The sequence below is a fragment of the Eleginops maclovinus genome, chromosome 11, assembly GCF_036324505.1.
Source record: "Eleginops maclovinus isolate JMC-PN-2008 ecotype Puerto Natales chromosome 11, JC_Emac_rtc_rv5, whole genome shotgun sequence".
In the NCBI taxonomy this organism is placed as follows: domain Eukaryota; kingdom Metazoa; phylum Chordata; class Actinopteri; order Perciformes; family Eleginopidae; genus Eleginops; species Eleginops maclovinus.
Genome location: NC_086359.1, coordinates 7,803,610 through 7,864,557, shown reverse-complemented (window position 1 = coordinate 7,864,557; position 60,948 = coordinate 7,803,610). Strand labels below are relative to the sequence as shown.

Sequence of the window (60,948 nt, the reverse complement as noted above, 5' to 3'; positions counted from 1 at the left end):
AAGCTGAAGTTATTGATTCAAATGAAGTTAAATGCAAAATTGCATTGACAATCACCGGATTAGGTAACAGCTGAAACTTGATTCATGAACGTATTAGTACATTTGATGTGGGAAAGACTGACTATTTCATACTTCGCCTTAACAAATGTGTAAGAACCTATCGCAAAAATGAATACAGATCAAATGTGTCTGTTTTTTAGTCCTTTTATGGGATGTGCAGCAAACACTGATCGTTAATTTCCACACAATTATCATATTTAGACCCTCTCTGCTAATACTAATTCCTCACATCTTTGAAGTCCCGTACCTCCAGTTTTTAGTATAAACAGTACAGTAAAAAACATTATACAACTATTTTCATTGTGACAAGTAAACTGAAAAATCGTTGGCATGCCCTTTTAGATATTAAGTCACTAAATCAGTTGTGTGACTGCTATGAGGAGATAAGAAAAAATGATGTTAGTGCTACCATGTCTTCAAGCATGCCAGATTTAGTCCGTTTCTACTGAGGTATGTGAAAAACAAAGTTTGAAGGTAAGATGAAGAAAGCGCTTTGAAGGGGGAAATAATTCAAAGATGGGATCAGTGTGACTTACTAACTTAAATCATTTATATACATTTTCCATTCACTTAGACTTTATGAATGTACAAGGCTAAGGTCACAGAAGGGTACAAAAGAATATTTAACAAACACTCATCTGGGGGCTTATCAATTTATCTTAATCTCTTCTTAAAATAAACACCTATAAGCCAACTGCAAAACACGTCTTCTTTCATCAGTGTTTAGAATTACTTGAGTTTAACTACAACAACTAATGCACATTCGTCTCTAACATACATCAACGTTACTTCCTACTTAAAAGCTGCATGCAGACTTTGTCTTTAAGAAGTTGCATATTAATGCGTGTGTACTGATTCATTATTAATAAAGTTGAACTAATCAAAGTCAGAATGAAAGAGCAGCTGGATACTAACTACAGCGTTGGCCAAGTCTAACGTGATGTTTACAGGCATGGTTCCCAGAGAGCGCAGCTGCAGGTTACGCGGACCCACTAGAAAGAAAACAAGGTCTTTAGCAGATGGAAAGTAAAAAAAAGGGACATATTCATGAAAGCACATACTTGAGTTTCTAAATAGCCTTTCTTTCACTTCTCCAAAACATGCATTTTTTGGCTATTTTAGCATATTTTCAAAACAGTCAAACAGATGCTTTTAACAAATTGAAGGTTATATTGTTTTTGTGCTTTGTGATTAAATCCAATCAGTTGGTCTTCAGGAGAAACTTGTAAATAGCTAAATGGTATTCATGGCACTTACTTACTTTGCAGTTGATTACGATTGTCTCACAGATTACCAGTAAACTACTTCATAATAAACAAACCCACACACAAATACTACAGCATACCTACAATTTTCATATTTGTCTTCAACATCTCCAGGGCATAGACGTCTGCTCCAGAGAGATTCCTCAAATATTTACCTAAATAATCTACCAAGTATGTGCCTGTAGCAGCTGGACATGGGCCAACATCAGCTGGAGAGATTGTCATGGGCCATGCGTAGATGCATCAGTGAGGGCAGCATCCCGTTCTTCTTCTTTCTCTTTTATAGCAGAATCAACATTTAAATGTGTAATTCATCATCACCTTTCATTTCACATGACGTCCTCTGCCTGTCTCACTGGTTCCGCAGGAGCTTCTGGATCTGGCTCTTTCTCTCCCATTTTCTCAAAATCCATGTCCAGCTCCTTCTGTACATAACAATAACACACGAACACGGCACGGCTGTGTGTGATGACCAAATGAGGCAGAAATCCCCAGCAGCTATGCAAACATGTCTGTGGTCCATATGAAATAAACATTTTGCAATTATTCAGCTACGTCAACATCATATGCCTTTATATGAGCTGGAAGAGCTGAATCCACTGTTGACTGGATCTTGGCTGGACTTCAGATCTCTCCAGTACCGCTGAAGGCTAACTCTAACTGTATCTTATGATAGAAAATTACTTTCCCTCAACTTCAAGACTCCTTTTAGTAAGGAACAAATATAAGAAATGGTTTGTGGTTTGCATTTTCCCGGATGTACACATTTTATCAATTCAGGCTTTAAATGTGCAGATACCATCAGTTCATTTGATGTCATTTAATGTATATCGTGATTTAGCAAAAACGATAACTGTTGTATTGTACGGTCTGTTTTCCTTTTCCTTTTAAGACATACTTACATTTTATGTTTGATTGTTGTCAGTATTGTTTGTGTACATCTTGGAACAATGCTGGAATTCAGTCCTTTAAATGCAATCCCTTGGATTGAACTAAGACAAATAAAACCAGATTAAATATCATAATGATAATAAACTGGATTAGTTTATAGAACATGTAGGAATTTGTAAGACAAATGGTGACCATACTGGATGTAGGTCTCTGTCTGTTGCTGCTGTCACCATTTAGGCTGTGTTTCTGCCCAAAGCCAAGTCTTCCCTTCATTTTGTAACAGTCCTCTCATATAAGATTGAAGATATACAGCTCTTGAAAGTTACCATTCCCAGCTAAGAAAGACTCTTAAACTTTAATTACTTTCAGTTCTTCCCTCAAAGCCTTGGTAAGAGTTCTGAAAAAGATGAGGCTGACTCTAGTTTGTCAAAAGAGATCAGTAGGAATTTATTATTTGCTTTAAATACATGTACAGCTCTAGATTTTTCTGCCATAACTTCACCGATCAGTCCCCGATAGTCATATCAAACTGTAGTCCAAATGGAGGTCCTCCAGTACAGAAACGTTCCATACAGCATAATTATGAGTTGGATAGATGATGTGCTCGAGTTAGGCTTTTTGGATGTGAAGTTTTTGATTAAACCAATGCCAATTTAGTATGAGGCGATTTGCAGCGTTATGTTGAACACAGAACAGAGGTAGAAGCCGTCTTTTGAAAACAAAAGTCTTCCAATCGCTGCAATTACCCAAAAATATTAAATAGGATAAATACGCATGAGATAATCAAAAGACACACTTGAAGCCTGTTGCCTCGTGCTAGGCAAGCAGATCAGTGGAACTCAATCTGAACAATGAGAGCAGAAAAAAAGGGTGCAGATGATGAGTTAAACACATGGAACCAGAAAACACCTCATCATGTTGGTGAGAATATAGATGAGTGAACCATAGCAATAAAAATGCACAGAACAGAGAGGAAAATAAATACTGCACTGGTTGCTTAATCGTTGCACATTCATCAGAGCTAATGAGTTCAGGGATTTGCTTCCCACTTGTCTGTATCACGTGCTACTCCGTAATCACATTTTCTTCTCCAAGTTATTTCACTTTCCTATGAAAAGCCCAGCCCATGCATTGCATGTTATTTATGTTGTGCTGAGATGAACAACTTCACAGTAAAATGCATTTAAGTTAATGACTGGTGTACATTTCTTCAGGAAGCACTTTTTCTGTCAAAGACACAGAGGTGAACAGCAAGTTGAGTTGTTCTTGAATAACAAAGGGAATGTGCTGCCGTGCAAAACTTTACACCACAATAGAGCGCTGAACTACCGGAGAAGCAGGCATTAAGGTTGATCACAGGTTTAAATGCAGTTTCTGTTTTAGATTTGGGATGATCTACAATTTTGACAAAAAATAATTCTTAAGGTAACAACACAGCATAGTGTGAGCTGTGCTTGGTTTCCTACTGCCGAAACGTGGCAGCAAGTCCTGTTTTTATATAAATAATGCTAAAAACACAACATCTCCCTCTCACTCACATCAGAACTGTCACAAGAGTCTCTAAAAACCTAGGAGACACATACAGTACATAGAGTAGCCTGCATACATACAAATATACACATATGCAAATACACAAAAACAATAACCTCCCATGTGGAATAATGGCATTTCTGGATCAGAAATAATAATTTTATATAAAAATATATAAAAATAAAAGTTAAATCAAAACAACTGTCATCGGAATTGGTGTGAAAAAACATTACCACCAGTGCTGCTCCACTGTGTAATGCATTGTCAGTTCAATGATTCAGTGTTTTTGTGAACACACATTGTTTGTGCGTCCATTGGATTCACACACACTTGTCCAGAGGCCATTTTAAAAGCAGCCACTAGATGAGTTTAATACTGGAGTGTAAAAATGTTCACGGACACGAAGAGAGGAGCAAGGTCCTTAGCTCCCTGGCCAGCCAGCGAGGGACATGAAAACTACACATGTATCTATCTACACACTAAGGGATCTCTGACTGCAGGGCATAGTAAGAGCAGTTAAGAAGTCAGTTTAGCCCTTCACCCCGATCAGTTCATGGAGACCTGCGTCACTGTTGTTAGGGTGGGCTGGTCCTGTCAACCCAGGCTCATGTTCCCATTTTGTATACTCCTGTAACACTGCTGATAAACGGAAGTACTTAAAAGAATGCACATATTTTACCATCAGAAGGTTAAGTATGTTTTTGTGGACGTGTTTATTGTCCAAACTTCATTTGGTTAGACACTTGAAACACACCTCAAAAGCTGGAAATGTCTGCAAGTTCCTTTCTCGTGATGAAACTTTGTTTCTGAGAATGAGAGTACAACTGACCCTTCTACTGGCTTTTTTTCATTCCATAAAAAGAACAGCCAAAAGGATTCAGCTTGTCGGACTGAAGTTCTTCCTTAAATATTTTTCAAGTTCCTAGATCATATTCTCATCTCACGATCTGGACTCTGGTCCAGCGAGGGCTCCCTGGTGCTGATCATGGATGTTGAGGGCCCTTGGTTGACTCCAAAGGGAGAAACAGCTGGAGATCGAGCTGCCAGAGGGGACAGCGAAGGGGAAAAGCTTGGGGACATCGCTGCCGACGAAATGGATCCCTCATGACTGATAGGGGACCTGCGGAGTGAGGCCAAGTGGGGGAATGTCCGCCCAATCACAGGGACCTTGGGGGGAACTGACATGGCCCCTGGATGAGCCACTGATGTGATGAGTGGCGGAGGATCAATTCTAGGTTTGGGATCCAATTTGTGCTTTGGCTGGAAAGGTTGACGAGGATTCTGGGTCTGCTGTGCAGTTTCATCTTTCAGCCTTGCGATCTCTGTGAAGACATTAGCCAGAGGCTGGAACTGAGGGCACCAGTTGAGTAGGTAATCCCAGTTATAGCTTCCACGTAGCTCCTCATCACTGGCAACAATAGCCGTGAGGGAGCCATCCACTGAAGGTTTACCATCCTCTGGGAAGGCAAATTCCTTGGGGAGGGAAATATTGAGGCCTCGTCCTGCTCCTAGGTACCCACCTCCCTCGTCCCTATAGACAGGTAGTTGACCAGAGAGCAGGGTCCCACTGATACTGCCTCCCAGTTTCTTTCCTTTGAACCAAGTGCTGCCCTCCAAAGCTGCAGGCTCACAGGAGATATCAGAGAGCTGATCAGCGTCCTGCTGAATTCCAGAGTCTGGTCCTCTGGCAGAGATGTGCTCCTGCATGGACGAGGTGATGGACGCAACGCGGGGGTACTCGTTTATCATCCTGATCTCATCATCCTCCGCTGCCTCGGCTGATCCTCTTCCACTGGAGTGAGAGGGATCCAGGGAGCCCCCTCTAGTGTAGGGTCCACCACCAGCTCCACCCTGATCACCAGCATAGCCCGGCAAGGCTTGGTGGTAGATCCTCTCCCCTCCTGGTCTTGAGTTGCAATCATCTAATTTCTGCAGAGCTGTTCCTGACGCAACAGCCCTGTTTCCTGCATCTTGGGCTTTCTTCTTTCTGCGTGACTTGACAAGGAAGATCACCACAGCCATGACCACAAGCAATATGATAAACCCGAGAGACACAGCAATGATGCAAATCAGCAGGATGTTGACATCTTGGGCCAGGCCAAAGTTGGTGTTTGTAACATCGATGGAGACCTGGGCTGTAGTGGTGCGAGATGTATCTAGAGGACTGTGAGCTTTCACATCTACGGCCATCAGCCTGGTTTCCCGTTTGCCCCGACCTGAGCCGCTGCTACTACTGCTGCCTGAACCGTCCAACTTGAGGAAGATGACCCCAGTGGTTTTGTTTACATCAAAGTACTGAGAGCTGGTGGGAAGAGAATAGAGAACAATACCATCCACCCCTTCATCCTCATCATTTGCCTGGACCTGGCCAATGCTCTGGCCTTTCTGAGCTCCCTCTGGGACTTCAAAGGAGAATTCAGAGGATGTGAAGAGTGGGTCATACTCATCCTCACCTGTGACAAACACCTGTACAGTTACAGTGGCTGAGTGATTTCCTGAATCTACTGCCACTGCTACAAAGTTAAAGGAGTTGACCTTCTCAAAGTCAAAGGAAATTTTGCTTTTGATTTCTCCGGTGTTCTGGTTTACAGTGAAGCTGTCTCTTCCCACCACAGGCCGCTCCACAATGTAATACTTCAGTTGACCAAAAACACCTGTGTCGTGGTCAATGGCATGAAGAACAGTCACAGCTGAGTTTGCTGGCTGGTTTTCTCTGATACTGGCTGTGAGGACTTCCACAGGGAAGAACGGATGGTTGTCATTCACATCTTTGACCTCAACAATGACTGGAGCGAGTGCAAAGTGACCCTGTCCATCTGTGGCCTGGATGATGACATTATGTGTGGGTTGGTGCTCCCGATCGAGTGTTCGCTGAAGTCGCAAGGCTCCAGTCCACTGGTCAATGGTAAATAAGTTCACCTCATCCCCAGAGCTGATAGTATACTGGACCTCAGCATTGGGAGTTGAGTCCGGGTCTGGCAAAAACACAACAACAGAGTCCGATTAATTAACTGAAGGACAAAGTAAATGAGGAATATTGAAAATAAGGGATTACTGGATAACAATAGAAGACGTTTGCCCACCTGTAGCAGTGAGTCGTATGATCTCAGTCCCAGCGGCAGCTCCCTCACTCAGAGACACAGTATATTCTGCTCTGCTGAACACGGGAGGGTTATCATTCACATCACCAATGGTTATCACCGCAGCAACATTAGAGCTCCTCTGGGGCACACCACGGTCCGACACCACAACAGTGAGGTTGTAAAGGGGCTTGGTTTCAAAGTCGAGCCCCTCGGCCAACAGCAGAGTCCCAACAGTCTGAAAGCCTCGCCCCTCCAGGAACCGCACACTGCTTTCAATCTGGAATGCATTTCCCTCATTGCCATTGGCTATAGCAAAATCAAAGCCGCAGTTTTCTCGGGAAAGGTCACTGTCAAAGGCCTCGAAAGTCAGAACGGTTGACCCTGGGATGGTGTCCTCAGAAACGGTAGCCCTGCAGGCAGAAGAACATTTATTTGTAAAAGCTGTTGAGGTTACATCACAACACAACCAGAATGTAAAAGAGAGTACACTGACCTGTACTCTGACTGGTGAAACACAGGAGCATTGTCATTGACGTCAGATATTTGGACCTGGACAGTGGTGAGGGAGGACAGCGAAGGAGAGCCTCCATCACTAGCTTCAATAACAATACTGACTGACGGACGTTCAGGGTCGAACTCCGCTCTGTGATTGATGAACAGTGTTCCTGGATACAGAGGATGACAGAAAGTCAGACTTTGTGCAGGGGAAGTTATCTTTAAAAACCTATTTATGGTGCTAAACTTTATCATTGAGGAAACCAAGGTTGTATACCGTTATTAGGGTCAATGTAGAAACCATCCTGGGTTGATGACGTCACTCTGTATGTGATCTTTCCGTTTTCTCCAGAGTCCCTGTCAGTTGCTGTTACTGTGATAACAACACTACCTGGTGGTGTGTGCTCAGGCAGAGTTACCTACGGTGCAATGATATTAATAATAACATATTAATATCAGAGAAAAGACTTAAATAAATAAAAAAATAACTTAAAAGTGGACCGCATGAGCACTGTAATAAAATTCCCGAAGGGCACTAAACTCATAGAGGGAAAAATTGAATGATATTGTAATTCCTTTTTTTCCTGATAGTGTGGTAATGTTGAGGTCATTTCCTCAGACAGGAACAGGCGGATCTCTGCAACTTTTCCCTAGGCATCATTCGGCAGTTAACTTTTATCACCATCACTGTGTGCCCCATGGGAATGTGAATGAGGGATTTTTGTGTGTGTAGAATTGCAGTTCTCTTTAAGATGCATTTCTCAGGGAGTTCAATTGCCTATCAAACTTTATAAGGTGTGAAGAAATCAGAAATATAAATGCAATTGTTCTGGGCATTTCCTGAGTTTTCTCAGGCAGCAAGAAGTAAACAATGGAAACTAATCTCATTTTGTACCATGAATAAATGTATCGGGGAAAAAAACGGAACAATCCTCTTGATTTAAAAGCCTTCCTACCTGATAAAGATCGTTGGTAAACGCAGGTGCATTGTCATTAATATCCTCCACCAGTATTGTTATGTTGGCCTCAGTTTGGTGCTGGCTGTCCGTGGCTCTGACAGTCAGGGTGTACCATGTCTTCTCCTCAAAGTCCAGAGGGGCAGTGAGTGACACACCTCCACTGTAGCGGTGAATCCCAAACTTGCCTAAGGCTGTCGGGTCCAGCTGCAAGGAGTAGGAGAGGGCAGGACTGGAGTCAACGTCGTTTCCCGTCACAAGAGTGATCTCTGTGCCAATCAACATATCTGATAGAGAAAGGGATTGAACAAAAACATGTTAGTTGTATTTTACTAACTCATTAAACTATGCTCTTCCATGGTTTTTTACCCAATGCACAGTTGTGATGCACAACTACAGATTCTTACATCCACACAGGGCTTGTCTGTTTTTATATGTTATGATTTTGCTGTAAACTGGCCTTCATAAGATAGCCTACATAACCAGAACGAACCATATCTTAAAAATGAAAGTACTTCACTTACTCTCTGGGATGCGGACTTCCTTGGGAAGAGGGATAGTGGGACTGTTGTCATTCTGGTCAACAATTACCACTGTCAATGTGGCCGAACAAGTCAATCGTGGGCTTCCTCTATCAGTTGCTGTAACTACAAGCCTGTGGAGGGGGGAGTGAAAAAAAGGTTGTGCAAAATAAGGTCATGTGTCTTATTACATGAGTAGCTTTAAAAGTTTAATTTGTCAATGTTGGTGATTTACAGTTAGGAATTGCAGCTTTGATCCAGGTGACATGAAGATATAGCTTGTACTGGCTCTTATATCTTTAACAGATTAACCTACCCACCAGCTACCTAAATACAAAATACCTGAGCAAATATGATTCCTGATGTGCTTTGTATAACTTTTTCCTTCAGTACATATTTACCTCTGTAGACAATAGACATTTTCTGTACACTGTAGCAGCAACATTTATAACAGATATACAGTGGGGCAAAAAAGTATTTGGTCAGCCACCAATTGTGCAAGTTCTCCCATTTAAAAAGATGAGAGAGGCCTGCAATTTTTATCATAGGTATACCTCAACTATGAGAGACAGAATGAGAAAAAAAAATCCAGGAAATCACATTGTAGGATTTTTAATGAATTAATTGGTAAATTCCTCGGTAAAATAAGTATTTGGTCACCTACAAACAAGCAAGATTTCTGGCTCTCACAGACCTGTAACTTCTTCTTTAAGAGGCTCCTCTGTCCTCCACTCGTTACCTGTATTAATGGCACCTTTTTGAACTCGTTATCAGTATAAAAGACACCTGTCCACAACCTCAAACAGTCATACTCCAAACTCCACTATGGCCAAGACCAAAGAGCTGTCAAAGGAGACCAGAGACAAAATTGTAGACCTGCACCAGGCTGGGAAAACTGAATCTGCAATAGGTAAGCAGGTTGGTGTGAAGAAATCAACTGTGGGAGCAATTATTAGAAAATGGAAGACATACAAGACCACTGCTAATCTCCCTCGATCTGGGGCTCCACGCAACATCTCACCCCGTGGGGTCAAAATGATCACAAGAACGGTGAGCAAAAATCCCAGAACCACACGGGGGGACCTAGTGAATGACCTGCAGAGAGCTGGGACCAAAGTAACAGAGGCTACCATCAGTAACACACTACGCCGCCAGGGACTTAAATCCTGCAGTTCCAGACGTGTCCCCCTGCTTAAGCCAGTACATGTCCAGGCCCGTCTGAAGTTTGCTAGAGGGCATTTGGATGATCCAGAAGAGGATTGGGAGAATGTCTAATGGTCAGATGAAACCAAAATAGAACTTTTTGATAAAAACTCAACTGGTCGTGTTTGGGGGAGAAAGAATGCAGAGTTGCATCCAAAGAACACCATACCTACTGTGAAGCATGGGGGTGGAAACATCATGCTTTGGGGCTGTTTTTCTGCAGGGGACCAGGACGACTGATCCGTGTAAAGGAAAGAATGAATGGGGCCATGTATCGTGAGATTTTGAGTGAAAACCTCCTTCCATCAGCAAGGGCACTGAAGATGAAGCGTGGCTGGGTCTTTCAGCATGACAATGATCCCAAACACACCGCCAGGGCAACGAAGGAGTGGCTTCGTAAGAAGCATTTCAAGGTCCTGGAGTGGCCTAGCCAGTCTCCAGATCTCAACCCCATAGAAAATCTTTGGAGGGAGTTGAAAGTCCGTGTTGCCCAGCGACAGCCCCAAAACATCACCGCTTTAGAGGAGATCTGCATGGAGGAATGGGCCAAAATACCAGCAACAGTGTGTGGAAACCTTGTGAAGACTTACAGAAAACGTTTGACCTCTGTCATTGCCAACAAAGGGTATATAACAAAGTATTGAGATGAACTTTTGTTATTGACCAAATACTTATTTTCCACAATCATTTGAAAATAAATTCTTTAAAAATCCTACAATGTGATTTTCTGGATTTTTTTTTCTCATTCTGTCTCTCATTGTTGATGTATACCTATGATAAAAATGACAGGCCTCTCTCATCTTTTGAAATGGGAGAACTTGCACAATTGGTGGCTGACTAAATACTTTTTTGCCCCACTGTATATCCATCAACACAATGTGCAAAGAGACCGGATTTGTTCTCACTTGGTCTGCGTAAAGATCTCACGATCCATGATGGCCGCTGTGGTGATGCTTCCTGTCATCGGGTCGATCTTGAACAGGCCGCTCATGCCTGATGACTGGATGGAGTAGGTCACCTGTCCATTTTGGCCCTGATCTACATCCTCAGCCATCACCTGTATGATGGGCATTTCATAACCCTGTGCTTCTCTCATGTAGGCAACATAATTCTGCAGCTGAAAGCGGGGAAGGTTGTCATTAACATCCTGCAGGATCAGGTTTATAGCCATGAAAGACGTGGAGGACACAGTTTCGGCCTTGACAACTAGACGGAGCCTGGGGGTATCTTCAAAGTCCAGCCCATTGGAACTTTTCACAAGGATTTCACCTGAAGATTGGAGTACAAAAGGAGGATCAGAAAACCATCAAAGGATATGACAAACTGATTTGTTTTGTTTTCAAATGTACACTGGGTTAAAAGCTAACAGCACATGGCACTTTAAATAATGATTATGGTTTATTGTGAGTTTTACCTGTTCCGGAGGTGATGCTGAAGGCCTGCTTTCTGTTTCCACTGAAAAGGGTGTAGCTGATACCATTACGTGTGCCATCTGGGTGTTGAGCCTTAGCTTGAGCCACAGCGGTGCCTGAATTTATGAAGAACAGCAGTTTATAAAATGTGATAGCAGAGAGTTTTTCCACAGTATTAAGGAGGACATATTAACCATATGACAAATTTATCTCTAATGATACATTCATTTCAGACCTTCCAAAGCGTTTTCCTGTAGGCTGACGTCTCTGGCATTCCTAGTGAAGCGAATTCCGTTGTACTCCACCTCCTTCACGTAAATCACCACCACTCCCTGTGCAGACTGAGCTGGACTGCCCTGGTCCATGGCCTCCACTATCAGGGTCCTCTGAGCCTGGGTCAGATCCCCCAGTGGCTCAGTGGCCTGGATCTCCCCAGTCAGGCTGTTGATGCTGAAGCCCTTGACTGGCATGGCGAAACGGTAAAACACAGAACCGTTTGCTCCAAAGTCTTTATCCTCGGCCTTCATGGTGGCAAGCACCCGCTGGGAACGCCTGCTGGACACTTCGATGACCAGCGGATCCTGGATGAAGAAGGGGGTGTTGTCGTTGACATCTAGGATGATGACTGTCACCTACAAGGAAGAAGTCACATCTGGGTTAAAGTTATTGAAAATGTCATGAGTAATAAATAAATACTCTGAACTTCAACATGTGAATCACAAATTCTAAAAGTTTTTCCACCGCTTTATTTACCTGAGCAGAGGTGTTTCTGGGTTCAGCAGGTGAAAGGTCAACAGCAAACACCTGGAAGCTGTATGACGCCCTCTTTTCGCGGTCCAGAGGTGCTGACGTGGTGATAACACCGGTGCTTTCATCTACACCGAACGCTCCGTGCGCTTCTCGGCTAAGGAAGTACAGAACCTTCCCATTCACATAATCGTCTTTATCTGTGGCTGACACCTAGAGATAGATAAATTATTAGGATTAAATTATTTACTATTAAGATATGCAAGTATTTTGTTTAGGCATGTCAACGAGTATTAACTATGACTGTGATATTTAAAAATGTGTTAATAAAATACTTAGTTTAATGTGAGGTTGACTGTTAGTAAGTAGCAGGTTTTCTCCAAATGTTCTTTTGAAAGCGCATTAATATGGTTATTATGAATAATTTTGGCTATTTCAAACTTGTAGTGAAATATGATACCAGCCCTACTATTGTAAGCAAGGTGAGATGAAATGTTTGACAAAGTATTATGTAAATTCCCCTTTCCACATACCTCTAGAACTTTGGACCCCTCTGCAGCATCCTCTGACACATCAACAGAGTAGCTACTTCTGCTGAAGACTGGGCTGTTGTCATTGACATCCAACACTTTCACTTCCACTGTGACAGTGGCGCTGAGAGCAGGGCTGCCTCGGTCCGTGGCCATCACCTCCAGAAAATATTCAGCCTTGGTTTCCCTGTCTAGGCTGCGTGACGTGGACAGGGCTCCAGTGTTTGTATCGAGGTGGAAATCTCCATCAGGGTCCCCAGCTGGATGGAGAATTTGTTTGGGAAAAGAAAGAAAAACTTTTAGAATCCAAGAATTTCTGTGGTCATAATCTTAAAAACATCTGTGCCAACACTGCACTTAAGTTTGAATGTGCTCCAGACCGGTATATGAAACATACTTTATTTGAAATAAGAGAAAAGAAAGACATGAGCAAGATCGGATTTTTGACGTGGGAGGGATAGAGAGCTGTCAAAAGCAAAACATTAGTTTGAATGCTGCATGTATAGCCTCTCAATCGAATCCTGCATACTCTCATTATAACTATATCACCAACCGAGATCTAAAAAACCTGAGGGTAAACAGATGTGTGACTTTGCTGCAATAATCACATAACACACAGTGCCAGCTGTTATAATCTGTCAACAATCTCCTAATTTAAACTCCACAGTTTTAAGACTGTTAACACCAAAAATGACAAAAATGGACTGACTATCCCAGGATATTGTTATTTCCCCATCCGACACACCCTCAAACAGCAATTACAGCAATTGTGGTGAGCTAAATTGCCCTTTAAATCAATTGTAATAAAAAACTCTGGTTACACACACAACGCTGATCCTCACCAGTGATCCTGTACTCCAGTTCTCCTCCAGGACCTGAGTCAGGGTCCGTAGCCTTGAGGAAGCAAAGCTCAATGGGCGCCTGGTTCTCTGGCACCTCCAGTCCGTACCATGACTTGGCAAAGACTGGAGTGTTGTCGTTTACATCCTGCACTGCCACACGGACTACAGCCTTGGCAAAGTTAGACGGCAGACCTCCATCCCTGGCATAAACTGAAAAAAATAAGCACTTTGTTGAGCTGATGAGATGTTGGAACCAATACAACACTTTAATAAAAAGGTACTTGAGGTTTTCTGTGAGATTTAATGAGCTGGAGTTCCATTAATATTTAACTGGTTGAATATATCTGTTTGAGACAACGAATGTAGTAATACCAGTGAGTGTGTAGTGATCCTGGAGCTCTGCATCCAGTTCCCTCGTAGTGGTGATGACTCCTGTCATAGGGTTGATGATAAAGCCTTCCTCTGTCACACCTCCATACGTCACTTGGCCATTAGAACCTGTGTTGAAACACAAATCAGTCAAAAATAAAAAATAAAAGAGGCAGGGTAAACTTGAAGCAAATTCCAATTCAGAAATATGAGGCTCTGAACGTGTGTGACCACACATTTTCATTAGCATGAGCATGTGGTTTGGTTTAAAGTCATTATGTTCACAGAACCGTTTATGTGTCTCTATTGTTTCATTCTGTGGCCTCCCGGGCAAACTGGAGGCATATGTAGATCATAGCTATCAGCTGTAACGTTTTAATCATTCACTGCTACAGTGAATTTAAGTGAATGGAGCCTTTCTTTCTTTTTTCCTTCTCAAACAAACCTTGGTCCCGGTCAGTGGCAGTAACTTTCAACACGGTTGTTCCTGGTCCTTGGTTTTCCATCACTTGGGCCTCAAACTCTGCCCGCTGGAATAATGGAGCTTCATCGTTCACATCGATGACCTGCACACACAGCACCTGAGCAGTGGAAAGCTGAGGTATCCCATGATCCTCTGTTATAATGGTCAGATTAAACACATCCTGCTCTTCTCGGTCTAGTGCTTTGAGGATGGAGAGAGAACCTATAAAAGAGAAAAGAGGATTTAAAAAAAAAAAGAAGACATTTCCTGGATTACTTCACTCTAAATGCCTTGGTCTTGAATTGTGTGCGTAGGTGTGTTTGGGTCTGAATGTGTGTCCGATTCTTTTTGTGAACGTGTAATTGTGTGTACCTGAGAGAGGCAGTTTTTGTATGCCTAGAAGGACTAGTAAAAACAAAACCTTTACAGCTTTACTTTATTAGAGTTTCCACAGTAAGTGAGAGACCTCAGCCAAGCTTATAAATTCTTGAACTTTGAAAATGCATACAAATGTGAATCAGTGCTTTTTGTCAGTGAACATGTAGGATTATTGTGTGTACAGGCAACCACACGCAGAGTCCAGACTACAACCTGAAAGTACATAGAACCCAACTAAAATGAACCTTTGACCTCCATTAAAATGTACTTATTTTGTTTGCTCTGTATTACATTAAAGTATCTGTTAGCCTATAAAACTGTTAGGCTTTACTAGTGTAACTGGTTCACATAGTCTACTGAGTAAAACCAGCACTTCTCAGACTCTGGCTTCAGTTTTTCCCCTACCTTTAATCCCTACAGCTCACAACTGTCATCCCCCTGAACACAATGAAGGTCAGTCAAAGTGAGAGAAAATATAAAAGTGTGTGTACAATACCAAACATTGTAGAATGTAGCCGAGGAGATGTGTGTATTTTATTAATGCTGCAGCATGCCAAACATATTCATTGTGTATTTACTGTTTGCTTTAAGCTGAGGCTATGATGTTCCTGTGAGGCTTTGCTAGCTCCATTGGTTTTTAGCCAAACGCAAACAGATGTAAACCATTCACGGTTTCATTCTCTTCTGCAGCCAACTCAGTGTTACTGATACAGTATTCACCACACGATAACGGTGTTATTACTCTCTGGAGTAAATATGCTCAAACTCACACAAAACCCTTATTTAGTTCTGCTAAAGCTCTCAAGGTTTTCTAAAGATACTAATTATATCAGACCGAGTTTCAGAGAAATACAGACACATTGTTTTAATCTAATGCAGTCCTGCAAACATTAGTTTTCAATGATGGAACCAACAGATATACAATAAAAGATAGAGCAAGCACACACTAGCCAGGAAGTTATGTAATGTCTGTGCAAGACAATGCTAATCAGCTATTATTAACAATAAGCTTGAGAACACACAGTCTGAGAAACAAACCAGAGGTGAAATCAACCCACTAATGCACCAGACACTTGACAGTAATGAACTTAAGACTTTATTCCATCTGGAAGTTGCATTAAGTGTCTGTGTTATGGTTCTTAATCCCATCTCAGCCCGTGCCCCCATCAGCTCTGAAGATGAAGAGATTGGACATACACATATATAACATATCAAAGGGTGTCCACATCCACAGCCCAAATTAAGATCAGTTCCCATGAAGCAACCCATCAAGGAAAGAACTGTGAAGCATTATTCAAGTGAAATATTGCTCTCAGGCCTTGACAGATCATTTAGTAAAGAGTGTTAAAGGGGTTATGAGTGTTTTAACAGTTGAAACCCTGTAGAAGCAGCACTTCATTGGGTAATTACGAACTTGTGGAAAGTTTTGTTCATCCTGGGGGCTTCCACGGGTGGGATGCTGATTATCTATCAATCACAAAACCCTTACAGCAAAGGGCCACATACTACTCCCACTGTGTTGAATCATTCAAAGCAGGACTGTTAATGCACAAAATGATGTGGTGAATTTTACTCTAATCATCGCATGATGGAGTTTAAATTGGGTATTTATGAAAAATCCACAGTTTCCACAGACCTTTATGTATTGTTGGAACATTACGATATTCTTAAATGTCAACTCTCACGCTAAAAATAAGCTTACCGGTGTTGGGGTTCAGACTGAAGCGACCAGCGCTGTTGCCTGTCTGGATTCTGTATGATACTCGGCCATTTTCTCCTTCATCTTCATCTCGAGCCATCACGTACAATATCACAAACCTGTCAGTAGAAATACAAATGTCAGACTTACACAATCACTGGGGGGCTTGGGGCCATAAAAGTGATGAATTCTCAGTAGATGTCTTGGGTGTACTTGTCCTTGAATGACAGATGAACAATCAGTTAGACATGTCTCTCACCCTACAGGCTGATCCTCCATGACGCTGACCGCAGACGGAGAGCTGAAGATCGGAGCGTTGTCGTTTTCGTCCGTCACAAACACTCGAGCAGTGACTGAACCCCAGCGCCTCTGAGAAGGATCCACTGCCTGATCGGTGGCACGCACCACAAGGTAGAGGGAGGGTGTTGACTCACGATCTAACTTCTGCCCCAGGGTCAGGACCCCGCTTGAGGGGTCGAGGGTCAAGAGGTCCGGAGTGTCAGGCCAGTAGTGCTCAATGGAGTAATGCATCTCACTATTGGGTCCACTACCATCCTGTAAAAAAAAAAAAAATACAGACAGTTAGGACATTTTTTTGAGTCATTGGAACAACATGAAGACATTTAAGAAAATACAAATAACTTGTAAGTAAACTTTAAACTATAAATCCTTCTTCTTTAACATGTAATATATTTGGTTTCCCACCTGATCCACAGCCTGGAAAGTATAAATGGAAGCCCCTGGGTCTAAGTTCTCAGGGATCACAATGGTAACGGGGTCCTCTGTGAACTGGGGTGCATGGTCATTGCTGTCCTGCACGTTTATGTCCAGCTGCACCAGGTGGAAGCTGGGAAACGCCTTGGAGAAGTCAGACACCTCGATGTGCAGCGTGTACCTCGAACCCTTCTCGTAGTCCAGCTCCCGCACCAGATACACATCACCCTTTAATCGGTCCACCATGAAAGTCCCATCTGAGTCTGTCCCACCCACAACCAGGTAGGTCACCTGGCCTTCCAACACATTAGATTCATGATGGTCATGAGGGCGGACAGAGCCAATGATGGAGCCCGGAGCCGCTCCTTCGATTGTGTTCAGGGTCATGGAGAGCATGTTGTGCTTGGTGTTGGACCGTGTGGAGCTAAGAACCTAAAAAAACAAAAACAAATTTGTTTAATTTTCAGCATTTCTTCAGCTAATCATGATTCAGATTGTGTCATGCAAGTAATAATCCACACATTTGAAAGCAAAGTTTAAAAAGTGTTGAGGCGAAAGCTGTACTGGATCTGATTTCCTTTAGTATTCTGCAGACAATGTAGCATATACTGTATGGCTCTCACCCAAGCCCATCCCTAATAATAGCCTTGAGCTGTAATCTGTTTCTGTTTTGTTGCTATTACTATAATAATCCACACAGGCATTCTCATGGTGCATGAAGACATTATCTACACTGCTTCCAGTAAATATCCTGACACTGCGGCATTCTGGCTGCAAGATGAGACTCAGGGTTTGTGACCTGTGAATAATGAAGGAAGTTCTGCAAGCGAAACTGTAAATACGCCAGTTCAAATGGTACAGAGCAAATAGGTGCAGCCTCCATAGGGCACAGTCCGGTCAGATGAGAAACAAGTATGTGCCAGAAGGCTTTTGGCACTCTGAGCAACAGCCTCAAGGTCTGAAATAGTTCTGGGACAGATCAAAGAGCCCTGAAGACAGCAAAAATAAGCTGATTTTAACAGGCTCTCGTTTCATCATCAACAAAAAAAAAATATTCAAACCTTTCTGGTGTCTTTGTTCAAAAGTAAAATGCAAGGATCGATCTCAAGGAGGGGGTGGAAAGTGACAGGGATGAAGTGTATAGTATAGCCTGACATGCTGACTTACTTTATTTGAGACATTATCATCTAAAATGATATAATAAATAAACCGCTTGCCTAAGGGTTTACTGCATTTTGAATAAGCTAATTTACTAGACAGTCTTATCAACTGTATTGTTCTATTTGCACATCCTTGTGACACGTATAGTACAAACGCAAGCTAGCTAGTGTGTGTACTCTACTCCCTGTGGTGTACAACAACATCCCAGTGGCTGCTTTTCCCCACAGCTATGTGAAATGTTATCTCAAAATCATTACCTGTAAATGTTACCTCATGAGAGTGTTTGAATGTATCGTTACAGCTAGTGTGCCTGAATGCGTGTACGTATCACTGCCTGCTACCGTACAGTGGAGTATTCCCTTTCTCTCTGTATGTGATTTGATGCAGCTGGCTCTCATCAAATCTCATCTGGGAGCATTTGATTCCAAGGTGCCTGTTTCCCCTCTGTCTAATCTCAGTGTCGCACAAGCACGGCGCAGGAAAAATCTAAGACAAGCTCTCCCGCTGTAATTAGCATCCTTTTCCTTTCTGAAATCACATCACATGAAAACACTGAGCTCAAAGCTCCGCAGTCAAAGCAAACCACCACCCTTTTCTGGCTTAATGCCTCAGTGGCAGCCCTCTTTTTTCCCCTGCTGTTGAATTCCTGATATTGAAGGTTGATATGCAGGATTGACCCTCATACAGAAAGTTCAGAACAATAACTCAGACCAGACCAGCTCCCTCCTGCAGCTCAGGGTTTCTCACCTTGGGTTTTGGTTACCCCGCTAACCTTTGCAGCAGGAAGCACACACTAGATTGAATAGATGATTTTGTTTGTACAGGCACAGCTTCAGCTTCTCTCCTTCTCCTATTTATCTCCTTTTAAAATTCCTTTGACAGTTATACTGTTCACATTGTGCACAGTTTGAGGAAATTACTCGCAGCAAGGAATGCTAAATGAGGTTATGTGAAGAAGAGACATTTTTAGTACTCGCCACCAGATTGACCTTTGTTTCTGATTGCAGAATACCTTCGAAATGTTCTCAAGCTTACAGTTTGTTCTTGCAGCTGTTAACAAATTTTACATTTACAGATTATGTATACCTGTATTCTAAGCTGGCATGTGGAGCTGAGGCCTGGGGTGCCGTGATCAGCAGCAGTCACAGTAAACTCGTACTCGGCTCGCTCGGCCCATCTCAGAGGGGAAGCGCTTCTCAGCTCGCCGCTATTCGGGTTGAGGGAGAAACGCTCTGCCCTGGAGCCTGCAGAGGACACAAGAGGTATGGGTTTCAGCTCAAGGTTAAAGGAATAATGATGAAACACTGTGAACGTAGAGGGAAGTGTTAAAGAGTATGTATGAGACTCACCTGATAAAGAGTAATATATGGTCCCATTCTCTCCCTCGTCTGGGTCTTTAGCCGACACTGTCCCAATGACAGTCCCAGATGGAAGCCCTTCCTTCACCTATAATGGGAAATCATTTTATTCAAAGGGACATACATACTATGCCTTTTGTATGAAAACCATCTTACTTTTATGTCTGTTCATATTTCTCATCTTATCTTTATTTCTAGTGCTTTGAACATTGTGATATGAAGGGTAGAAATATAGAATAGGATTGATTCCTCTTTTCCCCTCACTTTATCTATCAAAACTCCCTTTTTTTTCCTCACCTGATGGAGCAGCTCCCTGTCTGGCCTTGCATGAGTGAAAATGGGGGCGTGGTCGTTTTCATCCAGCACAGTGATATGAGCGGTGCCAGTAGCACTGCGGGGCGGAGTACCTCCATCCTGTACGACTACAACAAGCTGGTAGCTGGACTGCTGCTCTCTGTCCAGGGCAAGGCGGGTGCTTATCTCACCTAAAGAAAAGAGGGAAGGAGACATGGCACTTAGCTTGCATTGTTTGCTATTAGTTAGGATTGATTACTATTTCCCTTAAAAGACAAACAAAGTAATTAGTTCCTTAAGGGAAACCACGCTGCATGTTGAAACTACAAACTGAGTTATGTGAACTATTACCGTTCTTCCATTTCAATGAATAGTTTAATGGGATTTATCTTCACCTGTTTGTGAGTTTATCTGAAAGTGCCTGTCGGTGTGCAGCAGCCTGTAGGTGAGTCGAGAATTTAGGCCTGCATCTCTGTCCGTTGCAGACACCCTGCCAAAGCCGGTCCCTGCAAGCAGGTTCTCCCTGACAGCCAGGAACACCCTCTCCTGACTCAGTCTTGGTGAATTGTCATTCTCGTCAGTAACAGACACCCTGACTGTGGCACTGCCAGTCCTCCCCACTCCTCCTGGGCCTGAAGTGGCCAGGACAGTCAACAGGTACATGTCTTTGACCTCTCTGTCCAGAGAGCTACGAACAAACAGCCAACCACTATCTGGCATGATACCAAAACCGGCAGCATCACCGTCAGGCCTAAGGCGGTAGGAAATAGAGGAGGAAGAAGATGAAGAGGAGCTTTTACCATTCCCAGAAGTCTCTCTGTTGAGAGCTCGAACCTGGAGGAAACGTGTGTTGAGAGGTGTGTTCTCCCGTAGCTCCACTCGATACGTCAGGGTGTCAAAATTTGGGCCTTGTGCATCCTGCGCTTGGATGTGGACCACGAGGGTGAATGTGGAGCTAAGTTGAGGTGCTCCGCCATCCTTGGCAACCACCTGAAGATCATAGCGTTGGACACTTTCGTATGACAGACTACCAATCAGACGTACCTCTCCGCTGCCCCGGTCAACACCAAATGTCCTCTGGCCACTGCTGCCTGCAGACCCAGCAGAGACCAGATCGAAGCTGAGCTGACCATTATGACCCGAGTCCTTGTCGGTGGCCTGAATGCTGTAGATAACAGTCCCCATTTTGGTGATCTCAGGTAAAAGCAGGGACTCTGATGAGGAGGGGAGGAAGGTTGGGGCGTTGTCATTGATGTCTGAAATGGTTATTCGTACTCGACTGGTTCCATACGCTGGAGGAGAGCCGGACCGTGCTTGGATCTCCAGGTCGAGGCTGGAGCAGGTCTCATGGTCCAGAGGAAGAGCAGAGCGAATAGTACCAGAGGCACTGTCCACTGTGAAGTAACCATCGGGGTCCCCAGAGGAGATAGAGTAAAAGATATCCTTTGAAACACCTGCATGGAGGACAAAGGGAGACAGCAAGAGAAACAAAAAACTGTGAGAAAAAGATACTCACAAAAAGACAAGGGCCTATTCTTTTTGACAAACTGGAAGCAGCAAATATTACAATATCCCTACTAGAAGGGAGGAAAGCATTTCAAAATAATGTATAGGGCTGTTGATATGCACTGTCTTTAGCTTAATGAAAACATACCCGGCACATTTAAAATCCATATGACAGATCCATATCCGCTTTAAGAAGTCATGGAAGTGGTGTGTTTATTATTTTTGCAATTCTTCACAAAGGGCTGGATTCACTCAGAGTGGGTGAGGGGAATCATGGAAAGCTTTGTACATTTACACAGACAGAGACAAGTGTTCCTCTGTCTGCTGCAGCACCGAGAACACTTCATTATGACTCCCACTCAAAACTACAACCCCCAAAATTCATTTCTCCATCAATAATACTGAGAGAAAATAAAAGTCTGGCCAGAGTAAAAATAATCCTCAGTAAAGCCCACACTGTGTGATGGATGTGATTTGTTAATGGAGTGTATGCTCTTGTTGCTTGCGTATTTGCACAACTGCTGGACTGAGAGGTTAGACATCATGCACTCTGCAGCCCATTAGTGCATTTTTGTCCTGGTACTTGTCAGGATCATGAAACCAGGAACAGAAAGGCACATGAAACAGGTTCCCTATGGCATTCAGGGTAAATTGATAAAGACAAGCCTGATATGATCAAAAGGCAGAACAGACTTATATTGACATAGAGCGATGGAGAAAATGATCGACCAACACAAGCGTCCTCACCTGTCTTTGTTGCAGCTCGGACCACTCCCACCGCCGTCCCCCTGAGAACGTCCTCGGACACGGTGAAGTAATACTGGGCCTGGTCAAACACGGGAGACGCCACGGAGCCTCCCACCACACTTACGTTTACCCTGGCATTTACCGGCGCCGTCAGACCACCGCCGTCCTCAGCGGATATCACCAGGGAGATAACCGTGTTGGCTTTGCCATGGAGCGAGCGTGAAAGAGAAATCACACCTGTAGAAGAAAAGACAATCATTTTTCTGTATCGTTGTGGCTCTTAAAAACTCCAAAACAAGTTTCACAACAGGTCCTTCTTGTTTGCTGTCATGTGTTGTATTATAGTGTCACACACACATACCTGTATCCTTGTTGAGAGTGAAGAAATTAGATCCTCCTCCAGGTACCGTGCGATAGGTCACCCTGCCGTTTTCCCTAGCATCGGGGTCATTTGCTGTCACCTTGACGACAGATGTTCCAGGAGCACTATGGGTGCTGAGACTGACTGTGTACAGGACCGGATAGAAAGTGGGCCGGTTGTCATTGATGTCCAACACCGTGACCCGCACACGTGCAACCGAGCTCAAGCCACCCTGAAAAAAACAATGCTTCAGATTAGATTTAAGATGTTTGCTTTAACACGAGCAGAGCACACAAGGTCAGACCAGAAAGCACCAATGTTGTAATGATATTATGGTCCTTGACATAAAGGGAGGCTAAACCATAAGAATAGCTTTTTGGTTTAACAACATTCCTCCCTCCCTTCCTGCGCTGTATATCCCTGAAGACAACATTCAATTTGTTTTTATCCCTTGGCGAAAAGGGACAGTCCAGGAAAATCATGTTTTGAAGCTTCCACAATAGATTTATGTTGCAGTATAAAGATGAAGCAGCTGTATAGGGAAACAGAAATATTAGTTCTCGGTTGAAACTCCCTGAAATATGGAGCCAATTAACCATCGTGTGCTTTTGTCAGCGAGGAGAAGAGTTTGCAGTCATTACACTATATCTGCTGGCTTGGTTTTATGACGGCATTAAAGAACAGGGTTGGTAGAGACAGAGGGAACAGACAGAGAAACGGGGAATGTGCCGGGCGTGGGGGAGAGATGCATTCTGGGGGTAAATTATAGACCTGATATTTTCCCGAGCCGGGGGAAAATAAAGGGAATACAAAGTATGAACACTGCCGCCTCTCTGACTAATGAAGATACATTTAAGACAATGGTAGTGCATTGCATTTCTTCGTGTAACCTTATTATAGCAATGTGTTATTGTTCTTAACGTGGAGTTTAATGACTATGTAAGGGCGTCCAGTGTGATGAATTGATACATCGAAAGAGGCTATTGAAAAGACTGTTTAATTGTGGTCAAATGAGGCCTCAAATTATCTTGAATTGTACATCGAGGTTGTTTGAGTTTTGTAAATGGATCTGTTTTCTTACTTCTTTACCTTTTCCATCCCCACACTCTCTCTCTCTCTGTGTGTTTGCTCTGATTGCTTTGCCATGCTGTTGCAGTTTTTTTCGAAGACACACAGAGTCAGGATGCTGTCTTCTTCAAACATGTCCCCGATGTCTCCTTGATCAGATTTATTCGAGAGCTGCTCTACACATCTTTAATTTGCCTTCTGCTTGCAGCTTTGATCAGAAGGAGCATTACACACTCAGCAAACGATGTGTTTGGTCATGGAGAAACACAAAGAAAAAGTGCTTTGACCTTAGTTTATTTTGACGTTATGTTCTTTTCTGGAGTCTATTTTAATTAAAGTAAATCAGGCTTTGATTTAACAGAAGATTTCAAAAGGTAAAATTACTTGCTGGATTTGCTTATTTGAATTGGGTGATAAAACTGATCTATGCAGCTGCCACGTAGCTTTGTTTAAAAACAGGGTGAACCACCTCCACTGGATCTGTTAGCTTGAATACACTTTCCAGAAACTCTAAAGATCACCATTTACCAGTTTTATATTTATTGTGCTTTTAAGGGGTGTTTTGTTCCTTTGCTTGCCTTTTTTTCTCAAGCAAAAGCTTAGTTTGTGCTAAACTAAGCTTTTCTTCAACGTCGGTAAGATAATAAATAATATTATTTCCCAAAATGTCAAACTATTCCTTAGAAAACTTGATTTGTCTTACAAGATTAAAGGGTGTTTACAGATTACATTTATTAATTGCTATTCCTTATAGTTGCAAATAGTCCAGTAAGAGTGTTCTTACTCCATCCGTTGCAGTGACGGTCAAGTCAAACTTTTCCAATCCTTCATCCCGATCCAGAGTCGTGCTGGTGCAAATCTGGCCAGTCTCCTTGTTGATGGTAAAGTGGGTTGGTGTTGCACTTCCAGAGCCAGAACCCAGGACGTAAGATATAGCGCCAAAGGAACCACGGTCCTCATCTGTGGCTGACACCTGAGGGAAAAGACACACAAGGTAAGACATGGACGGTCTAGCGGTGCCAAACTGCCCGTGAGACATAAACATTTCAAAATGCATCGCATCAACACACACAGTAGGTTCTGAAATCTGCGTGAATGAATCCTACATGCATCATAATTATTATATACGAGCTAAGGGCCTTTCTGTTATCACAATAATGTCCCATCATGCAGCCACCTCACAGGCTCCCATACATCTGCAGTTGTCAAAATATCACACACCATAGCACTACCTGTTATGATTTCCAGAGTGCCATAAAAACCAAGCATCTGTGAGAGCGATCCACCTTTATAAATCACGGATATGTTGTATGTGAAAACGGACAGTTGGTGTGGTTACCATGGATATAGATGAAGGGAACTGACAGGTTCAAACGAGGAGGAGAGCTTTACAAAGGTAATGAGTTTAGTTCAGGGGTCAAAAGAGGCACTCAAATGGCATTCAAGACATGTAACAGACACAGTTCTTGACCTAACCTTTGACTTTTTTGTCTAATTTACCTAAAATCCTTCTTTCCACTGCACGCACACATAATGCTCCAACCAGATCTAATAAAACATCGAAAAAATCCCATAATACAACAAAGATTTCCTTGCAAAACACAAAAAGGAAATGTCCTCTTCGCTCCATGGGGGTCCTGCCACTGACTGAAGTTTTACTCAGGTTCATAACATTGTTTGGTGGCGTTTATGGCGCTTGTTAAAGAAGCATTCCCCCTCTGATCTAGAAATCTTGAAGGCAAGCCAAGATCCAGGAGGCCTCATGACGTCACTTCTTCTCTGTTATTGACATTTCTAATACAGCAACTGTAACATATGTTTAGTGATGTCCCAGAAACCTTCCGTTTAAATTTCTTTAAGGGGCAAAGACAGGTTAGCTTACTGAGGGAAAAGGGTAATATGTTTTGTCTTAAATCTTATTAATAAATGTAATATTTCATGAATTAGTGATAGTGTAAGAAAACTAGTCTTAATATGATGAGAATAAGTTGAGAAAAATATATATATTCTGATCTATCACGGCCCGTCCACACGTTGCATTGACGCTTGACGCACCTTCCCATTCACTTTGAATGGGGTGACGTCAAGCGTTGCCAAACTGCATTGTGGTTCCGTTGCTTGGCTTTGGCCCAGTTGCTCGCGGTGAAAGTTCAAAAAAGTTCAACTTTTCAAGCGTCGATGGAAGCGCCAGCCAATCAAACCCACGTTTGCAAATATGCCAGCACAAGCGCTAGCCAATCAAACCGCGTGTATGTGTGTCCAGGGCGGGAGATTATTGTGATTGGTTGTTGGTCGCGTTAACCCCAAGCACCAGACACGCCCAACGGCAAGCGTCAACGCAACAGAACCGTGTGTACGCTGCATCATTCTCAAAACCTCGTTTTTTTTCCTTTTCCAACACTGTCCCAATTATTGTGTTGTTATATCTTCTTACAGTTTAAAGTTCCTATGAGTCTACTTGTTGTTCAATAGTGATTTCCAACCAAATATCATTTGTAAAAACAAAGGCTAAATTGGAAAAAGACAGATGTAAGAAAGTCACATCTCTTTTGCTTGTGGCTTTTGTTATAGGATTTTATCAAACGTCTGTATCCTATGTGTGAACTTGCCCTGTCCCTGAACCCCACAGAGCACAGGACCACCGTAGCAGACATCCGGCAACAACCTTTCTTCCGTCTCCCCCAACACATGTCTTCACCATTACACCTACCAACTACTGGCTATAGACAGATGGCAGAAACACAACCACCTTGATTCATGCTGTTGATCCTATAGGATATTAAAAGATGGGAATATTAGAAAAGCTCCTAAAGAGTTTTAGGTCATAGTGTTACCGCGGCTAGACGTGTTTTGTTCCAGAGGGGTCATACTGTACCTCTGCTTTTGGTCAGTGTTTACAGCTGGGGATTTTAGATCATTGCTGGGACTTCCTTCAGAGTATAGTGTTGAGACTAATACAATCTTTTGGGATCTATCCACATGTCTGGGTGTTCGTCATATCTTTCTGACGGTCTGTGATGGATTAGCCACCTGTGGTGATGAGAACTGGACAATCGTGTACATGCTCACACACATACACACGCTTGCATACTGTGTGATGACCCCATCCTTTTCACTTAATCTAATTAAACAGGCTTTAAGCCCCATGACCGTCCACCTGGTCGTAGAGTGACTTCATCGACACCTCTATCTTTACCCCACAAAGACTGTTGTAGATCACAAATAAAGACAAAGTTAATGGTGTTCTAACTTGGAGCAAAAGAGACATGACTGTATTTTTACAGGTTTATATGACAATAAATCGGTTGGGCACATGCTTGGATGTACTTTTTATATAGATGCTTGGACTGGTAAACGCATATAGGCTGCGAACAAGAAGGAGAGCAGGACATTGATTCTCCACAGACTTTAAAATTTAGAAAACCCACAGCAGTATGGTATGGATTCTTCATGCTCTAAAAAATATGCAAGAAAAACAAAGGTTGTACATTTTCATGGAACTTTCGGAGCTATAAAATAAAAAATATAAGGATTTGGGGTTTTCTGCTGTAACATACAACTAGAGGTTTCATACTTTGTGACTGTTGAAGTAGAACAAAAAAAGAACAGCAAATGCAAGAGGGACAGAAAAAGACACAGAGAAAGCCTCCGAAACTGGAACACATGTCTGTTTTTTTTTCACAGCACAACATTTTGAAAATGTATAGCAGGAAAAAATCATGTCAGCCCTCTGTGAAAAGAGAGGAGCTTGTAAGAAGTCTGTCATCAGTACATTTCCGTCCTGTCAATCCATCTGACAGCACAGCACCAATGTTCACTTTAAACTGCACAGGCCAGACTGACATGCCGATTCAATACATTATCGCACATGTTTAGTATCCTGCACCTACAGCACTTATCTCAACTCAAAAAAGTAGCAGAGTGTTGCGCCAATAAGATTATCTAGTAAACACACGCGGTCGACATGTCTTCTTAAATCAAGCGATCTGGTGAGCCAGACGAGGGTGTTTGCCAAGGAGGAACTACTCCCACGCCAGAGCGTTCTCTCAGAGGCATGAGCAGCCAGCCAGTCTCGAGTCTGTACACCTATTCCTCATCCACTCCCCAGAGGTTTCCCGCTGTGATAAACATATAACTTCATCGCAATACATACACAGACAGCAGCTAATGCCTTTCAACATCTAAATCTCTCCTGCCCTATATAGCAGGTATATATGCTTGCTTGTCTGCTTGACATTTGTGGGATCTTCAGCATTTACACAGATTTTAGGATGCAAACGTCAATGGCAGGGTGGTCTGGTTGTTAAAAAGGCCTGGTTTAAACTGCAAGGTCAAAAGTTTGGACCCAGTGTTTTTGTAATGCCCTGGAGCATGCCAGTGAACCTCTAAAGTTATTTCTGGCTGTGATTTATTTTGGATGATGCAGGATTTACAAATGTAGTCAAAAAAGAAAAAACATTCACATCCTATGGCGGTCACTATTATATTAAAGGGTCATGATGGTGGTTTTGCAAGTTGACTTTCATACATTATTTGCCTTAACTGAAACTGATGGTTGCCTGGAAGGTGGTGAATGCCTGGAGTGTGGTTTCACTTTGGAAAATGGTCTGCAGTATTGCTAAGTATACACAATTTGAAGGTAATGGGCTTAAACGTGCAGTACTGCGAATATGGTTATTTTCTGTGGAAGCTCTGATATCACACGTGATGTTAAAAGATGTATAGATATCCTCTGACAGGAACATGGCTTAAATATGTCTCTTAAAAAAAGCTGACCTACGACAAAGTAATAATTTAAAGTTTAAAATCACTTCTAACGTGCATTATACGACGCTCCAGATGTGGAGTTCCCTTTTTCAATTTTACGGTATTGGCCTTTCAAAACATTTATCAATGGAAAAATCATGAAAACTCAAACCATTTCGAGAAAACACTTCTGTTAAGCATCTGCCAACTATCTGAACTTGTAATACATGAAACATAAATTCAACCAGCGTGCTTCCAGCTCAGGATTTTTCAGCTGTACTTTGATTTACCTATCGTGTAGTTCATTGAGCGACCACTCTGTTAAAAGCCACACTCTAGCTCAGCACAAGTCATCCACTATGTGAAAAACAGTCAGGAAGAGCGTGCCGAGTATCGGATTCTGCCAGGACTCCTGACTGAAGGTTTTTGTCCTAAGAGAGCAATTCATCTCCGGCTGGGACACTAGATAGAGGAGCAATCACTCACTGGAGCATTAGCAAAGATCCCTTCCTCATCATTCATTTGCCCCACTCGTCTTTACAAGCATTCTTTCTTTCTGTTTCTTTGTCTATCTACCTTTCCACTTAGCCTTCGTATAGTCTCCACAGTCACTATCATTCTCTTTCTGCAGATACATGGACAAGCTTTTATACGAGAGACCACTTCTATCTAAGATACACATCCAAACCTCTTAAAGCTCATACACATCCCCAAAGTCAGTGTCAGTCAGTCGAGGTATTTCATCCGTAAGGTAAGACGGTTTTCTATCTGAAATGTGGTAGCGTCTAATGCCATATTTCATTATACAACTGTTGGCATGATAAATTAAAACAGTCATTAATTTGTTCACGTTTTCCTACGAATGTCCAGGAATGTTAAGCAACCATGCTACTTGTTTAGGTCTGGGAAAAAATATTGGTTTGGGTTAAATTAACTACAGAAGTTGCATTACTTAAGAGCAGCTTTGTTACAAATAAGTCAAAGTTGATTACGAGTTTTAGATGGGACAAGAAAAAAGGCCTCTTTGGGTAAAAGTCAGGTGTTTCTGGACCAATTCATATCCCCTCTACAGCCAGCCTGATACCAGTAGGCAAACACGACCGAAACCTTCTACACTGTAACGTCCACGTCTCATCAAACCTCAGTGAATGACAGATATAGCATCAACTCAATTGTCCCAGGTTTTATTTGGCTTATAGTTCTATACTGGATTATGTTTTTCCTCCTTCACATTATGGCCTTAATTAAACCTGTGTGTTTATCCCTTTTGCTGTGTTGCACCTCCTCTCTCCCTTCCTCTCCTCTATTCTCAGATTCTCCAGATGTGGGCGCTGGTCCAGGTGGATCCTGCTGTTCTCTGCAGTCTGTCTCTGTAAAACATCAGTTGATGTCGGAGGGAGTCTGCGTGCGGCTCCTTAGACGCAGCTGCGGCTCTGGACTTTTATAGCTTCTCATGATAGAGGGGGAGAGTGAAAGAGGTTCTATAGGCTTTAATAGTAAAACCTGTAAAACGCAGAGAGTTGTCCCAACATTAACTACTCTTCCACTGACTGGTGCCAGGCCCGCATGTTTATGAAGTAATTATCATCTTAGAGGTCCATAAGGCCAAGACGAATCCGTTAATTAATACACATGTTTTAACATGATGCAGCATTAAAGGATGATTCGATTTCATTGAAACTTGTGTCTTAATTAATAGTATCAGCAATAACTTATACTGTGTATACGGCTATTGCGACTAAAATATAATATACTCTGACTCTTTCCTGACATTGACCTGAATTAGATACTCCTTATTTAAATAGTTTTTTGCCATTTTTCTTAATTTTATGTTTCAAGTTTGGTTCCTAGCTGTTCGTTTACCATGAATGCTCATTTTTGAATTAATTCTAAGGGATGTCACTGCCTTCCCAGATCTTGGAAATTAACTTGATGATCACAACCTTTTTTATTACTGATGAAAAATGGCAGAAACTAAGAAAAATGTGTCCCAAGCCGGTAAAAAGTTTAAAATAAACTTGAATGATCCTTTAAAAGCGGCAGCAATGACCATAAAAGAGCATGATAGACTGGAATGCCTCATTGTTAGATAATTGCACACAAGCTGAAGTTATTAACAACAAACTGAAATAGGAGTCTGAGTTTAAAGGCAATAATGTGTTGGAGGGATATAAGGCATTCATTTATAGTTCTTACTCTTCGCTGACACATTCCTTTGCTCTCCAGTGAGCCACATTCCTTATATTAGACATTGCTAAGTCTCCAAATCAATTTCTGCCTCTCTGTGGCCAATGAGCTGAGACTCTACGGGTACAATTAAGATATATGGCAGGGAAGAAAAGAAGGGAGGGGAAGGTCGGAGAGAGGGGGAAATAGTTTGGCAAAGGAACAAAAGGCAGGGCTAATGATAACATAAGACCTTGAAATGGGAACGAGGAGGACCGGGGCTTCATCTCGCTTCTCATTCAATCTCCATTCCTCCCCTGACCTCCCCTTTCTCCTCTAGCTTCTCCCCTCTTTTCTATCCTCTCTCTCGCTCGTTCTTTCACCACCCTATTACGGCAAGTGCTTGTTGTCTTTCATGTGGAGTTCACGGCTGGAAATGATTAGGAACATCAAACCACCGAAGGGGAGGGAGGCGAAAAAGACAGAGCAACAGAGAATGACTTCTATATTTGGAAGAAAGAATGCTAATAATATTAATGAACATAATAAGGGATGATGACCGCTAAAAAGTCTCTGTGACTTTCCCTTTCTGTCTGCCATACATTACTCGTGTACACACACAGACAGAGCAGGACACATCTGATGTTCAACACTTACAGTAGTAAACAGAGAACTATACCATGGAGTTACAGCTTCAGCCAATGGAGTTTAACATGCAGTCATGTGGTGTGTGTTAGGAAGTTGTTCACATTTTAAAGGACACAGGAGCTGTTGTTCAGACATATACACAAGTCGAGTCATCTCACATTTATGTCTGAGGATTGTTTCTCATCCCTGTGTCTGAAATGGCATCTTTGAAGGAGAGGAAGTCGTTGGTGAATGGGGGTTTAAAGTGACGTCTGAGGGAGATAACAAGCTAGTTACAGGCATGGACAGAGGGCTAGAGGGAACACAATGAGGGATGACATCACCTTACTGGACTCTGGAGGAGTGATAAGAGAAGCAGGGGGATTTAGATGGTGGTGATCATATCTTGCGCAAAGCTCTGCAATGTGGCAACCCTTAACCTGAGTGTACAACTGTGTGTGTATGCTGTCTACTATATGTGTGTGTGTGTGTGTGTGCCGTGCACCCACCCTTTGTAGATTGTTTTCAAAGTAAATCCCGTGGGCCATGAGTGACAGCTGGCCTAATCAGCGCAGAAATCAACCCTATTTTTTACTTACTGTTAATATTTATAGCTGTTTAAACCCTGTCTGTGTCCATGGCATCAGCAAGACTCCTTCTGGCTGGTGCAGCAGCTGCCAGCATCAGAAGTAAATATGTGGGAAATACCATACATTTTATTGTCGCTATCCGCTAACAGAGAAGCTAATGAGGAGCTTGAGGTCAGATGTCAAAGTTAAAGGGTGAATGTGCCTGCTGACCACCCATAGAGAGAAATACAAGTTACTAACTACATATTCATGGTTGTGGTCATGAAATGGTCTGCACGCGATAGAGGCAATATGGCCAACAATTATTAAGACTGTTGTTTTCATAAAGCACAATTAAGCAAGTCAACATTGCACCGTTGTAACTGATCCTGCATCTGCAATCAAATTCAGACATCTGTGTGCTTAATGAGGCTCAACCATGTTCCATGTTTGACAAACAGCACAACTCTTCTGTTTTATGTATTCTGAAATTGTAAAACGCTGCATAAGTGAAGCAAAAGCTGCTAAAACAGGGACAACAGAAAGGTTTCTCTACGCCATCAGCTTTGATTTACACAGTGAGGTCTGTGATATAAAGTGAGCGTTAAGTATCTCTTATTGTCTTCCAGTTGCAATTTAGCTCCAGAGGTGAAGAGAAAACAGTAATTAAGGAGTGAGAGAAAGCACCCAGGCTGACTTGCCGTGAACCTCAGACAGGGGACCGCTGTGTCACACTGTCTGAGCGATAGGGCGTTTTGGATGAATGAGAGGAGGTATGATTGACAGCCCACCGTTGCCTCTGGGACACCGCTCGGGGTAATTTTGAATCCTCTATCTAGCTAAAATAGCAGTATGTGTTTAGGAGGATGCATCTGTGTTTCTGCTGCAGCATTTCATCCAGAATGGAAGAAGCTATGTGTTATATATAAATGTTGGGCATTGCCGTGGTTTATCCAATAAAAACTTGACAAAGAGACTGAGTGTGGAATCTGTTTTTTTTTGTTTTTTTTTCCTCTACTGGGACACCACAGGATTTTATTTACTCTTTGACAAGTGTGTGGGACTCTCAGACCACTTAAGAATATATCTTTGGGAGCAGGCACTTGGAATTTGAGGCTGAGCGTCCTGTTGATGATTATTGTTACCAATTTGTGTTTCTTCAAAACATGTCAAGGGAGTAGGATAAAAAGACTAGAAGATGGTTTATTCTAAAGCACAGGATCCATCTGTCAACCATTTTGTGGGCTTTGTAAATTGGCTAATGTTGAGTTATGACACCCAATCTAAGAGTGTGCATGAGTGTGTGCCTGTGTGTGTGCTCCGTGGGCAGACACAGTGAGCAGTTCTGGTTATTGGTATTGATTAGTCCATCTGTGAGAGCAAAAATCACACAAAAGAGGAAATCAATAGGTGTGATTTGAACAATCTATCATGAACACAGCTGCTGGAAGTCATAGTGTCACAAGTAAGTTTCTTTCATCAGCAACAATGATCAAAATGAAAACAAAATCTTGGAAAAACCTTTGAACTAGTACCATAGCGGGGTTTTATGTTATCTTCCTGTTTACAGTTAGTGGGTGAGCCTTTACTGATGAAGCTGATATTGTACAGTCTTAAATAAACATGATTACCCACTTTTCAATAATAGCTTGAGATTATTAAACAAAGTGTTTTAATCTGTGGCCAAGAGCAAAACTCCTTCCCACTCAACAACCAGGTGAAAGTTCATTAGCAAATTGAGATACCCATAAGACCTTGCAACACAAAAGGTTCATGCTTATCCCTTTTGATTGCAAGGCTTCGCTCCACTTAAGCAAAATAGTGTCTCTAAGCCTTCGCCCATTTAGGCATGCTTCCTGGATGTGATTCCTGAGGCCATGGGACAGTTTCATCATAGCCTCATCAGTCACCATGTCAACAGTGATCTGTAACACTAAGGACAATGGGTGTAAGCTAATTAACACCAGACCCCAGCCAAATAATGTTGAGTTTCCAGTATAGCTGATGCATTTTTCTAATTGCCAACAAATATGCACTGCCATATCTGTACTAATTTGAGCCAGAGAACAATAAAAATTGAGGTTTAGCTTCCATGTTTGAAGAAAAAAACATTTTTATTTAATATGCTATTTTTAAAATGTAATTTGCTGGTACAACCTCAAGGAACTTGGGGATTTTTGAATGTATCAACTGAATGTGACTACTAGGCATTTTTCTTCTGAGGTTCAGCCTTGTTTGAGCAGAGAACCTAAACACAACTCACTAAAAAGCCACACATACTCCCCACTCTCCACCAATAACTCAAAACATGACAGATAAAAATGGCATAGCTCATACAAACACAGAGGTAAACTCCAAAAATCATTTGTCACCACCGCACGACTCCTTTGTCTTACGCCCACGGCACTGCCATGGTTAGGGCATTGTCATGCGTTGCCAGATGGAAGCCTTTAACTCAAAGACTTATTACATTATTTATCTATTACTTTCACTGCCTAGGGGCTCAGAATACAATAAATCTAGCCAAAGTTGAGTTAAAGGATTCTACACTGACATGTTTCCAATTCAAACTAAATCATAGCTTTATAAAGTGAACCTGATTGAAACCAAGTCCCTCTCTGTGGAACAGCGGGCTTCTTTTTTGAGATGCTTACAAGCTTCCATGCTAGTTGAAGGCTGACTTTCTCCGTACAAACATTTACATTTCAGTGTCATTTCATGTCTCTATCTGTAAACCAACACGCCGCTCTGTGGGAGGTTAACAGTAATAAGGCTGAGTGTGTTTATCATTAAGACATACTAAACCACCTTTCTGTCTTCCAGATATGATTATACAGAGAGGATACTCATCTGTCAAGATTAGGAACAAGGATACCAACTGCAAGTCTGAGCACATGAGTGTGAATGATCAAATCAATGAGAGTCTAAAGGGTCAAAGGTGAACCAAACTTGCAGCTGTGCCTTTCTTTCCGTGACCCCCAGAGAGGGTTTGTGTGTGTGTGTTTGTATATGTGTAGCATGCCACAACTAGTGGTGCATGAATGTGTCACTGAAACAAATTGGAGAAAGCAACACCCCGTTACTTTGTACAAAAAGGAAAAGTGTGGCAGCCTGGACTCAAGTCATGCATGATGTGACACACTTGGGTTCTGCAGCGATAATCTTACTTACTTTTTAGTTATTTAGAAAGGCACACTAGCACACAAAACACACTTAAGTAGCTCTGTGTTTACATATCGTCTCTCATCTTTGTGTAATTCTGCTTTTCACACCTGAATTACTTGTCTATTTCTGTAGTTTTTCCATGTCTCTCCCTCTTTCCCTTGTTGGGCAAGAGGTCAGGCAGTTAGTGACCCCCGCCTCAGTGAAGTGACAATGGTAAAGGATAGCAGGAGCACCCCCTCTAAGCTTTGAGCTGACATCTGGAGTTGGGTTTCTCTGGTAGTTGTTGACTGCAGAGAGGCACAGCAGCTCCAAAACAATCAAAGGCCTGTATGATTTATATTGAATTGGCACACTTCAAACGGTAAAGTTAAACATAACAAAGTAAATCAGTGGTCCACATAAGTACATAAAGAACATAGCATTATTAAAGTAATTTAAACAAGGGTGAAACTAAGGTCAGGAGAAAGATAAACCCTTTATAGGCCTGTAGGTGAATCCATGTGGCATTATTAGTCAAACTCTCTCTGCACAATACAAGCATTGTCATTTTCTGAATGTGTTCTTGCCTGATGCTGTTCATGCCTCAGTATCTTTGCTCTTCTACAGACATTTTTATTCCGAATGAATGCAGACATCTGTTAAGATCTTCCCCAGCTTACAGTAATGTTGTGTAACCAAAACTCATGTGCATTAATGCGTATCTGATCCTCTCTGTTCAGGCTGTATGTAACTGAACATGCCTCTGAACTTGTGCATTTTCCATGGTCATGTGCACGACAAGGGTCAAACAACAAGCAGCAAAGATTAACGGAAGCTAACACTGGACCTCAGACTGACAATGGAGTTAAGTTGATTGTGCAGTTAGGAGTAACAAGCAGCTATGAATGATAACTGGATTAGCCTCTCATTGACCCAGGCCTGAACCACAGCCAGAGTCAAAGATGGGTCACCTGCTCGATGGCCGTTGAGAGAAACAAATAGAGGATCTTCTGTCTGCGTTAATGCTCCTTACCATGAGGGTCGAATGCAAGACGAAACTAAACACAGTTAGAGAATGTAATGTTGAGAAGGTTAAACAACTGGGTCCCATGAAAGGTCACAAGCTCTTGCTGCTGCACGCTTTAGCGATTTATAGGCCACTAGGTACTGATAAAACAGATAATTGTCATTATCCCACACACACAAAGACACACTCATATGAGTATGCACTCATACTGAGCCACACACTGCTGCTGAAACAGTGAAAGCAATTACATCTTAATGAATTCTATTGATTAACTTTATTCTGCTGAAGGTCCACTATCCAAACCCTTGTCTCTCACACACACACAGACACACGCACAAACACACATACGCCGACACAACCACTAAACTAAATTGACCCACAGAGACTTAAAGAGTCTCGATGTGTATTTGTGGGGGAAGATATTAGATACTGTGATTTCATTTTCATACACAGCCTGAGGGGGTGAAAAACTAGCTTATCCTTGTTAAATTAATTTCCTGACTCTGCATATGCAAGGAAAATATGAGGAAGTGGCGGGGAACACAGTCCTGATTCTTAAAGCACCTGTTAAATCAAGGTTTGAGTGGGCCAAAAGCCTGATACCCAGAATTTTGACAGTGCTTATATAGGCAGCCAAGTTATTCTCTGGATAAACAGTTCTGTCTGAGGCTACTTTAGTTGCTTTTTTGTTTTTCCTTTATTAGGTCCTCACACTATTAATCTCATCTCAACAGTTTTTGCTGAGCGAGGATTGAAGTTAATTGTTCCTTTGGGCCTGCGATATTCATTGTGTTTTTTTTTTTCTCTGTCCCTCTGATTTCAGCACAAACAAAAGACGGGCATTTTGGACAGTGATGGCTCGGCAAAACAGCAGGGAACCTATCAGATTAAAGCAAGCACCGGAGGTAGCTTAAAATCCTAAAACACACGTGGTTCCATTAAAGGAACATTGATGAGTGAATAGAGGTACAACACATGTGCACAGCCTGCCTCCACATTATCATCCCATCCTCCACGGCTAGCTCAGCCAACTGGAATTTCCAAGAAAAACAGGTTGGCTAGGCATGATGCAGCCCTGGGGTCAGAAACACAGCCAACTCCTGCCGTGAGCGAATCAGGCGGGATGAAGAAAAGGGGATAGAGACAGAATGTGAAAGAAAAAAGAGAAGGGGGTTAGTGTTGCACACCTACATACGTGTGGAAAGAAGTCTTAAATCAGCTGCACGTCCGCACATCATCAGTCAGCTCCTTGGGAAATGACTTCTCAGCACAAAGACTCTGCAAGAACTGTATGGCACAGCAGTAGCCCAAACACTGCAGACATGAACTGTGCAGACAAGGCCCGAGCCACAGATTGCTCCATTGTCTCTAATAAAAAACCTTAAAAGCACACCACAGGTATTCATAGGAATGTTGAATGCTTAGACAGTTGCTTTGTCTGAGTGTTGGGAAGCTGAAAATCTTAATTGCTTTAACAGAGGCGAAGAAGCAGAAGATAAGCTGGAATGAAGATTAATTTAACGCTGAACGGTCTCCACATAGAGAGACTTTAGCTTCAAAGAAAGAAATAATGAGACTCCAGTGACTCTGATTAATTGGGGGGACTTTTCTATCTTCATCACTCCATCTTTCATGTTATCTGTGTCTCTGCTGCGTTCATTTACTGTGCTGAATCAGTCTATGACATCATTACAGCTAAGAAAACAATTAAAGCTCAAAACTGATTACCTCATGCACAAAGTTTTAGCCAATTTGTCTTAGTACGTACAAAAAAACATGTTTCTGGAAATGTTTACAAAAGATTAGGTTGGATTGAGCCCAATTTGGGAAATACTTATTAAATGTACAAATGTGTCTTGAGGGGTGAAAATCAAGAAAAGGGGGAGACCAGTGGCAACGCAGATGCTATTTCCACTTTCCAATGCAGGCCACATCTCAGTGGACAGGTTCAGCTGCACTCTGCTGTGTAAATCATGATGCACCTGTCATTGCGTACCAAGAGAGCCAAAAAGAAGGAGGTGTAAACAGAAGTCATGACTGTAAGGTATGATAGAAAGATTCCACTAATGGGTTTGATACTGAAGGATGAGGTGAAAAAGTCGGGTACAATATGCGTCGGGGAGGGAATGGAAATTCTTGGGATAAGTAGTGTGCGTGAGGAAAGGTGGATAGCAAGGGACGGAGAACGTGAGCTGAACTAATGTGCTGTTTAGGAAATGTGTATAGAGGGTTTAGGAAGTCACAGCATAGGGGATGAACGGAAAGTCAAAGACAATGAAGTAGAATTAACACTACACCGAAAAAAAGTTGATGACAGAATATGATTTATGAATTTGAAGTGTGCAATGTAGAAAATTGGATTGTATTTATGTGACTTACATGTTACTTTTAGGTTAGTTGTCCCCCATAAAGGATCTGAGGACAGGCGATGAAGGTTGAGAGGTTTAGCTGTGAGTTAGAGGCGAGATTTTCTTAAAGTCACGGGGTAAACAGACCTCCAACACAGTAAGCCAAGAGGGTCAAGGTAGGAGGTGCTGACTAAGATGCACTAAGCCACACGGTTATGGGAAATGATGGGGTCCCAGCTATCACATGGCTGGTCACACCAAGGCTGCCTGGGAGACGGCTGAAAGGAGGCGGTGGAGTGGGGTTGGTGCAGATTATTACCCAGATCAAAGCAACGTTTGAGTGGATTTAGATTTCAGAAGTGGGAGGAGAGCAGGGGCAGAGTTTAAGATGAAGGGAGGGCGGAGATCTAAAGATTCAGTAAACAGTACTTCAAAGAGGTTAAAGTCATTGAGCCCCTCTAACACATATTATTAAGTAAATATAAGCTTGGACGGACTTCTTTGCCTCTGTGCCTAAACCCCAAATGTTGCATTCACCATTTCTCCCAACAGGCACCTGCTATGACAGATTTGCATCCCGTAGCCCCCCCTTTTTCCCCAACCCCCACTTTAATACACTGCTGCCAAAAACAGCTTCTGCTCACGCTTCCTCTCTATTTGCTTTAATGTATTTACTTGACCTCCAAGAGGCATCCACATGATGGTGTTTTTCTCACCCCCAAACCCCCCCCCCCCCCCCCCCCTTCAGCTTAGATAGCCGCATCGTACCTTAGCCAGCAAGCAGAGCTCCCTATCACCAGGGTCATATTTAGCTCAGCTCAGCACTTACAAAAGGAGAATGAGAGAGGGACAACTGATACAACTGCAACAACAAAAGAGGGATAAGACACAATGGCAGAAAGAGAAAGATAGGGATAGAGGGATGAAAAAGACGGAGAGGAAAGAAGGAAAACCAAGCTACGGTGAGGGAGAGGAAGAGGAGGTCCCTGTTGTGTTTAAAATCGTATTGGTTTTCTCTTTGATTACAGATACTGTGTTGACTCTGCACACCGCTTTCCCCCTGTGGATTAACTACACTGCCTTGACACGTGCATACCCCCACAATGAAGTGCTCCTTTTTACTGAATGCATGCATGGGTGTATACTGTATGTGCCTCTGTTGTGACATCTCCTTCAGCAGCGATTTAGCTTTCTTTCATTTAGAACTACAAAGAAAAACATCCATGGACCGACTTGATGTCACACTTGGTAGCACACCCCCAGCAAGCAAACATTTGCCCTCGCGAAGATAAATATCCCTCCTGCGTCTCTCCTGAGTGAAGCATGGAAAGCGATTGCACTGAAGGAACGTACAGCCGCTTCTTGGATGATGTAGAAACAAAATGCCCCTGTATTTCTATCTCAAACACATTGTTCCCCCAGGGGGCAAGTAAAAACAAGCCTGTCAAACCCAGTTAGCGAGCCACTATAGACGTACAATGGTGCCTTGTGTGTGAGGGCCAACTTAAACTTTACCAAGGTTCCTCGATGTTGGCCCATCTCTGCACTGAAAGGGTATTTTCCTTTATAAGTGTTTCCTTTTTTTATTCTCCTTAACACTTCCTCATCTCTTCCTCGAGTTTCTTTGTCGATCCTTGTCCATTCAATCTCGTCTCCTTGGCCTCTCTCTCTCTCTGTCTGTACCCATCCAGTCTCCTGACTCTGTTTTTATTGACATTTGTTCCCCCTGGTTTTAACTTCTAATGCCATATGTGCAATAATCTTTGCAAAGAGTTAAACTAGGAAAGCTTGGGTAATTGTTCGTTTAACCGCAATGATTTGTTTTCCCCTTCCACTTCTCGTTTATTGAATTTCTTTGCAATCCAATTAACTAATTCTATATAAACTATTCTGTTCTGGTTTTCCTTCAACTCCAGCTTTATACATGCTTCTGCATTACAAGCATTTTTCAATACGCATTTATTTCCTTCTACAGTTTTGGTTACAGTTAACTGTCCATTTCTTCACAGATGGGGTGTGTCACATTCATTTCTAAATGTTGTTTTGGTAAAAATCCACTCTCATTTTGGTTTGGACCGAGGTATAGAACCCCAAAAATATTTCTGGTTGATTTTTATTTTATTTTAGTTACTTTAGGATGCACTGTGTTTCCTCTGCTACATCCATTTAGCAGTGGTGGAACCGCCCTGCTGGAAAGTAACCAATCCTCAGTTTCATTGGCCTCCCAGGAACACACGCAAAAGCACTATTGTTGTTTTGGTAACTTGTGTGTTTTTCTTAATCTTAATCTAAGCATTTAAAAGTGTTAGGTTCTTGAAATGCAACCAGCTCTGACAGTGGAAACGGGATGGTGATGTGGCTTGCAAATGAACCACAAACCAAAATTTAGTTCAACTCCTGCTGTTGCACAAAGAGAAAACACACATATGCAGCACCCATACTGTAAACAATGGATTTTAGTGATGAACAGCTGGAAATGATCAGCTTTGTTCAAGATTTTCCACAAATTCCAGCTTTGTTTTGATATATTCTTCTTATAATTCTGGTTGGAAACACATTCAGCAGTAGCTCCAGTATCACAGTTGATACAACTGTTGTTCCTCGGGGCTAAAGATTGAAAGTGTTGAAACTATTGAGCCTTTTGTGAATGGTAACATTGGGCTTCTACTTCAATCTAAATGACATTAACAAGGTAGTGAAATGTCTTGAATCTACCTTTATAAAGCACACTACCGAACACTGGGGCAGCTTTTGCCATTACTAATATGAACATTTATGAGTGACATCATCTGGCTCTAGCGGACAAAAGAACAGCCAAAAATCCATTTCAAAGCAGGAAAAACCCTGTAATAAGCCTTCATTTCGTTCTCACTCCTATTCCTGCCAGGTCTTTTTTATCCCAAGTGTTTTTAATCTTTTGTCTTTTGCTTCCCACTCTCCTCCCTCGTTTCTCCATACTCCAGTCAGTGCCAGTCTCCGCTCCCTTTGTTCTCCACTAGGTGTGGCCGATGACAGAAGGCTAGGGGGCAGTACACTCAGACATTGCGCTAACACTGCTTCACTGATTCACGCTTTGATGCTCTTGCTAATCTTCAGCACTCACTGTGGCACATACTGGCACAGAGCTACACAAGCTGTGACTATGCACATGCACACAGGACTGCGCGCACACACAACTGTTACGAACAAAGGAGAAGAATACAAACAGATCCAGGCTTCAGTGTGTACAGAATAAGATTAAACACAATCACAAAGACAAACATATAGTTCTAAAATGACACTGGCAATTGCTGGAAAAAAACAATAAAGCAAAATCTGATCCATCCATCAGCATAATGCATATGGGCAACTCATATTAAGGCTTACAACAGCACATCGCAGGCTGCAATGCGCTTCCCATTAAAGAACTGGCTCCATCGGTAGGTTCTGTGTTTCCCCTCGCTCAGTCTTTCGCCAGAAAAGCCAACTGAGCAGTGTCAGGTTCAGAAAACAAAGAATGAAAAAAAGGCTGAGTGGAGCTAGACACACACACCCAGACGAAGTTGATTACTTTGCTTAAAGTTCGTCATCGCCATTGTCTTTGATTGCACAAAATTATACAGACTGGAAGAGTTGATTTTGTCTCCATATACACCTCCTGTACGGACAGTAAACAAATGCTAAAGAATAAAACGTACTTAAAGATTTATTTTTCAAGTATAACATCCAACACTCTTACAGATGTATGACTAAAATTATTCCAATTAATGGAATAATTACAAGGGTGCTATGACAGCACAGGTTTTAATGGGTTATGAGGAAATGCATTTTTCTGAAACTTGAACTATGAACACACTATGAGTCACTAATCCGGTGCCAATAGGCGCAAACAGTTTTACCTAATGACATCCTCAATAAAAGTCTCCGGCTCTAATTTAGCCTTCCATTGACAGGCTGTATTGAATTCTCTGCCCAAAATCATTGCAATGGCAGAATGTCATTCCTATTAGATGGATTTTGATTTTAAATGAAAGTTGAGTCATTGTAAAAGTCAAGACAGCTGTGATCCCAGCTCTTTAAAATGTCCTATTCTATAGAATTACACAAACAGCTCTATTCCATCGGCTTTTTGGCATTCTGTATAATTCATTTTGGTATCAAGCCCTTCACTGGATGCTGATGAGTCCATACATGGCCAAATGCTCGAAGATTTTCTACATTTACTTTATGCCAAACTTGATATGATTACATATGATGGAAGCTGAAATCAGCCAGGAAGATTACAAACAATCAGAGAATCATTGCTACATGGCACTATAAGAAGGTTTTCATTAGTCCCCAGGCAAGATGAAATGTATGAGGGAGTTAAAAGGCAACAATAAGCCCCATGTAAGTCTTTGTCATCACCCTTGGGTTCAGTTTTCTCCACATCACTGGTATGGGCGTGAGTGTTGGATGAAGAGCAGAGACCAGATTAACTTGTCAGCAGTGTTTTAGCTCGGCCTGTCCCATTCTGACTTGCCTGCATCATGTCCCGAAGCACACAGCTAGTCTTTGCAGCCTTCATCACACTCTGCAGCTGCTGTAAACAAGGCTGTGGGCCAGGTGTATCAGGCAACTTCCCAGCCCAAACCCTACAGAGGGATTCAGCCCTGCTGGCATGACTTTATTCAACAATGAAGAAACACAACTATGTAGAGCGCCATGGTTTTGTCATTGTTGAGTTTTCTTGAAAGCACGCCTAACATGGGATTTTAAATAAAACCATGGATGAGAGAGAGGAGCACGCTGTTAAAAGTTGGACTGTAAGATTCATTTGTTCTTCTGGACACACTAGACCACCCGAGCAGCCCCACAAGCCTTTGATCCGCGAAAACATGAAGATGGCAGATAATCCCTGTAAAAGCCCTTCTTGAAATCCCTCCTTTGTGCACAATAACACACACACACACACACACACACAGACACAAACACACCCAAACACACAAACATGAAGGCAAGCAAATCAATATTGATTTTACAGCTTGCACGGGCTAGTCAGTTAATCAAAATTGTATTGTTTTATTCCAATGTACAAATCCTAAAATCCTGTGAGGTCACATATTAAATATATTATATCACACTCACTCAGAGCCTTGAAAAGTGTCTCTTTGAAAGGAAAGATAATAACTCCTCCCTATCAACCCCTTTTTTCATAAATAGTTGACCTAAACCATTGAATAGAAACACAATTTGACATTGCTTCAAAATCTGAGATACATTGGAAATTACCGTTGTATAAATGTAGCATTTGAGTTTATTGTGAACACTATGACCAGATGTGATCCCCGGGCTAAATGTAAAGTAAATGTTTATAGGGTAAAAAAGACAGAAATCACTGCGTTAATTTCATAAAATTAGATTAGCTTTGCCTGAACCTTATAGCTTGACCCTGTCCTCGATTTCTTTATGGGTCATGGGTGGATTTCCCAGTCTTTCTTCGAGCGGACACTATGGTGTGAGACGGTATTAGAACTGAGACAGGAAATGATGCGATAAACCAGGAAGTTGCCTCTATTGTTAGGAGTGGAAACGGAAGTTCTGCTTAGAATGATATGCTCAGGAACTGGACCTCTATGCTGAAAGCACACAAGAAATCACATGGGGACACAAACACTCAGTTTCACATAGTCAATCTTAACATAACCCAAAGCTTTAGGTAGTATAAACTCCAGAAAAGGCCTACTTCAAGAACTTCAACATATTATATTGAATGTGAATATCCATCTTCAAATTCTCTAGTTGCTTTTTGGCAGTATTTGATTGATGGAGAAATGAAAATTATCCATGGAAGATCTATTAACTGACCTACACCCACTTTGCACAAGGTGGAAACACTGAGGTCATAACTTCACAAACAACACCACCATGGGTTCATCATGACACAGTTCAAAGAACGAAGAATATACATATATAATGTATAAATCACATAAATTACACATGTGTTTTTAAAGGTTGTGTCATGTAAACACAACTGAACAGTGACAGTGAAGTCAACTATTGCTGTGGATGGTAGACTTTTATTAGGTTAATAATGAAGGGCTTCTTATTGACAAATTGAACTAATTCTTAAAAGCACACATGTAGACAAACAATGCTGTCCTTGTTCACTTTTTTTTAACCTCGGGTGACAAGCCCGGCAGTTATTCTGGTCTGATTCAACAACTGCTACAGCTTGCTGACACGCATATGACACCTCTTCTCCGCAGATTCAATTAGACCTTTTTACAGTATCGCCCCAGGAGTAACACGCACACACCCCCTACTCTGCTTTTCAACACACCCCTCCTCTTCTCTTCCCACACCCAAAACGATCGGTGACAGAATTTTTCTCTTACATTCAAGTCTGTGTTGCACATCATTGATTTACACATCCAAGCCATGCTTAAAATCTAGAAATCATCCACACAGGAAGACTTGTAGAAAACACAACTGGCATTCACAGCATGGAGCCTGTAAATGGCTTCTAGCTAGCCAATGTTTAGCTGCGTAGAGCATGTTCCCTTTGTGTGTCGTTCGCTTTGGTTTTCCTTTGCTGTAACAGTTCTGCCATTTCTATTCACCAGGCAAACCTCATTATGAACAAGGACAAAAAGGATGCTCATCAATGAGAACATGCTTAAATGGAATTTTAGCATGCTACCCACAGAGACAGACAAACTGTGTGTGTGTGTGTGTGTGTGTGTGTGTGTGTGTGTGTGTGTGTGTGTGTGTGTGTGTGTGTGTGTGTGTGTGTGTGTGTGTGTGTGTGTGTGTGTGTGTGTGTGTGTGTGTGTGTGTTTGTGTTTGTGTGTGTGTGTGTGTGTGTACGTGTTAAAATGTATGAGTATATGTGAGCGCCCGGCAGTGACAGCCAGACTGTACAAGGCGTCAGGGATTAGGTTGGAAAACAGATCTCAACCAGCCATGACCAAAGCGCGGTGAAATAATAAAGAAGAAAAGCTTTACAGACAGAGGCTGAGACGAAATAGGTTTCATTTGTTCATTATGGGAGCCGAGTCACTTGAGAACACATCTGGAATCCTCATTCAGCCTTAATCAAACAGCTGGCCACTAAAAGAGCTGGTTCAGAGGAGAATACAAGGTTAATGTATGTCCGCTTTTATCCGCATCTTGTTTACAGTTACTTTCATATTGAAATGAGGCTAACTCTAAAAAAAGGTTGTTTCAATTATGGTGAAAGTCAATCCGCTGACGCGGTTGTCTCCTTGTTTGTTACTATGGCAACATGATGTCACGCAGAGAGAGGTCTGACTCACAAAAGCCACGGGAGAGAACTGGATCAGATATTATTGGTAAATATATTTCAACATGTCCTTTGGTTTGTTTGTCTCAGGGGTTTAAACGCTATTTGGAAATGTGGTTGTATGATTCATAAAGAAACAAAAAGGCAAAATCACATTTGACAGAATTTAAAAAGTCTTAAAGTAACAAACCATGCTGGTGTTTGAATTGAGCTTTTCCTCCTGATCAATGCAGCTGTTTTTCTACCCTCTTGTTACCCCTTTGTGTTGTTATATAAGTACACAGTTGAGGAAGTGGAAAATATAACCAAACCTTGTATCATTACTTTTCTATGCTCCAACTCCCATTGAGGAAGTGCTTCAATTGCTCTGTTGATAATACATAGCGCAATACATACAACATCTTGTTACTGCTTGGAGTATACGTGGACTCATCAGCTGTTTATTCAGAGGAACTGCAATGTTCCCACAGTTTCGAAACTTTCAAATCAAAGTGCCTCACTCAGCATGGGTCCAACAAGGGAAGGAATGAGATACAAAACAGAAACACAACTTTCTTCGCATCAGCGGATTTTAGAACTTTGGAACAAACAATCCTTCCCGGGGTAAACAATTTAGCACCGTTTTCCTGCTATTAAACTCACAGGGCAAAACAAGGATGCTTAACTTTCCTGACTCTCCACAAACACAAAAAATCTACGTCCTTCTATCAGCTCAGGCAACTAAGAGCCACGGGGAAGCTGAAAGGGTGGATTTGTCATCAGAGTTTAGGAGTGAGAAATGTCTTTGAAGCAAAAGCAATTCCAGGTAATGATTTCCAGAGTGGTTAAGTTCAGAGAGATGGGGAATAATCCCGGTGCTTGACATGCCAAGGTTATAGCTACACACGCGTTGCAGATGCACTGTATTACACAGACAGATGCTACAGCAAGTGGAGACATAAACATTCAGGGTCGCTGCTTTCATGACTTGTGTCTGGTTTTGGTAAGGTGGTCTTCTAACTGCCCTCTTCATTCCTTCATGATCAATAGGCCTGTAAATGTTTTAGCACTGGGGGGCTACAAGGGGCATAAAATATTGAAGCGACAGGCTGAAACACAATCTTGCACAATGAGGGAGGGATTGTGTGTGTGTGTGTGTGTGTGTGTGTGTGTGTGTGTGTGTGTGTGTGTGTGTGTGTGTGTGTGTGTGTGTGTGTGTGTGTGTGTGTGTGTGTGTGTGTGTGTGTCTCACTAGAGGGCCAGTCAGCATTATAAACTACCCTATCAGTCACTCTACACCAGTGTTTGTAAGAGAGACAAGGAAGAGAGAATATAAATGTCAAAGCAACCTAGCCTAAAGCTGTTTTATGATTAGTTTACATGGATCTTTTTAAGATGGCAAGTGATTGGTATTTTTTGATAAAAAGATAAACTGCACTTCCTTTTCACCAACTCATTAATAATAATACCTTCCTTTTTCATGGACAGTAAAAACATGTCATCAATCCTCACAGGCTATACAGAAATACACAACAGAAGACATTTTGTATTATTTGTTTACATATAAACCATTACATAGCTCAAACTCTGGCTTCCCTTTCAACAACTGCTGACATGAGAGATTACCGTTAACCACTTTTTCACCTCCAAAACACAAACACTCCACTCAGCCCTGGCTCCACATGATTTACTTGAATGTATATACACAAGATGAACTCAAACCCAAACACGGCGGTGCTCATACACTTACTGTTTGCCCTGCGCACACACACACATGTTTACATCAGGTAACTTCAAATGCAACCATTTGTGCGGAAGTAGAGCTGACCAGAGGTTACTATGGGTGTTAAATGACAACTAGGCATGATTGACTGGAGGTTAGGTCTGAATGCGAGTCAAACTTTATGACTGGAGTAACATGATAGGATGTGTTTATGACTATGTAAACGGATCTATGTTCAATAGGAAGTTTAGCATAGGGTGACTTGGAGAGTTTAAATTTACTATCACAACGAAAATTCTAGTTTGTTTTAACTTGGACCTTATTCTTTGTGGCTTTAGCCGTCATTTTTAGTGATTATGATAGCATTTCACTAAAGCAGTAGCTCAATGCCAACAAGCTGACATCACAAAAAAAAAAGAAGTACATCTATGAAAATAATACCAAGTTGTAACTAACCATATTTAGAGGAAGTAGGAGAAACCCCTCTCACAGCTCATGTCCAGGTCCACATTCCTCAATCTATGCCCCAACCCTCTTAACCTACATGACCCTGTGACACCCTCCAGCAGGGACACAGAAACACAAGCACATGTTCATCTTCTCAAAGCATTCAAGTACTTCATCTTAGGTGTCAAAAATCCCAGTCCTAATTGTGAATTTCCTCCATCGCCATGTTTTTCCTTTCTGTTTAATTGCTGTTATTCCTCTGTTAACACCAGAGCAGCCCTAAATGTGATGCATGTTCACCTCAAGCCAGCTGACCAATGAAAGCCAACGTCTATACTACTTGAGAGGTTAAGATTTCATCAGTGCCAATGCATGACATCCTCTACAAAGTAGGTTTACACAGGCATTTTGGCCATGAAACCTAATCAGCACACACATTACTGTGAAATGTTGCAATCCAAGAAAAAGTACTTTTTTCCAGTGAATGGCTGCATTATTGTCTCAAATGTTTGAGTCGCCCCGAGTCTCCGTGTGCGTCTGTATATGTACATTATGTGTGATCGACGCGGCTGACAGGTGGCTTAGGGTCCCAAATCACCACCTCGCGTGAGTAGTGGGCCTCAGACCAAACTCTCACCCCAGTCTTTGACCTGGACACAGACCTTAACCCAATCAGAGCGATGGATAAACCAGACTCACATATGTGGATATTTACATACATCTGGTAAATCTATGACTAAGGGTTGAGAGGTTTGAAACGGACAGAGAAAAAGATTGACATGAGTAGTGGCACAAAGCCGGACCAAAGAAACTGGGAACATCCTAATTCATAAGCACAACTTTTCTACCATCTCTAAACCAGATCAAAGTCCTCCCATCTCCTTGTTCATGTCCCCTCCTCAAATCTCCATGGCCCTGCAGCAGTTACTTACAGCACACTCAGACCAGTAATTAGACTAATTTCCTCGTAGATGACTCATCTTAGAGGTGGTCAGTATTAAACCATGTGCCAGATGGAGAATACACTCCAAAAGCACTGAGATCATTGTTGATAATTCACTTTTTCCCACCATTCAATACACGAACACACTGAGTGATGGAACATGTGGGAGTGTTCGCGTGGCTATGTGTGATTGCTTCCAAGTGTGCGATTGAAAAAGCAAAAGAGAAAATGGGACAAAGATGACCAAAATATTCGGCTACTTATCGCAAATTAGTTTCTTTACTTGAAAGCGAGTTAACAAATACCACTAGTGACTCATTTGAAACGTAAAGATATGTGGCAAAGCGGATGTCATGTATTGAAATGATTAGCAGAACAGTGATGTACCAGCAATACAAATAACAGTGCCAATGCAGATCAGCAGCACTCAGTTGATATGCAGCCAACATTCATGCTTCACTTTCGCAAGACCAAAATGATCTGAGGGGATGGAGTGAGAAGGGAAAGTGGTGTGGGTGAGGAAGGAGGGGAGGTTCTTCAAGTGATTATAGAGGCTGTAATTGATCAGGACATCGGGGTGAGGTCGAGGGGGCACTGAAGTTAAAAACAGGGAGGGGTGGGTTACATGAGATTCTGACCTTAACCTCAGAGACCCTGCTGGGAAGTACAACACAGACTCAAGTGTGTACACAGAGTCTCTGAGGTTAACTGCATGTTTAAACATACCACATACTGTAAATGGTGGGTTTCATTATCGAACTGAATGCATGGGTACGTCAGGGCTCCTGGAAAACGTACGATAAGACAGACTAAATAAGGGTGGTGAGCAAAAAGAGGAAAAAGAACAGAGACTATTTAAGAAATGCCCACAGTAAATCACATTTATAGCTCCCTTTGAAATGTCCAACCAGAGAAGACCAGAAGAGACGCCACTGGCCAGTTTAATAGCGCAGATTAAATCTCTATAGCTCGACTATAAAAGGACGTCTCTCTGTTTCCATAGGTCTGCTATAGTCTGCATCTCACATTACCTCTGTCCTGGCTCTGTGGTCTGTTGGCTAACCAAACCTGACTTCTTCCTCTTATGTCTCTCAAAAGTGGCGTTCAGTCAAAAGTAGTCATTACCAAACCGGGGTGCAGACATCAAATAGGTAGCCCGAGGGGCCAACACCACGAGATGAGGAAAAGTCTGTCACTTGTATGTAGAGGTTAGAACACTTACATAATATGTTGGGGCCTTGGTTGTTAAGGTTTTGGTATCTGCTGTTATCTGTTTATCTGATATGCACCAATAAGCCACTTTCATTGGTTTGACTGTGGCGCCATATTGGGCACTGTATCACAATCTCTTAATACTATAGAAAGGACTAAGCCGAGGGCGAAACAATTACAACATAATTACTCAACTTCCAAGAGAAGTTCAGTTCAGTTTCACTCATTATAAATAGTGAAATCAGTTCCATGTGTGATAACATGGATTTAAAAGCTACTGTATAACAATGAATCCATCCCGATGTCTAGGTCTGCTTACTGCATTTACCGTACCAATTTTTGCAAAGTCTTCAATTTTCCACACATTCCATTAATGCAAACTGCACTGTCTGAGAAATGTCAAGAAGACCATCTGATATCAGCCTGGCATCTTATACCCTACATCCTATGTCAAAACCAATACAAGATTTAAGTTGACACTAAACCTGGCAACTCCTGCATGTCAGTCAAACCTTTGCCCTGCTGCATTCTTTCAATCATACTGTAGTGTTTCCCTGTTTGGCTTACATGAATATGAATTTGTGGGGAATGTTTGCGGGTAAGCCTCGAGGATGGAGCTGTCAGCTGTAATTCTGTCACAGGTGTTGGGATGTAAATGTACCTTTGTCCCTCACACCTGAGAAACGGCAGTACATTTGACACAGTCATCCTGTTTTGCCCAGCTCAGCCCAACCCCATGGCTTAGTGCGGGACACAGGGAGGAACCCCAACCCTCGTCTTCTGTAAGTTTCCAAAAGTGGGAGAGACTGATGGCTAAAACAGGCACTATGTTTACGCCCCTGATCCAGGTCTAGGATACATCACTCCACCCAACAATGGAATCCAAAGGAGCCTGTCTCGGTACAACCCCAACAAACGAAAGTATTGTCAACTGTGGCATTTTTGGAACCACAGTTGAGTCAATTCATAAAACAGCTGTCAGCTACGAAATATTTGCTTTTTTTGTGTGTGTAAAATGTACAAAACTCCTGCCAAGATGACCTTGTACGAATGTTATTATAAAACCCTCTATATTTGTGGGCCTGCATGCATCTGGGTTTCTATATGTGTATGAACATTTGTATGTGTAAAGGTCAGTAGTGTCTAGGAACGAATAGGCACTCATCCAAAAATGAGTGAATGACTGATTTATTAGGTGTATAATTGCCACAGCTCCCTTCTATCTTGGCTAAAGATCTCTGCTGTTCACTGTGTGTGTGCGCTCGTGTGTGTGTGTTGAAGTAGGCAACGTGAAACACAAAAGGATTAATGGAACACTCAGCACGCTAACTCAACGCAGACCACCAGCATTGCGTTTACCTCGTATACTGGGACACTGAGACAGAAAGACCATGAAATTGTGCACATAGCTGAATGTGAGCCTGTTAGCAGGTCCACCTGCACGCCTGTCCATCTAATTTTCGTTCTCAATCCTCTTCTCTTTCTGTTTTTATTTAAATCGTGGTTGAATATTTTCAAAGCTCAAAGTTAGATCTTCCCAGAGATGACTCATGCATCACACTCTCTGTTTCCCTAGCGACTCAATGTATCTCATTTAGGATTTCAGCCAAATTCTCTCTGGTGTACATCATGCCGCGTTGATGCAAGGTGAAAGTGAGAGTAGCAAGACAGACACACACACACACACACACACACACACACACACACAGACACAGACACAGACACACACAGACACACACACACACACACACACACACACACACACACACACACACACACACACACACACACACACACACACACACACACACACACACACACACACACACACACACACACACACACACACACACACACACACACACACACACACACACACACACACACACACACACACAGATCAACTCTCAGACGCCCAGAGAGCTCTGCCAGAAGAAGTCTTATTCATCAAACCTAACCTTGTGAAAATGTGGACCTGACTACAGTCCTTTAAATCACCGGGATGAATTGGCAGGGGAAAGAAGAAGCCGAATTGCTTTATTACACAATGCACTGGATGAGTGGTATGGGAGCCAACCAAAAAAATACTTTAAGGAGAGTAAAAAGCTTTCATCCAAAAGTCAGAGAACCTGTTTTTTTTGTCTGGGGATGAATGTAAAATGTAACTGATGGATATGGATTCAAATTTTAAAAATTACCCTTGCAGAATTTCTATGATTTATCAGTCAGATTTTCTGTAACTCCCTGAAAAATCGGTCCCATAGAGAACCTACACCTGGTTCAGAAATACTAAATGAGCCACTGATTGCACACAAAGCGAATGTTCAAGTCCCGCTCTATTGAATCCTAAACCAATAAAGACTGCTCTGAATTCGAAGCCTTAATTATGTATCTTCGGGGCCGTGCAGCAGGAGGACATTAATTAAGCTAAATGATCCTTCCTATACAAAACATCTCGCAGTATTCAACAGGGAAAAACCAGGAGTGTTGCTCCCGCAGTGTGAAATATAGGTGTACATTGTATGGATCTGCGGGCAGTCTGGACAACGCTACAGGGTTCACTTCACTCCACTATGTGCGAGAGGCAGCTGGAGGAAAGGCCAGACTAATGTGCATAATGGAGGATGTCTGATGGGACTGTGAACAGAATATCCACAGAGCAAAATAATATAAAAGGCATCATCAACCACATAAAAGGAAAAGAAAAAACAAAACAAAGAGAGAACGTGCTCGCTCTATTACATGTTGTGAGTTCTCCGTTTTGAAAGCAGATCCCTCGTTTCTCCTTCAGATTTAACAGACAGGAGCAGGATAGATGGGGCTTTCTAGTGGCACTGTGGGATTAGAAACCCACACATAAACACACACATACACGCATGTATGCTCATGGGCACTACACATGCTGAAATACACACACACAAGCAACAGACTGATACCGCCTGTGAGGTGATTGTTACCAGATGAGGGGGTCGTCCTTCCAGCCTCACTCTGTGACAGACAAAAGATTACACCGCATTCTCCCCATACTCTCCTCATTGTGTGTGTGAATGCATATATGTGTATGTGAAAGAAAGATATTTCAACCATGTACAAGTAGTTTAGTTTTTAGTTTGTTGAGGGGGAAGGGGCTTGTGCCTTAATTGAATAAGGGCTAAACCCCCCATTTCTCCATCGGGTGAGCTGGCAGATGGCGTATGCGTGTCCTATTCAAATAGTGACATGTTTAATTTGACAATTACGAAAACAAAGGATTCCATTTACAGCCACGGTTGGAGGCTGAGTAGACTATGTGTGGAAGTGTGTGTGCTTGTCAAAATTCTCTGCTGAATTGAAAGAGACAGAAGGGGAAGTATTGTGGATGGAGGAGACAAAAAAAGCTGGAGCAAACCTGAACCGTCAGTTTAGATAAGCAAGAAAGAAAATAAGCAGGCAAGAACAGAATGAACTTAATCAAGAATTTACTGTTCTGCTAATTCAAACCACTAGGTCCAACCTACCGCTGTGCCAGTCGAGCGGGCTCATGCATAGAGTATTTACAGTTGAGGGATAAGGCATTACCTCAGTTTACCTCAAAGCAGCGGCGGACCACAGGGATTTAAAGGTGTTGCAAATAAAACCCACACATTGTGTCTCTTTTCAGCTGGCTGGGAATTGTTAACCTCACATTAAGTCACACTTTAGGGTTTTGGAATAGCAGGCTGAGCGCTCACACACACACACACACACACACACACACACACACACACACACACACACACACACACACACACACACACACACACACACACACACACACACACACACACACACACACACACACACACACACACACACACACACACACACACACACACACACACACACACACACACACACACACACACACACACACACACACACACACACACACACACACACACACACTTATCTGTCCGTGCAGTATTAGGGTATGTTTCCTTAGAGGTATATAAAGAAGTTTATATGTTTTTTGGCCTCAATAATTCACTTCTTACCCAAAGGGGACTATGGGAGCTGTTATAAAAGGTAAAGTTGCATATAATTCTGTAGCATATATTTTTACAACTTGAATCTGGAGTTATTGCCTTGTTTTTATGTATCTTACATATAACCTGGGCAGCTTCACTTCGGGCTGTATATTTTGTTTTCATTGTGTATTTCTGACACGTTTTATATAAATTCAGTTTAAGTTTGAAATGTGATTGTAGTTTGCGATGTGGCTGGAGAATCTATGAGGAGCAGATTTACATCATCGCTTATCATATGATACAGACAGACGCTGACACTACTCCCCATTATTCACTCCGTCTCCCCGTCTTCCCCCCCTTTTCTTCTCTCTCTTCCCTCTATGTGGTCCTGAGAGTCCTGTTACCATGGCTACGGCTGAACGATGGCTCCAACCCTTTGAAAAACCATCAAGCTTCCCCCACCACACACATGCACGTATGCACATGCTATCTGTATGAAGTAATGGCGATCATCCTTCACAAAGGTGAGTGTTCATATGAAGACTGTCTGCCTGCTCCTCTCTGTGCCCAGTTACAATAACATGACCCCACTCTCCCCCTGACAGCAGTGAAAGATGGAAGATTCCTCCCCTGAACACACACACACACACACACACACACACACACACACACACACGCACACAAAGAGTCCAATCTTCACTCATCTGACCGTTTTAATTTGCAAAGACAAAAAGGGACCCAACATTGTCATCTAATCAGTGGCATTTATAGCGCAGCACTTTGGCATTTTGCGATACCATTCTCACTGCATGTCGCTAAAGATAATGTGTTGTAAACAACGTAATGAATGGCCGGCTGTTTTAAAGGGCAGAAGACTGAAAGGAATCATTTGTCTTACTTTTACTCTCCCTGGAAAATACTGTATTAGACTGGCTGGACTGACCACTACCTCTCCGCTGATTCAATTCTCCACTGCACTGCTCCACTTTTTTTATTACTGAATGTGTAAATGTGTGTGCAAGCAAGGTATGAGAGCGAGAAATAGCCTGTTTCAAGGGCGTATCCAGAGAGATAGAGGTGAAGTCACACTAACACACACACACACACACACACTACAGTAAACGGTGATGAATTAGCTCGGCCCCACTTCCCCTGACCCCCCTTCCACGTATCTCATTGTCATGGTAACCATCTGCACCTCCACTGCATCCTGAGTTCATGCTCTCACACCACATGCAGCCATGCTTTTCATCAGTCTCTCTTCCTTCTCATGTTTGTACCCTCACTTGCTGTCTGAAATGTGATGAGTCCTTGTCTTTGCAGAGCCCTTCATGTCTGAATCATCCATATATTTAGCTGCTCATGAAATAAGTATCATGTTCATGCAAGATCATTGAATTCATTAGACATTATTATATATGTAATTATGATTAGACATATTTTGGCCTATGTGTGTGTGTGTGTGTGTGTGTGTGTGTGTGTGTGTGTGTGTGTGTGTGTGTGTGTGTGTGTGTGTGTGTGTGTGTGTGTGTGTGTGTGTGTGTGTGTGAGCAAAGAAACTACCAAGCTACCTCTGTAAGCTGGCTGCATTTAAATGTAAGTTTTACCATAGACTCGACATGCATTTTTTATCTACATACATCTTACTTTCCGATCAGTTAAGTAGACAAAAGACTAAGGGAGAATTCTTTGTGAAAAAAGGTTGCTATATGCTATATAGATAAAGATAATCCCGAGCACAAAGCTGAATATATCTGATGAAAATATCCTTTTGACATTGTAATTTATTGCAAAAAACAAATTGAAAGGTTAATACCATTTGCATTTTATGGTAAAGTACCGAAAAGTCATGATTTTGAGCAACCAAGATCAGACCTTGGTACTTCATTATAGCCATTGCATGCTTCATTACAACACGGGTGTATTGTTGTGCACATTGCATTACACACCATTCACACACTAAGCAGTATCATCTGTTCTGCACTTACTGTGATCTCAGTTTATCCATCTGATTGACTTGAAAGAACAAGTCTTTAGATAAGAAACAAACCCTTCAGAGAAGAAAATACCCTTCTATGGATTCACATTAGCCCTTGTATCCGGTATTAGAGCGGCAGATCCGGCACTCCGAGATTCTTGCAATCAAGCAGCTCTTGTTTAATTGTCCCCTGGAGCGACGCACCAAGAAAATCTCAACAGCCGGCCAGTGTTGTGATTGTTCAACAACGAGGACGTGTCTATGTGTCTGTGTGGAACATGGCATGTGTGTGTAGAGATACCGTTAGTCTGTGCATCACCAATAAAACAGGGTTCCTCCATTTACAATCCACAATGACAGTCCTGAGAGGATTGGTTAGTACAATCATTAGCAGACACTGTTTACACTCTCTTCCCATCGCCTTATAAAAGATACAGCCCGTAATTAACCTGTGGACATTAAGCTGTCACAACTGCCTTTTAAAACAATAACTAACCTGGCAAGATGCTCCACATAAATCTCAGAGCTATTTTGTGTATGTTAGCATGCATGCTGTATAAAGCAAGAGTTATTTTTGACATTGCTTATTTTATTGATCTTCTTTTAGATGTATTCCTTTTGATTTGTGGCTGAATGTATTTCTTTTTATGAAGTTGGCGTTGAGAAGAAAACTTCACTAAAGCATATCCTTTTTTTGCAAATCCTTTTTTATCAAGACATGGATAAGAACCAAAAGATTTATTTCTTCCCTTTGTGTGAAACTGAATGAGTAGGGCATCCGATCAATGAAAAATGGATCTCTTTTCATCTTCCAACCAACCATCTGCTGTCACTTTCTGCAACAGTTCCGCTCTGCTGAGCCATGATGTGAAAACATTAAGCTGTGGTGAGTGACAGCAGCTATGACACCAGGCATACATTTAAAGATGGCTGGTGCAACTCCCTCCTGTATTCAGTTCCTCTGATGCCTGTAGTAGGAGTACAGCAACATCTTCAAGCAAATGCAGCTGAGTGTGTCCACAGTTTACAGTAATGTAGATGTCGTCTGCGTTTTTGGCGTCTTTGCACTTTGATTTGAGAACATCTTCTAGTAGCACTTGGACTGCGACATTATGCGGGATGGATATGTTATTCAAAAACTAAGAGATTTATTCCAAGGAGTATGAAGAACTTCCTAAACTGCACCCTGTGCTCTCGGGTGTGTAGGCTGCAGTAAATCTGGTCCAAAACCACAGAGCTGAATTTGGGCCAGATGCACCAGAAATGTTGCTTCTCCTAAATTGACATTAAATCTGACACATCCTTACTCTCAAAGTTAAATCACTTGCAACAGTGAGACAGAACGCAGGCCAAATCAGATGATTTACCCGACCTCAGGCAACACCTATTGCTCAGGCCAAATGCCTGTAAATGTACTCAGCGTGAGGTTGAAAAAATACAAAGCGACTACTGTTTCATGTCAGATAGATTCATCTTAGAGTCCTGACACAACTCCAACATAAACATTGTGTGCATGATCTGACTGCAAGACATGATCCTATGAAAGTAAAAAAAAAACGTTCTGTCATAGTCCTTATTAGAGCGTTGTCCTAATTGTAGGTTGGGAATACTGAGAGGCACGGTAAGGGAAAGATGGAGTGTCCCTTTTCTTACTAAAGAGTTAAAGTATGGTTGGACAGAAAAAGAGAGACCACCCTGAAAGCAACATTTTGAATGACCAGAGTATGAAAGCCAAACGCCTTGTCAAGAATGTTTAAACACAAGATCTTAGAGAAATAATCAAAGCCTTAATTGATGAATAGCAAACTTAGAGGCATGTATTTATAGATATATAAATAGTGTTAATGTCATTAGACCTTTACACATATTACAGCGAGTGGATATTAGGAAACATGAGCTGAATTGATAGACCTTGGCCCAATGCATTTAAAGAACGTTTAGATAAGACTCGATAAACAGAGTATATGTTTCTAAAAACTCCAAGCCACACTGAGGTTTTTTTACTCATCTTAAAGCTGCTTATTTAATTCATATTCTGCTCATCCTGCATGGGCGGGTTCACTGAGTCCAGAAGGTTGCAGTTCAGAGGAACCTCAAGACGGATTAAAAGAAAGTTAATAATCAAGCTCTAATCAATGTTTCTTGTGTATATTGATTCCAACATTACCCTTCCCTTTCCTTCTCCATTTATTTTCATCATTATTTCATGCATCCTTGTGCGGTTGCCCTTACGGCTCAGGATTTTTTGCAGTTCAACGAAACAGATCACAGCAGTTGCCCAGGCAAACAGTGAAGTTATTTCCACTTCTTTAGGTCTTCCAACCCTGTCGGACACACCACAGTCAGCAACCACAAACACACATGCACGCTCACATGTATGGAGGCCCACAGTGGAAATGTCTCTTCTGTGGTTCTATCCATAACGCTCATGGGCCTCGGTTTTATCCTGTGCTTCTGTGCTGCACTGTACATGACTTTTATTTAGATTTACACATCTACATCCAAGGTTTTAGCGACAAAAATGTGTATAATATATAGCCACACTGAAATGCCCCACTTTAGCTCATGCATACAGCTCAGTAGAACCAGGCAGCAATCCAAAAAAAAGAGGGAGGAATGGGGGTTAGCAGAGGGTATAGTAGGCAGGTGGGAAGTTGTAATAGATTCTCTTGTAAAAGATTCCACTCTAGGGTAGTGGAAACTTTTTTTGCGCTCTTTCTGGTTTTGCTCTAACCTTTAATAGACAACTCATGGTGAGAACTATCCTTATAAAAGATCAAGTCCAAGGAAAAGACAATATGAGGTGCACGCATGAAGGAAAAGCCTCTGGGAGATGTAAAGAAAGCGAGGGACGTGATATGGACCATATTGAATATAAAATGCTTTTTGTAAGTCGGTGCCATTTCTGTGATCTCATATAGACCAGCGGTATTGTCTAATGCTGTGTATTTTGGCACCACAAACGCAACACTTTAAATCTGGAATACAAACGTTTCCCTCTCCGCTTCTCTCAGCATCTCTTCGCCTTCGAGTTCCTGAGGTGAAAAGGATGTCAAAAGTACACTTGAGATGATTAAATGAATGATTCATTTGAGAAAACAAATATCTGTAGCTGCACAGTCTTTGACCCCTGGGAGGAAAATATAAATTGTGTGGAGAGTGCTGGGACAGACACAACACCAGAGCAGCAGAGGCAGCCAGACAATAGCTTCAGGGCAGCTGCTTCAACTTTGAAGCACACCCACACACGCAAAAACAAAGTCATGCCCTAGAGAAGTGCAAAAAATAACAACAAAGGCAAGTGAATTAAATGACTTGAATCGTTCATATCATTTAACAGGCTACGACACAAAACTCCTGGTTACACCCAACTGCGACTTCAAATCTTACATCCATCTCTCTGCAAAGCCGAAATGACAGAATCTGATACACTGGGAAACACGCACTTGTACCGCCCTTCACCCCTAACTTATCGACCACCTGCTGTCCCAAACTGCAGGAACCCTCCCAAAGCAAATACAATTTAGAGAAACACAGGAAGCATACTAATTTGCACCAACTTAACTCAATGTGTCGTGAAATTAGATTAGAGTGACCAAATGAACTCTGGAGGGCCTCAAGATCACCTGCCGCTCGTGTGTGGCGTGTGTGTGTGTATGTCTGTGAGTTTATTCCGTTCACTCTCAAACTCCACGGAAGGACAGAGAAGCTATAAGAGATGAGACCAAGACAGAATGGAGGCCCAGACAGAGATAGAGAGGTGGTCTGGACGGCAGATAAGTTTGAAAAGAAACACAATGAAAAAGAAAAGAGAGCTGGAACAGAGAGATAGCATTGGGAGAAGAGACAGATAGAAAATGTGTGTGTGAATGACTACGGATTGGACTGTGTTGTGTATGGAGGATCCTGTGCCTGCTGCTCTTTGATATTGGTGTGTCACTCAGATTAGGGGAGCAGTATGTCGACTTTGTTTCACCTTGTAAGAACTTGCCGCACTTTTTGATTCACACATTTCTTTGCCATACACCTTTTTCCATTAATAGGGAGAATTATTGTTGTTCAGGAAGTATATACCACTATAGGCTATGTGAAATTGCGTATGATTAATTAGGATTTCTTTGTATTTAAAGTAAAGTAAATTATAGTCCATTGAGTAAGAAAAACTGATGCAATAATGCATTTATTTGTGTAGGTTCACTGATGCAGAGAAAGACAAAGAAAGAAATTCCTTCCATGATAGTATTAGTCACTGATGGGAGATTGATTCCTTTAAAATAGCAAAGGAAAGGATAAAGTTGAGACCAGTACAGAAGCCAAAAGGTTAAATGCCCATGAGACATGAGGTAAAAAGTTAAGGAAAAAAGAAAGAAAGAATGGAAATTGAGATACTCACTAACAGATGAGATGAAGAACTGGAATAGAAACCAGTCAGACTGGAGCAAGAAGGAAAGAGTGAGAGAAGAAAAACCCTTCACTGCCATATGGTAAGGAGTATTGGGCTTAATGAGGCGTGAGGCCATCCTCTCCACAGAGCATCAGCCATTCACATCACACATGAATGGACACTCTGATAGGGTTAAAACAGAGCATATGCCAACAGCTTGTGATATGGAACCAAACTACTGCTGCTAGGAGGGAAAATAAAGACAATAAGGAAGAGTGAACCAACTCGGGCCACAATCCAACACCCCCCCAAAGAGCAGAAAAATACTCCTGAAAAAAAAGGAATCTGTCAGCATAAGAGTTTTATATTTTGAAGCTGATTGCTACTGAAAATATTCAAGCAAGAAGAGAGCTCAAGATCAGCAGGGATCCGACTCTAAACCAGTGCTTCCGCCAAAAAACAAAATGTCAGAAAAAATATATAGACCATTCAGTTTCAGTGTTGTTCAGTGGTTACTTGAAGTTAAACCAGGTGCATTTTGCTCATACAGAACCCTCAGTTTCTTTCAAATTGACATTTGTATCATCCCCCAGGGGCAGTAAACATGTTTTTGAGGAGCAAATCAGTAAGAAAAGCTGCTTGTGTATCATTTTGCAGCTAACCAAACAAAAGGTATAACACTAAATGCAAAAACTACTAAACAAAGACACAGTTCTAATGATGATGCTACCATATGAAAAAGGAAAATATTG

At 42.1% G+C, this 60,948-nt stretch overlaps 1 protein-coding gene across 1 annotated transcript; it reads right to left on the bottom strand.

Annotated features, from left to right (window-relative positions):
- Nucleotides 1-2,638: 2,638 nt before the first annotated feature.
- On the bottom strand, nt 2,639-26,307 carry dchs1b (dachsous cadherin-related 1b). The gene is made up of 25 exons (XM_063895301.1): nt 26,263-26,307; nt 24,438-24,626; nt 22,586-22,817; nt 22,225-22,461; nt 20,367-21,425; nt 19,975-20,162; nt 19,669-19,765; nt 19,406-19,563; nt 17,150-17,590; nt 16,704-16,999; nt 16,448-16,563; nt 14,350-14,589; nt 13,908-14,033; nt 13,536-13,745; nt 12,697-12,953; nt 12,170-12,376; nt 11,652-12,048; nt 11,419-11,532; nt 10,910-11,273; nt 8,805-8,935; nt 8,281-8,567; nt 7,602-7,743; nt 7,323-7,494; nt 6,830-7,239; nt 2,639-6,721 (listed from the first exon to the last, which is right to left on the bottom strand). The coding sequence occupies exons 1-25, from the start codon at nt 26,305-26,307 to the stop codon at nt 4,674-4,676; spliced, it is 8,163 nt and encodes a 2,720-aa protein (XP_063751371.1). The 3' UTR covers nt 2,639-4,673.
- Nucleotides 26,308-60,948: the final 34,641 nt, after the last annotated feature.

Bases quoted from the DNA above. Each gene is read 5' to 3' on its own strand.
- dchs1b (XM_063895301.1), bottom strand. From the start codon at position 26,307: ATGTCTGCTACGGTGGTCCTGTGCTCTGTGGGGTTCAGGGACAGG. The intron at 12,954-13,535 runs GTGAGGATCAGC...TTCTCCATCCAG, and splicing joins ACTGGAGTACAGGATCACTG to CTGGGGACCCTGATGGAGAT. The intron at 11,274-11,418 runs GTAAAACTCACA...TCCAATCTTCAG, and splicing joins CAGCATCACCTCCGGAACAG to GTGAAATCCTTGTGAAAAGT.